Below are 72089 nucleotides of genomic sequence, written 5' to 3'. Positions count from 1 at the left end.
CACAGGCTGGAAATGATAAAGCCTGACTACAAAGGGGTTGTCGCCATCTAGTGGAGGCTTTGTCTCAACGTCAATGAAGAAACCAACAATCTTTCCTAGCCCTTAGGGGTGAGAGAGAGACTGACAGGTAAATCTAAAGGAAGGATGAAACATTCAATTCAGTTTATATAGCACCAATTCACAACACATGTCGTCTCAAGGCACTTCACAAAAGTCAGGTACATACATTCCAATTAATCTTAATCATTGAACAGTGCAGTCAGATTCAGTTATTTATTCAAATTAAATAAAAAGTTTTTCTATCTAAGGAAACCCAGCAGATTGCATCGAGTCAGAGATTTGTAGCATTCCCTCCTCCTGGATGAGTATGTAGAGACAGTGGACAGTGACTGGCGTTGACTTTGCAGCAATCCCTCATACTGAGCATGCATGTAGCGACAGTGGAGAGGAAAACTCCCTTTTAAAAGGAAAGCAGAACCAGGCTCAGTGTGAGCGGCCATCTGCCATGACCACAGGTAGACACAGAGTCAGGCCAGGTGTAGCTTCTAGGAAGAGAAAAGAGGGAGAACATAAAGTTAAAAACTGAAATAACAGCAAAATGCAGAATTAGAGAGTAGTGTGAGAATGTAGCGAAGAGGGTGAAAGTGGTCATTTTGTGTGGTCATTTTGTCCTCCAGCAGCCTAAGCCTATAGCAGCATAACTACAGAGATAGCTCAGGATAACCTAACTATAAGCTTTATCAAAAAGGAAAGTTTTAAGCCTAGCCTTAAAAGTAGACAGTTTGTCCATCTAGAGCCCACTGATGGCCATTGTTATACTAAAAACCACAAGGAACGGGATACCTCTCTCTGTCAGGCTAATTATAACCATTGGAAAAGAGAAGGGGTCATACAGGTAGCTGAAATGGAGGGTGTGTTTGCACCTCAACCATAACTGAGCCGGTTTAGGCTAAACCTGACTCCCCCTTACTCCATCCAACAGGGAGGCGACGAAGATAGATAAATAAGGAAGATAGCTCAGGATAATCTAAGCCACTCTAACTATAAGCTTTATCAAAAAGGAAAGTTTTAAGCCTAGCCTTAAAAGTAGACAGGGTGTCTGCCTCACGGACTAAAACTGGGAGCTGGTTCCACAGGAGAGGAGCCTGATAACTAAAAGATCTGCCTCCCATTCTACTTCTAGACACTCTAGGAACCACCAGTAAACCTGCAGTCTGAGAACGAGGTGCTCTGTTAGGAACGTATGGAACAATCAGATCTCTGATGGAGCTAAATCATTAAGGGCTTTATATGAGAGGAGGAGAATTTTAAATTATATTCTTAACGGAGCCAATGAAGGGAAGCTAAAGTAGGGGAAATATGATATCTCTTTTTAATTTTAATCAGAACTCTTGCTGCAGCCTTTTGAATCAGCTGAAGGCTTTTAACTGCATTTTGTGGACATCCTGATAGTAACGAATTACAATAGTCCAGCCTTGAAGTAACAAATGCATGGACTAGTTTTTCAGCGTCACTCCTGGATAGGATATTTCTAATTTTGGCAATGTTCCAGAGATGAAAGAAGGAAATCCTAGAAACCTGTTTAATATGAGATTTAAATGACATGTCCTGGTCAAAAGTAACAACAAGGTTTTTTACTTTATTACCGGAGGTCAATTTAATGCCATCCAGGTTAAGTGATTGACTAAGCAGTTTCTTTTTTAAAGACTCCGGTCCAAAGATGACAACTTCTGTCTTGTCAGAAAATTTAAAGTCATCCTAGTTTTTATGTCTTCAAGACATGCTTCTAGTTTGTCTAACTGGTTGGGCTCATCAGGATTCATGGATAAGTAAAGCTGAGTATAATCAGCGTAACAGTGAAAATGTATTCTATGCTGCCTGATAATTTTACTTATTGGAAGCATATATATAGTAAAGAGAATTGGCCCAAGTACTGAACCCTGTGGTACTCCACAATTAACCCTGGAGTTTAAAGATGATTTATAATTTACATGAACAAACTGGAATCTGTCAGACAAATAAGATTTAAACCAGCCTAATGCTGTTCCCCTGATTCCTACAGCATATTCCAGCCTTTCTAAGAGAATATTGTGATCGACTGTATCAAATGCAGCACTGAGATCTAACAGAACCAGAACAGACACAAGTTCATTATCTAAGGCCATAAGAATATCATTAGTGACTTTCAGCAGAGCTGTTTCAGTGCTATGATGAGCTCTGAAGCCTGACTGAAACTCTTCAAACAGGTCATTGCTGTGTAAATGCTCACACATTTGATTAGCAACTATTTTCTCAAGAATTTTAGATAAGAATGGAAGATTGGATATAGGTCTGTAATATTTCAAGTAATCTTGATCAAGCGAAGGTTTCTTAAGTAAAGGTTTAATTACAGCTACCTTAAAAGCCTGTGGTACATATCCATTTACTAAAGATAGGTTAATCATACTTAAAATGGGGCTGGTAATCAGAGGGAACACTTCCTTAAATAATTTGGTTGGGATTGGGTCTAACATACAAGTTGAAGGTTTAGATGAAGCTAATATTTCTGATAACTCAGGAAGCTGCATAGGATCAAAGCAGTCCAAACACAGATCAAGTTCTACAGTTACTTCCAATATTGTCTCACTTGCTGAGGATGAAGTAATCATCTTTGGGAGTATGTCAAAGATTTTCTTTTTAATAGAATAAATTTTATTTTGGAAGAATCCCATAAAGTCATGACTGCTGAGAGCTAAGGGAATTGATGGCTCAACAGAGCTATGACTGTGTGAATTTAGTAACTGTACTAAAGAGAAACCTAGGATTATTCTTGTTCTCTTCTATTAATGATGAGAAATAAGCTGTTCTAGCTTGGTGAAGTGTCGTTTTATACAACGGTAAGCTATTTTTCCAGATTAAGTGGGAATCCTGTAGCTGTGTAGAGCGCCATTTTCTCTCCAATTTTCTAACATTGTGCTTTAAAGTATGCAGCTCTGAATTAAACCAAGGAGCCTGCCTCCTATGAATAATTACCTTCTTTTTCAAGGGGGCTGCATTGTCTAATGCACCACGCAATGATGAAGAAACAATATGAACAAGAGAATCAATTTGTGATGGGGAAGAAACAAAATTATTGCCCTCCATTGTGCTTTTCTGTGATAATGAGGAAATCAAAAGTGGAACAGATTCTTTAAAGGTTGTTACAGCATTGTCTGATATTGATCTACTATAAAGACATTTTCTTTCAGGTGTGGAGTACTCGGTTAAATTAAACTCAAAGGTTATTAAAAAATGGTCACACAGGACAGGGTTATGAGAAAATATTGTTATGTCTTTACACTCAATGCCATATGTCAGCACAAGGTCCAGAGAATGAAGACAAAGGTGGATAGGTTTGTTAATGTTTTGAGCAAACCCAATTGAGTCTAAGATAGTATTAAAGGTTGTATTTAAGCTATTACTTTCAGTGTCAACATGAATGTTAAAATCCTCCACTATTTCTAGAATTGCGCCGCTCAAGGTGGCAGCAGGTTGGAGTATCTCTGTTACTTTCAATTCTGATTTATTATTTTTTTGGGAACTGTTCCTCTTGTGGTGGATACAGTTGATTTTTTTTTGGATGACTGTCCACTCCGGTGTCGGATGCTGTGCAGCTTGGATAATTTTTCTTAATACTTTCTATTTTTGGACATTTGTTATGATGCATTGCCATGGCAACGGGGTTGTTTCTTACAACCGGGAGCAGCTGAATAATATCTCAAAAGCTCAAATAATGCTCAAATAATACTTCAACTACAACCCCAAATCCCTGATGAGTTAAAAAGGAGATGCCATGGATGCAGAGCAGGAGCTAAGAGAAGAGAGAGAAGGAGGAAGTTCAAACCATCTCTTCCGTCGATTATGATGGGCAATGTGAGATCGTTGGGAAACAAGTTGGATGAACTCCAAGCCCTACAAAGGACCCTGCCAGAGTACTGGGCATGCAGTATTATGTGTTTTACTGAGACATGGCTGCAGGATCATATCCCCGACTCCAGCGTCTCTCTGCCGGGCTTTTTAACCAGACGAGCAGACAGAGATTTAAAGAGGAGCGGCAAATGTAAAGGAGGTGGACTGGCAGTAATCCAGGACATGTAACTGTGAAGTGTCATCTCTGCAGTCCAGATATTGAACTGTTGGCAGTAAGTTTTCGTCCATATTATTTACCCAGAGAGTTCACCAGTTTTATTTTGGCAATAGTTTACGTTCCACCTTCCGCTGTTGCTGACACTGCATGTGATGCCATCAGCTCAGTTGTTGCTAAGCTACAGACACAAAAAGAAGTGGAGGTGGTGGAGGAGTATAAATACCTCGGTGTTCACCTGGACAACAGACTAGAGTGGAGATGCAACTGTGAAGCCATCTACAAGAAGGGACAGAGCAGACTGTACTTCTTGAGGAAGCTTAGGTCCTTTGGTGTTTGCAGCAAGATGCTGCATATCTTCTATAAGTCTGTTGTGGAAAGTGTGATCTCTTCTGCCATCATCTGCTGGGGAAGCAGCATCAGAGCCAGGGACTTAAAAAAGCTCAACAAGCTAATAAAAAAGGCTGGCTCTGTTCTGGGGATTCTTCTGGAACCTCTGGAGATCATTGTGGAAAGACAGATTCTTCATAAAATTATGGAGAACCCTGAGCATCCTCTTCATGAGACTGTCCTACAACAACGGAGTGTCTTCAGTCAGAGGCTTCTTCAGATCTGCTGTAAGACGGAGCGCTACAGGAGATCCTTCCTGCCCACAGCCATCAGCATCTACAACGGCTCTTTGAAGAAACCTTCATAATGAGCTACAACAACATTTAATTTCCCTTTGGGATTAATAAAGTATTTTTGAATTGAATTGAATAATAACCTTATCTGTATTTAACACTAAATCAGATAAAAGGTCTGAAAATTGATCTAAAAATTGAGAGTAAGGACCAACAAACAGAAGTGGTTTTAGCGCTTTGCAATTTGGATGAGGAAAACTAAGGATTAAATATTCAAAAGAGTTGTAGCTATTGATTGGTCTGGGACTAGTCAATAAATCGGACTGAAAAGTGGTTGCTACTCCTCCTCCTCGTCCAGTATTTCGAGGAATGTGAAAATTTGAATAATTAGTAGGAGTTGACTCATTTATAGTGACATAATCCTCTTAATGCAGCCAGGTTTCTGTGAGGCAAAATAAATCAGTCTGATTGTCACAAATCAGGTCACTAACTAGCAAAGTCTTTGAAGAGAGAGACCTTATGTTCAGTAGGCAACATTTAATTGTTTTATTTTTCTTTTTTGTCTGAGTTGCGTTTATTTTTATTAGATTTTCCCGATTTCCTCGTTTTAGATTATTTTTTAATCTATTTGTTTTTGGCCGTGGGCGAGACACTGTCTTAATAGGGTAATGGGTGGGTAGCAGTACAGAAGTTGCAGAGAGGAGTGTTAAACTACGACCCTGCTTCCTGGTCTGAACCCTGGGTTGTTAGAGGGTTCATTTAGTTTTGTTTATCATGTGTGTCCTGATTGTGTTAATAATATGCCAGAAACTTCCACAATCTCATTATCTCCAGAAATTAAAGAGGTGGATACATAAAGATTTCCATGGAACGTTTATACAAGATATAAATTACTTGTTTGAGACTAACAGCTGGTACCAGTATGCAAAAATTGTAACTCAGTCCAGGAACATTTCTGGTTGTTATGTATGTACTAAAATTCCTATCTCTTCCAACCAGCCCAGGTTGACAGCTAGACCAGTACTAGCGCCAAGAGATGAGTGTTCTGGTGTCAGTACCAGTTTCCGCATAGTAATGGGTAATGCAACATTTTACAACTGTGATGTTACAGAGTTTAAACAGTTTAGTGTTAAAACTATGGGGTAAGAACGCTGTCAAAAACAACGTGTATGTAAAGACGGAAATGTGTGCATATCAGTCAATAGTTGTGCATAAGTAAAATCCAAAAGAGGTATTGTATATTTTCTCTGTAAGAATACAAAATAAAATGTTACAGCTTTAAGAAATTACAAACACAAAGTTCAAGTTTACAGTTGTGGTTTATTCTTTATGAATACAATATGCTATAACAGTTTGTGAATATGATTTATTTTCTATGAGAATAAGAATTTACATCAGCGACTTGGTGTCACGTGATCTCAGGCTCAGAATATAGTGGGTGGAGTTATACAATGATGTACAGTAGGTGGCAGTATGCACCTCTGAATTTGTTGCGAACCGCCAGCAGAAGAAGAGAAGAAGCAGCACTGACGGACCAAGAAACTACAGTACAAAGACAGGTAATGTTAAAAAGTTTATATATGTCTTAATGTCGTTAATATATGCTCTTGGTCCGTTCTTTTGGCGCTAGTGCTGCTGTTTCTTCTTCTTCTTCTCTTCTTCTGCTGGCGGTTCGCAACAAATTCAGAGGTGCATACTGCCACCTACTGTACATCATTGTATAACTCCACCCACTATTTTCTGAGCCTGAGATCACGTGACGCCAAATCGCTGATGTAAATTCTTATTCTCATAGAAAATAAATCATATTCACAAACTGTTATAGCATATTTTATTCATAAAAAATAAACCACAACTGCAAACTTGAACTTTGTGTTTGTAATTTCTTGAAGCTGTAACATTTATTTTGTATTCTTACAGAGAAAATATACAATACCTCTTTTGGATTTTACTTATGCACAACTATTGACTAATATGCACACATTTCCGGATGGTGTTGGACCTGCTGACGGCTTCGGTTGGGGGAGTTTGTGCTCTCCTGAGCGAGACCTGCTGCACCTACATCCCTGATGAGACCAACGGCGAAGATGGACACAAAGTGAGCGATGCTATACGCCAATTACATTAAATTAAAAGAGGTATGCAGCAGGATGTCCATCCTGGCCGAGGAAGTTTTTTTTCATGACTTACTTCAGGACCGTGGTGGCAACTGCTTTTGAAAATCATGGCCTCTGTCATCGCTGTGTTATTGTTGTTCTGCCTTTTTACTCCGTGTGTTATTCCCTGTATCAGAGCAATGAAATTAAGGATGGTTGGAGGAATTTTTGATACAATGTTGTCCCAGGATTACCAACTTCTGGATGAGGACCAGATCTATGATGACACTATGGAGGAGAAGTCACTAAACTTAACAATAGTTTAATGTTTAATATTTAATGAGGTGTATGCATAAAGCTTTTTGGAAGTGTACACATGGATGTGATATTAAACTAATCAATAATAAACAGGAGGGAATTGTTGGGAAGATGTATATAAGTTATCATTGCTTAGTTTAAACCATGTTTATGTCTGGAGTGGATCAATCCCTGGACATGACAAGCTTATACCATATATGGGAATGACCACTCTTCTAAGTTGAAATGTCTGTAAGAATTGGTTGAACCAATTCCCGCTTTTTGCTTGTTGGAATGTGAGTTGTAAATAAAAGGCTGGTGCAAGGATTTTCTCTTTATTTGAAGGAAGTCACTGTTTAGCAGAGGACTGTCTCTCCCTTGCAAGTCAAACTTACTTGTTTCCCTTGTGTCTTATTTTTACACTTGTCTGTAATTATCAGCTTTCTAACTCTGACACTTTACAAATTAGGTGACTTCTGAAGGCGATGGGTTGCACTTGATTTTCAATCCAGTCCAAATTTATTTGTATAATAATTTAAAAGAACACAGTTGACCAAAGTGCTGTACACAAATATAAACCAAGAAAAAAGTAAGACATAAAATTATAGAAATAGAGTGCTAAAATCAAACAATAAAAGTCATAATAAAGGTCAACACCTCAAACTGAATTAAAACCAAGGAAAAAATATTTGATTTAAGAGATGGGCTTTAGGGACAACCAACAGTTGCTCATCTGCTGACCTGCGAGAACATGAAGGAGCATAGGGCTGAAGCAGACTAGACAAATGTTGTGGGGCAAGGCCATGAAGACATTTGAAACAAATAAAAAGAAATAATTTTAAAATCCACTCTGAAACAAACTGGAAGCCAGTGAAGTGATGACAAAACTTGGGTAATGTGATGTTTATTCAGGGGTTTCAGAATTAAAATGCATGCCACACATTTAGAGTTTAATTTGTTGAGAATTAAAATACCTGACATCATATTCCCTCTTTTATACAAAAATAAAATAAAATACATTGAAGTTTGTAGTTTGTTCAAAACATTAAAAACATTCAAGGGGTTCAAATGCTTTTGCATTGTAAACAAACCTATTATGAATTTATTTGTAACTTAAGGACTTGGTTATAAAATCTAAAACATGTAGTGTTTTTCAGTCACAGTTAAAACTAACAATCCTCCGCCTAAAAAACACATACAGAAGGACTGTCATCAACTTGTAAACTATAGATACCAGTTCTTCGTGACAGCCTAACTCTTTCACAGCATGACAATAGCTATCTGCTCTGCATCACTGTGTGTCTGATCTGAGAGGACAACATTATTTCCAGTCTATCCCGAACATGGCAAGCTCTCATCTATCCTCCTAGACACATTTGCTCAGTCTGACAATGATTTCAGAATGGCCCAATGTGGGTGGAGAAGCCATCCTTCAAAATCCACCGATCATCCGAACATCAATTACCCAGGAGGGAAGCTTGCTCACTTCCGGGAGGCTCTCCATTTTTTTTTTTATTATTCTTTTTGCCTGTCCAGCTACCGGAATAACTGACAACATCAAGGGGATTTAGTGCAGTGTCTGTGGGGCGGGTTGGCACATTCTCGGTAGATGGGAAACAGTAATTACAGCTGAGGGGGGAGGCTGCCAGGGAGTCTGGAGCCTTGCAGAGATTCAGTGTCATAAGGCCAATAGATTCCCGTGTGCCTGTAACAAATGGTTGCCTCACTTGTCAGAGCAGAAAAATGCTACAGAACCAGTCAGATTTGACTTAGAGGAGGCAATTTATTAGTTTAACTGTCTGCTTAGTGACATATCTCTTAAGACTAAATTCACATTCTGACCTTTATAAATACATACTGAGCTATTCAAGATGAAATCCCATTTAATCTTGTCTGACAATGAGAAAAACGTCTGGGGCTTAGACTGTTACATCACTTTATAAATATTTAGAAAACTGCAATGATGTTTATAATCTGATGTTGGGCTCATTACAGTAAAGTGAAGTTTATATACCGTCGACTGCATAACAAGGACAGATTTTTTTAATGTTCAAACATATATAACACACCCTAAAAGTAAAAGTCACAATAGCTGCTGGATAAATTAGATTTAGCAGAAATAAATGTGTGAACTTGTCAACAGAAACACAGAAAAATTAAAATATAGTCCATAAAGCCTCCAGTCGAACAGTATCTGCAACACCGCCACCATCACTGCTTTCTTGCACTCTCCCCTGCATCTGAACATGTTCTAAAAGCTATGAGTGCCGCAGCTAAAGGAACCAACAAACTAGCATACAAAACATGTTTCCCATTTCAACAATACTGCTGTGTCACCCAGGAACATAGCTACAAGAATGTAACAGTGGGTGGTATTGTATAGCACTGTGCTAGATTGATTCAGATCTTATTTACCAGAACAGAACTTCTTTATCTCACAAGGCAGATATAAATTTGAGTGAACAAAGGTTGCATATGGGATTTCTCAAGGTTTCGTTCTCGTGCCACTTTTGTTTATTATCGACAGGTGAAACCTAATATTTTTAAACAATGTTTAAAAGAATACAAAACCTTTTTTCCATCTCTGTCTGAAAATAAATCAGATTAAACTTTTCTTGTTTTAGGTCATTTAAGATTAACAAAAATAATTTGCCTTCAAAACGTTTAGGAAAGCACAGGTTATGAAGTCATTGCTTTTTAAACGTCTGATAGGTAAATTCACAACATTTGAGTGAAATGGAGATACACCTGTGGATGTACAGTATTTTAAGGGAATAACTCTAACATATTGCTTCCATGTGTGACATTATTGGAAAATCAAAAGAAGTTGAAAAAATATATATTGTTATGTGGAAAGATTGAAGAAACATCTCAAGCCATCAGTCAGGAAGTTAAAGTTTGAACACAAATCGGACAATGACACAATATGCACTATCCAATTTGTTACAAAGTGGCTTAAGGACAACAGAATCAATGGTTGGAAGTGGCTATCACTATGTGTTGTGATAGCCACAAAGCTGAACAAAGCTGAAAAGAAATGCATGAGCTAGGCAGTCTAAAAACTTGACTCAGGTACACCAGTTCTGTCAGGAGGAATGGGCCAAAATTACAGCGAGCTAGACTCTTTTTATTGGTCTTTCCTGAGATTCACCTGTATGTAAGGTTTTTCCGTATAGAAGTCACACATGAAAGTACAATTTAAATCTGAGATAGAACAGTAGCAACCAACTCAGTATTCCACTTTATGTTTCTCTCACTTTATGCTATCTATTTAGATATTAAAATGAGGTCAGCTGGGCCTGACGAAGAAATTATATGATTTAATGGCACCCCAGGGGAAGTTTAAATATAGCTCAGCAACACGACTTGCTTTCATGGCATGGCAGGATTTCATCCATTCACAACTGCCCACATCTTGGATGTGACCTGCAGTTTAAATGCGGTAAAAACTGGCCATTCTCCAAATATAAACATGCAATATGCTCTTTTGTTATATTTAATTAGTAGTAGAGCTGGTGTGTGTCTTTGAAGAGTTGAGGAGACTGTGTGTGTCTGATTTTGACATCTCTGCACTGCCACAAGATGGCAGGACAACCTCCTGTCTGTCAGAAGCAATTTATCAAGTGGGTGAAGCATTCAGTTGTCTGCAAAGAATGCAAATTTTTTCTATGCAAACAGAGAGATTACATTTATAAATAATAAGCAACACTGCAGCATGGGGATTTTGGATCTATTAAAACATTCAAGGGCGTCAAATATGGATTATTTATTGTTTTACATGATACGAGAGAGCTGGAAACTCCACATTGGAATTGTCTGGCCCTTTTATTCCTTACCACTTCTGTAACTGAGGTTTATTTATTAAGATAGATTATCACACTTTAAACGTTATATAATAATCTTAAATTTAGAGACAAGAAAATGGAAGAGATGCAAGGCTTATGTCAATAAATTGTAACATTGATCAATATTAAACAAAACACTGCAAGTTGCAAGCAAACAGATTTCAACCTGTTTAATGTGCATTTCCTCTTTACAGAGGAAATCAAGTGTAACTGTAATTTAAACTTAAGTGTCAGTCATGCAATATTCAGGTTGTAAGTTAAAGTTACTTCTGTTGTTTTAAATGAACCAAAGAATTAAAGAAAAACATCCATAATGAAGAGTGCTGTCCAGATTGATGCAGATAATGAAGGCTGACAGATGTAGGCTACATCTGGTCCCATGGGAGGGAAGCAATTGTGTAACGAAGGAAAGCCAGAACCAGCTGCTGCTGCTGCTGCTGTGGGCTCTGCCCAAGACTACAAGCTAAGCTAACAGTGGCTAAAGGTTGCAAATATGACTAATGTTCTAATAATGCTGTTTGCTGTTAGAATCCAGACCAAATCCAGACCAAATGATCTGTTATCTGTGATGTCTACTTTACGGTATGCCTCAGTCAAGTTGCACTACACAACATTTATTTGTTAGCTTTACTACTTTTTGGAAAATTAAAAGCCAAAACTAATTCCACAAATTCCTCCTGATGGCAAAGCTGTCGTCTTAGATAAGATCTTAGATAAGTTCAACCATCATAAAGTAAAGCCACGACAGCAGAAGTAGAATGCTTTGCAAAAGTATTTCTACTTGTTTTAGATTTTGTAACCTTTTAGGATTTTATGTAATGTTCCAACACAAGGTAAATGCACAAATAAATGTGTATTTCTTTTACAAATATAAATACCCAAATATACAGCATACAAAAGTATTCAGTCCCCATCAGTCAAAGTTTTATAAAGCCATTTTTCACCACAACACAAGAATTTTGAGGTATTTCTTTACCAACATTGCAAATCCAAAGGCTAAACTTTAGCTACTTTTTTCTTTGCAGATTGGATAGATAAGATCTGCCATCAATGTTCAACTCTTGTCACAGATTCTCGATTGCATTTAGCTCTGGACTAAAACAGCTATTTCTAAGACCTAAATAGTCTTTAATATAAACTGTTTCATGGCAGCTCCGGCCGTATGTTTATTAATGATAATCTTTTTTTAAATCATTGCATTTGTAGATTCCAATGAAATTTGTTTTCTGCATTTAATCCATCCCACAGGGAGCAGTGGGCAGTTGTGCAACACCCAGGGAGCATTTCAGGGCATAGAGCGCAGTTTGCGGGATTTGAACTGGATACCTGCAGCCTGGTTCGAACACAAGCATAGACCACCACTCCCCCACAGACTGTTTAGGGTTGTTTTCTGCTGAAAGATGAACCTCTAGCTCATTTTTAAATCTCTTCTAGGATTGTCCTGTATATAGCTCCATCCATCTCTTCAACTCTGACATCCTTTCCTTTTCATGCTAAAGAAAAGCATCCCCACAGCATGATGCTGCCCTCACCATGTCTACTGTGGGAATGGTCCGTTCAGGGTTATGTGTTTTCCTTTACACATAGGGTTTTGAATGTAGGCCACGGTTCAATTGTAGTCTCGTATGACCAGAGCACCTTCTTCCACATGTTTGCTGTGTCTTTAGAGCTTGTGGCAATCTTGAACAGGGATTTCTTAAGGCTTTCATTCAACAATAACTTTCTTCTTGCCACTTTTTCATAAAGTATACACTATACACAAAGATTCTCAGAGCCCTCTCAAAGAGCTCTAAACTTAGCCCAAAAATTCCTGCCAAGGAGTCTCAGCTTAAGAGTGATTCAGTGTGGTTGGCCCCGTTGCTAAGTGTGACGCTGTCTTCAAAGAGCTGTGATTGGTTGTTACAAAAGACAAATAAATAAAACAAATGCGCTCCTAGTAGACAGAAATTAACCAATCATTTAATTTAAACTGGATTAAGAAATGTGTAAATCATGATGATAAAACTTAGCAAAATTAAAGTAATTGTCACACAACATCAAAATATTTGAATGTAGCTTATTAACATGCTCATCATTATTTTGATTTGTTTATTATTAAGTTTACTCGCCATGCTGGCCATTTTCCTACTTCATCTGTTTGATATTAATGTAGACACTCACCTTTCAGCATTTTACTGTGATTACCTTCTTGTATGAAGAGCTTTGATTTGGTAAAACGACCGGGAACAAACGGAAAATAAAAGCTGGAGAAAACCAAACTGAACAGAGAAGCAGAACATTCTGTTGGCACAAGTGGTGGAGAGGAATTGAGGAGTGTTGAAAGCTAAATTTGTGTGAGCAAAGAGGCAGACTTGGGCGCGCATTGCAGAGCAATCAATGCATTGTTCCCTCTGTTTTACACAGAAACGCTGGTTCCTGCTGGTACCCCTCTCTAGTTTCTGACACAAGCCATCTTCTTCACAGACAAGTGGGTGTTGATGACTATTTAGGCAATGGCTACTGACATCTTGTACAACACAGCAAATACTTATTCACCTTAATTAACATCTTCCTTCTTCATATATAGTGCTTAGATCTGTGTACCTCATCTTGTCTAGAGTGTATATATATATTTTAAACTTTTTTCAATTTTTTCCAAATGTTTATTTTTGAAAGCTCTTTACAGTCTGTAAATAATATTTAAATTAATCTGTACTATGTTTTTTCACTCTTTATTCAGGGTTATTCATTATTGTTTCTAATTTTTTTTTTCCTCCCTAACATTACCTTACTAGAAGTGGACATTTAACCTGTCCTGCTGCTGAAACTATTAGGGGGATGATAAAGTTAATCTTACCTCTATATTAATAATTTTATGATTGTTACAGAGGTTTAGGAGCTTATTTACTTGATTATTTAGTGGGTGGTTCCCTGCACAATTGAGTTGGTAACGTTTTATTAATTCGCTGTTGTTCATTGAACAGAGAATATTTCTCCTTTCTATCGGTCTTTCCACCATCTTCCCTGCTCACTTCTTAGGCTCACTAAAAGTCATCCTCACTACTCTTAACATTTGTTCACTTTAGGGGCTCTCTTTAGGCCTAAAGTGCTTTGTTAATAACTTTTCTCCTACCGAGGTTCTAAGATTTTTATTAAAATGACTTCACTAGGAGCTACTTTTAGTGTTAGGATTCTTTGTTAATACAGGCCCAGATTTCTGAAATGCATTACTAATAAATGTTGTACCAACAGAGTCTGCCTCCTGAGCAGAAGATGTTTGCAGTGCCGCCAGAGTTACCATGGGCCTCTTGGCTGCTTTCGTGAATAATGCTCTCCTTATCCGGCCTGTCAGTTCGGGTGGACAGGTGTAGGGGACACAGCAAACATGTAGTTCTCAGGAGGACACCCATATCTTGATAGATTTTGCACAATCTATCCATTTGCAGATGATGGATTGAATAGTGCTAGGTGATATGCTCAAAACTTGCGACATTGTGAAACCCAACCCTGCTTTAAACATCTCCACATTTTTATACTTAACCTGGTCTGCAAGATGTTTGTTCATGGATGTTCTCTAACAAACCTCAGAGCCAGCTGTATTGTGTGTCATTTAATTGACATTAAATGACACACAGGTGGACTCTATTTACTTGACCTCTGAAGCGTGCATTTTATTTGGGGGGGTTTAAAAGTAAAAGGGTTTAAATACAAATGCATGCCACACTTGTAAGATTTTTATTTGCAAAAAGATAATGTATGCTTTTTCAACAAAATTTACTCTTACAAGCCAATGTGTATAATTCCCTAAGGCTCAAATGTTTTTAATCAGAACAAAAAACCAGTGGATTCAAATCATATTCTGATTCTAACAACTTTGCAATTTATATTGGACAATGAAAGATGGTTGGGACAGCCCAGGTGGGTGAGGTAATAAAGAAGGAAATTGTGTTTATCAATAAGTAAATAGCTGTAAATGAAGGAGCATTCTACCTACAGTGATAAGCGATTTGCGCTAAAATTACATGGAGATGAAAGATATCCGACAGAGACCCAAAGAGTGGCCCACAAAAAAGCTTGCAGAGCGTGTGTGGCGGATACTGCCTTTAAAACATTCCTAATCACGCAGCATGATGTTCAGACATGCAGTTGCATTCCTAAGTTCCTCTGAATCCTATCTTTGCAGCTGTCTGTTTCTGCGAATCTGACAGCTGAAAGGCCCTACAGAAAAATGCAACAGCATAATTTTCATCACACTAGCCTGTTTAGTCCTGCACGTTTCAGTTTACTTCAGAAACCCACAAGGTATTAACAATGATCCTCTTTCCCTTTACACAAAAAGGATAAATATTCAAGTCCAGGTGGACTATCACCTAGCAAACAGAAGGCACTTTAGAAAGGCTATTGTGTGATTACTTTATAACAGCAAACAGAAGGTTTGATTTATGACACATAAGTAGCCTCCCTGCAGGGACAACCATTATGCTAAGCTGGACTTTGACACATCAACAGTTGGTGTTCGGAGGGCTGTTTACCACAGTACAGGTAACTACCAGCCCCATAGAAGCATTTGCCCTCTAAGATCCATGTGTGAACGCCCCATTAAATAATGACTACATAATTGTGTTGGTTTATATCAGAGTGCATGTTGACTGCCTGGTATGTTTCGTCTGTAGTGTCAACATGAATCATTGCTTTGTTAACACGTGATAATGTGGTCGTTATACTTACTACAATGCATGCAGGTCACAGAGTCTTTTAAAGGGCTTAAACAGAACTTGGTCTGGGCCCCCTCTTCCTGTTAAGAACATCATAACCACTAACAGCGTTTCAATGCCGGTTTGATCGAACCTGGGAGAGGCGGCCAAGTTTAATTGGCTAGGCAATAAAAGAAATTACAGATATATTGGTTATTATTTGCTTAGATGCTTAGATTCATGAACAAACTAAGCTTAAAGATAAAGAAAGGATTAAACTTGTAGCATCAGACTGTAAGGTTGTTAACACAACAATCAAACAATGAAGATTATTCTATTAAACAATTTAAAATCTTTCAATTTATCTAAGCTGAAAATTGCATCTAATTTTCTTTCTCATTCTCATTAAACAAAGATAAAAATGTTAGCTCTATTGTCTGTGTTAAAACTGAAGCATTTATGGGAGGCTCTTTTCATTTAGTTGTCTTTTACAACAGCAACAACAAAATGTTATGTGTAAAATACTATTTTACAAATAAAGCTACTCATTTAAAGGACTGTTCAAGAGAAAATATAACAAGCTACATTTTTAGCAGCAAAGTCAGTTCCAACTACGAATAGACCCTCAAGGCATCTTTCTGCTTCACATTCCTGAGCACTGACAGATTCATTCATATATGGATCGAAGAACATTTTACAATTTTGAGTTTTGTGCCTTAAAAACAATGTTTTTCATAACAGATACAGTAAAAGCAAAAGTATTCACATCTCTTTAAGTTGTCAAGTTACAATCACAAACCGGAGCCTTATGGGATAGATCAACACAAACTAGCATATATATGTGAAGAGGAAGAAAAGGATTATTAAATAAACGTTTTAAATGCGTGTGGTGCTTTCACCTAACCAAAATCCAGTGCAACCTGTTGCCTTCAAACGTCAATTTAATCTCAGTATAGATGCAGCTGTTCTGTGCAGTCCTTGGAGGTTTGTTGGAGGACATTAGAGAGCAAACATGAAGACCAAGGAGCACAGCAGACAGATCAAGGACAAAGTTATGAAAAGGTAATGCAACTTCTGGCAGAAAATTTAAAGTGCACGTAACCCTGAACACACCATCCCCTCCATAACACATGTTGGTGGAACCATCATGCTCTGGGGTTTACCAGGGCAGGGAAGCTGGTTGAAAAACATGAATAGAAAACGTGCAAGAGGATCCAAAAGACTTGAGATGGTGATGGAGCTTCACCTTCCAGCAGGATAATGCTACCAAACACACTGTTTGTGGTACAATAGAATGGATCTCTTTAGTTGTGAAAAGCTGGTTCTACAAAGCACTGACTTGTGGGGGGCTAAATACAAATGCATGGCACAATTTTCAGATTTATATTTGTGAGAAGTTATAAAAATCATGCATATTGTTCCCTTCGGCTTTATAATTATTCATCACTTTTTGTTTTTGGTCTATCACACAATAACTATACAATAAAGTCACAAAGGTCTGCGGCAGTACCGCACAAAATGTGAAAAAGTTGAAGGGGTATGAATACTTTTGCAATGGAATGTACATAAAAAGAACAAGTAACTGCAAGTTTATTAATACACATTAATACAATTAATACAATAAAATAGTTTTGCTATTGTGTACATAAAAAAACAGGATTCCATTATTTAAAAAATTAATGTGATATATGCCGTGTCAGCTCGATTTAGTGTGGATTAACCTGAAGTTCCGTTTTCGCTGTATCGAAAGAGAAAACCCTGAGGAACGCCAAGAGTGACATATTTGCAACAGCCTTTAGACAACAAACATTTGTAGAAAGAAAAAAAAAAAAAAAAAAGAGGCTGAACCGAAACACAAGAAGGAGGAAGTCACCTTTGGCAGTTTAGTAACCAGCACGCTGGTTTCTCGTTCAACTGAGCACACAGAGTCCACTTCTTTTACAGCAACATGGCAAGAACTTCTGACGCAGACCTCAAACCTCCGTTCAGCCAGAACGGACTGAAATATGACGATCTGAGGAAAAACGGCTGTCACAACGGGAGGGAGGTATGTGTTTACGCTTCGCGGATTAAAGTTTGTTATGATAGGTAACTTGTTCTCTGCCTTGCGAGTCCGGTGCTTCTAGGTGCGGCACGGTGTTCATAGCACCTGATGGTGTGTGTGTGTGTGTGTGTGTGTGTGTGTGTGTGTGTGTGTGTTAGCTATCTGCAGTTTTCACTGGGCTTCTGACCTTAGATGAACCTTGTGACGTATGTACACTATAACGTGTTTATATAACCCCTCCTAATATATAAGTGCAAATTTTATTTTATATTAATAACAACTTATAATTAATTTATGATATATTGTCCGGATTCTATTCCACATATAGCCTAGATGTTTAAGAGCTAAAATATGCTACATATTCTAATATAGCCTATTCGCCTGTCTGTTGCATAGAAATCCAAGCTATTTATAGGTGATTTATGCTACATATTTTGGATATTAACTATGGCATTTATAGCTACATCTTCAAATCTGTTATAGTCTAGCTAGTTATGGCTAATATGGCTACATATTTGTGCTATAGCGTTGCTATAGCAATGCGTCAAATCAGTTTCTTTAAAATGTACAAAAACTGTAAAAACGAAAGGCTGCACCTTGAAATGGTTTCTCTTCTCCTGAACATTTTCTTTGCCTTCCATCAGTTTTTACAGAGGTTACAGTTATTCTGCGTCCACAAAAAGTGTACACAATGCCATTATCCATTTATTGCTTCATTTCAATTTACTTTAAGTTTATGTTACTGTATGTTATGTAATGTTCATATTCAGACTCTAGAGACACGTTGGACTAAAACATTTTATGGGGATAATGAAATATCTACAGCAAGTGAGCGTATAACTTGTACAACATGATGAAGGAAAGACAGACAGCTTTAATTATTTTGAAGTGTTGTATCTCAAAACAAACAAAGATCATGTACAACTTTGTTCAAAACAACAGCAGTTTACCATTTCTTAGCTGATCAATCACTGATATTTAATAGAAATTTTAATTTAGTTTTCATTTTTTTCAGTGTATTTGTAAAAAAAAAAAAAAAGATTTATACAACAGCTTGAATAAAAGCACTGTTGTGGAGACTTGGTAACACCAAGTCCCTTTGATGGAGTTCCTTTGGGGAGTTTTCCACAAAACTTGTTCACCAGGTCTTTGCTTTTCCGCTACAATAAGAACTGAACCTGAAGCCAAAAAAAGAGTTTCTGTTTCTAGACCTACTCATAGCTGGGCCAGTGGAATGATCTGCCTTCATCAGGAGTTTGAATCAAAATGTTGCAACCATGTCAAAAAATTCTTGAGTTTTTTTTTTTTTTCTGCTTTTAACCTGCTTAATTTAAGACAAAAGCAATGAAACAGACGTCAGCACAAATACGAGTTGAGATTAGTATGAGCTTACTATCTCTCTCATTGTTTAGTTTGAGATGAACTGTGAAGTAGATCAATGCACCACATAGACCTGCGTTCACAGCCACCGAAGGTCTTTTATATCAGATACTGTTAATAAATCCTGCTTAAAAAAGCTCTGCTTAAAAAGAGCTGGCTGCAGATGCCGATCAGATATTAATTCTGATTCACTTTTGATTAGTTGGTCTGGATTTTGAAGCATTCACACACACCTCATACTGTTTATAACAGTGTTTGATAAATGTTGATATGGTGGTATAAAGAAGCCTAAATGAAAGTCCCTCAGTGTTTGAAAACAGCATGATTACCCACCAGCACTTGTTCCTGGGTTACTACAGACCATTATGTTACATCACAGGTAATATATTCCTATTTACCTAGCAAAAAAGTGCTAAACTTTCTACCACTAACACCCTTGTATGAAATAATTTTTTTTGTCCCTCATTGCACAAACAAATCTGAAATCTGATAAACAGAGGTCATGGTGCTGTCAGACCAAGAAAATGAGTGAACACATTTTCAATTAAACCAGTTTGAGATAAAATTAACATTAACAATTGTTTAAAGTTAGCGCTGTCAGGATTGCCAAAACTCCAAGTTTCTGTTTTGTTATTATAAGAAGTGTCAGAAAGATATGGGGCTTAGAGCAGCAGCACTTATCTTGCACTTAAAAATGCTTTAATTTCCTCACTTCTGTGATCTTAAAGCCCACAAATCTTTATTATATATAATCACCAATAGTTTTGATTTGCATGTTTTAATTTTACTTACCTAATGTCAGCACTGGGCTAATTTAATTTGGGCTTGAACCGTATGACCAGCTTGGGTAAAAATACTACGTTTTCATAGGTGCCAAGATTATTAAAATGTATAACATGATCTAATTGCTCTTAGGTTCTCAACTGAGGTTTTGAGACACAGTTACCCTAAAATGACTGATGGGTTGCCCTCCTTCAGTTTCCACATTATGATGGTTCATATTCTGCATGTCTGGAAATATTTCCAAGGAGCTGATTTTGTATTTTGTAAACATGGGAAGAGTGTAGCAGCCTTTCTTCAGCCAGTTAATTGGCAGTGCACAACAACGGGTGGGGGAGGGGCAGTGCTCTGTCACTCTGAACACCACAAAACTGAAGAAAACTTGTGTGACAGAAAATGTTGGCTGTTTTGAAAACCTTTTGAAACCTTAGTATACGATGGTACCTGTAACCGGCCAACACTTCGATTCAAGTCTACAACCTGATTAAACCATCTGGTTAATTTTTGAAGAAACCTTTACTTAAGAATGATTGTTAAAGCTAAGGCAAGAGACTGCAAAGTGGCCCAATGAGACGGGCACAAGAACAACCTGAGGCTGTGTAAATTATATTATCCAGCCTTCATGTCTCTGAGTGAGGCCTTCTGCCTTGCATCGGCATTCCTTCAGATGGACAAGGTGTGTGTCGTCCACTGTCGTAAAAATAATCTGATTGTAGTTTGATGAGTAGATAATAAAGGTTAGTCATGGGAAAAGTTTCTGTGAACATTAGCCTTCAAGGTTTATAGCCTTTGTCAGCAATTTCAGGTCTTTCCTGAAATGTTATTACTTTCTCAGGCCCTGTGCAAATGTTTTGTGGCGTTTCTGCTGTTCATGTACACCACAAAGGTGTGCGTTTTTTGTTTTGTTTTTTTTGAAAATGGCACGATTTGAAAACAGGTTCGAGAGTTTTGAAAATGTCCTGGTCTCAGTTTTCGCATAAACAGGAAAAACGGCACTGGCACATTCACAATATTACTGCAATCAGTAGAAATGAATGTGCACGTGCACAGCATAACGGATGCTGACCAGTTTCAAACCTACAGAAGAAATGCATCAACAATAACGATGGCAGACTGCAGAATTCTGTGTTTGGTGCTGACTCTTTTGAATATAATGACGGTTCTCCAACAAAGTGCTCACTTTCTATCAGGTTTTTAAGCAGAGTGTCATTGTATGCATGTATGTATCACCTACTAGTGGTGTGGCAGAGAAATTACAGTTTTTAATGTTTTTGCTAGTGTGGTGTGCATGGAGATCGCAATTAAAATGCAGTCATGTAGATGTATTAATAGAAACCAAAATTGTTTTGTCGTTAGAGCCTAAAATGACTCATGTTCAAATGAACTAAATGATTCCCTGAGCTTTCTTTCACAAGAAATGCTAGGAGACATTCCTAACCTTTGGCACACAGAGATCCCTAATGCTGCCTCTTGCAAAATTAGTGTGATACTTATAGGTCTTAGTGTCTATTTCATCCAGGTAAATTTAAATGTTAACCGCAATTGTTTTTATATCAAACTGAACCACAGTTGTTTAAATGTTATTACATTCTGTTGTGTTCACATCTGCAATGTATGAGCTCTAATATAGGTCTCTCATTAAACAGAAAAATGGACCACAGACTGGCGTCGGTTCTAGGCAGCACAGCCATGACACATTTGAACAGCCGCCTATGTATGTGGCGGTCATGACGTACCTGGGTTTTGGGATTGTGACCCTGTTTGGTTACCTCAGAGACTTTCTCAGAGCGGTGGGCCTGGAGAAGTGCCATGTTGCACAGGAAAGAGAAGAACAGAAGGTAGGTACAACATAAAAAAAGCATGCAGTCAGCACACTCCAGGTTATTTTGTAGGATTACACACATACTACACACCCAAGCGTTCAGACAGCATCAATACATTTTGTTTCCCCCAATTATTTTCATTTTTCCTTAAGCAGTGCCTTTTCTGTCTTCCCTTGTGTTTCTCTGCACTTCTGTATGACGTTGCCATGGGTGAAATGGAACACCAAAGAGAATGTGTTGAAGATCTAATTAAATCTCAGAGGATTCAAGCTCTTTGTTACTTTGCTTCAGATTTGATAATATGTCTCTTCAGTGAATGTTAAACTAGAAAATATTTTGTCTTCACCATGTTTTTATTTTTTGGGTAGGCAGACACAATAAATATGCTCTTGATAGAGTAGTGAGCCATTTTTTTCAATGGGCTCAGGAAAAGCTTGTGATAACATAAAAGCAATGCATATTGTCAAATAATCTTGATAAAAAAGCTTAGCTTTGTCAGTGGATTAATAACAGAAAATAAAAAGGTTCCCAATATCTTACAGCTTAATATTACAGCTTCAAATTTGCTTTGATAAAAACTAGGTTCTCACCTATTGTGAAATTATGAAGGACATATTTTTTTTTTCATTGCCAGGATTTCACTCCCCTTTACCAAGATTTTGAAAATTTTTACACTCGAAACCTGTACATGCGAGTACGGGACAACTGGAACCGTCCCATATGCAGTCTCCCAGGACCCGTCTTTGACTTGATGGAAAGGGTGTCTGATGACTACAACTGGACATTCAGGTACTTTAACCCAACCATCTCTATGTCCCCCCTCACACCACACTAAGCCTGCACCAAGCCATTAAAGATCAGCCGGAACATGGATGGTCTCTTCTGGGCCTTGGAAACAATTTCAAGGCCTAACAAAATATTTTTCTCCAGTATATCTTTAGGTTAACACTGATGTTACTGGACTGATTCAATGTTTCCTAAAGGAAAGAAGGGCTTAGTTTTAGGAAAGAGAAAATTTGCGAGAGACACAAATTCAGTTCAAAAGTAAATCCCAGTTTGCATATAAAATGCTGATTAAGTATGAGACAATCTCTGCAGAGACATACACACCAAAGCCGGATCTCTTAGGCAATAGGTGAACAATATGTTCCTGTATACAACGTTCTTTAAACGGGTTTGGTTTGTTTACGGATTTGATGTTATTCATGGCCGGATTACTTCAGAGCGTGGGAGTATCTCAAAACCAGCAAGACTTGCTGGGGCGGGGGTCTACCATTCATCTGCTAGACCTAACCTAAAGGATATACTTATTTTCTGCTACCAGCTGTATGGGGTAAGAACGCTGTCAAAAACAATGTGTATGTAAAGACGGAAATGTGTGCATATTAGTCAATAGTTGTGCATAAGTAAAATCCAAAAGAGGTATATTTTCTCTATAAGAATACAAAATAAAATGTTACAGCTTCAAGAAATTACAAACACAAAGTTCAAGTTTACAGTTGTGGTTTATTCTTTATGAATACAAAATGCTATAAAAGTTTGTGAATACAATTTCTTTTCTTTGAGAATACGAATTTACATCAGCGGCTTGGCATCACGTGATCTCAGGCTGGTTAGTGGAGCACAGAGTTAGTCGATTCGCGTTGCGCATGCGCTGTCACACTCCTCATCGCCAGTAAGAGTAAGAGTATTATAAATAAAGCATTGTTCTTATTTTCATGAAATACAAAACTAAAATCTTGACACTAGTGCTGCTTCTTCTGCTGGCAGTATGCCACAAATTCAGAGGTCCATACTGCCACCTACTATACATCATTGTATAACTATACCCACTATGTTCTATGTTTTAGTTTTGTATTTCATAAAAATAAAAAAAATGCTTTATTTATAATACTCTTGATTTCCCCCCTATCTCCTCTCTGTTCCTAATATTCCTTTTAGACTGAATTATCTCCCATTGCCTTTTTCCGTCATCCAATCCCAGCACTACGTTTATTGGCGATGAGGAGTGTGACAGCACATGCGCAACACAAATCGACTAACTCTGTGCTCCACTAATCAGCCTGAGATCACGTGACACCAAGTCGCTGATGTAAATTCGTATTCTCATAGAAAATAAATCGTATTCACAAACTGTTATAGCATATTGTATTCATAAAGAATAAACCACAACTGTAAACTTGAACTTTGTGTTTGTAATTTCTTGAAGCTGTAACATTTTATTTTGTATTCTTATAGAGAAAATATACCTCTTTTGTATTTTACTTATGCACAACTATTGACTAATATGCACACATTTCTATCTTTACATACACATTGTTTTGACAGCGTTCTTACCCCATACAGCTGTCACAAAGTACATTTAGAAGGCTTGCACAACTTGTGTTTTATATATTTTTGGTTACACATAGCCGACATCATGTCGGGTGTAATCCCCAAGCTTGTCAGTGTATAGACCTCAGGTTAAGTATGCACAAATGTCTCTACAGCTTACATCAAACCAGTATGTTTCTGAACTATTATTTACCTCCTAAAGTGCCTTATATGTATAATCTTTTTGGCATGCTCTAAATACTCCAGCAAATATACCATATGCAGGTAGGTTTTTGAGTTTCTGGACCTTAATTGATATTCCTCTGCACTTCGCAGCAGGGTCAGGGAAGATATTGCAAAAAAGAAAATGAGCAAAGCCACAGGGAAGGAAAGTGATATTATGAATCTGTGAAGAGGTAAGCATGGATTACATGTTTAAAGAGGTTTAATGTGACTGTAAGAAGCAGATATGGGGAACCCTGCTCGACTTTGTGGAGAATTGTGGTAAATTGGTAAAATAGCATGCAGCTGAGTGGAAAAAGTAGGTCGGCTGATAAACTGCATCGGTGCTTTGAAAGAAGAACTTCAACTGCTTTTTAAAGATATTTTTCCGGCACTAGTGGCCTTTATTTTTGACCGTAGGTAGACAGGAAAGGGGGTAGAGAGAGGGGGAGACATTCGGTAAATGTTACCGGGTCCGGGACTTGAACCCGGGACAGCTGCTTCGAGGACTGTAGCCTCTGTACATGGTTGCGTGCTTAACCCCTACACCGTCAGCGCCGCACCCACGTTAACTGCTTTTTAACTGGACAGGTAAACTTGGGTCAGGTTTATTTCTGCTCGCATTATTGAAGGAAATTTTACATTCAGATGTTTTTATTTTTAATTTTATTCACTGTAATCACATGCATAAGAGATCAGATCTTATCTATGTCTTTGTTCTGCTAAATATATACATAATAACATAGGAATAAGTACGTTTGCTGCCGTTTAGTTTAATCTAGCATTGTTTGGATTTCTTACTAGTGATTAACAAATGTTTGATTATTGTATATTTTATAAGGAAGTTAATTTTCTGTGTGTCTGTGTGTGTGTGCTGGATGAACAATGACACAATAGCTGAGTCCAACATAAATCTTCACAGGTTTACAGGGACGGCAATACATAATGTCATCAACATGGGCTCATACAACTACCTCGGTTTCGCAGAGAACAACGCAGATTTCCTGAAAACTGTGGCAGATAAGGTGCAACGGTACGGAGCTGGGGTTTGCAGCACAAGGCAGGAAATTGGTAAGTTTGCGGTCAGCGTTTAACAGGTCAAAGAAAATGTTTGTCACTTATCGCTTTGAGTTCAGTTTAACAAAGCTGTTTATTTGAATTGAAGCAATGTCCACTGTATAAATCATGGCAGGAAAGGTGTTTGTTATTGTATGATGGCAGAAATTTCTTTTGTGTGTTTTCTGTTATTTGTTTTATGTTTATCTGAAACAGCAAAGAATTATTAATACAGAAATTGTAAAATGTGAACACCCCATTCTAGAGACAATGCCAGAAGTTTTTCACCTGGGTGAAGAAGGACCTGACTGTTGCTCAGGGGTCTTTTATTAAGTCTCAAGTCAGTACAGCTGTTTGCCAGGAGATTTTTAGAGCACTTCATGCTGCTGCTCAGTCCCTTTTTCAGATGAAAGTAAATTTTTCAATTCATTTGGGACTCAAGGCCCCAGTCTTGAGGAAGAGTAGAAAGGCAAAGAATCCAAGTTGCTCAGGTACTTGATCTTCAGTAGAGCTGCACAACATATTGAATCACAACTGCACTGTAATGTCCATGTATGCAATATTTCAGTCTCAAAGGGCTGCTTGGATGCTTTGGTAGGACAATATATATTCAAGTGACATGCATGGAAATCCTACATGTTAATAATACATTTAGCTTGTTCGATACACTTTCACTGTCCTCACTGGCCAACACTAGATGTATATTTTTAGTGGCTGAGATGCTAAACCTAACAAAGAGTGGTGGGGACATTGTGATAAAGGCAAAGAAAGAAAGGTTCAAATAAAATGGGGGTTATTCATAATCAATATTACTATTCCTAAATTCAGTATCCAAAATAGTATCGCGGAACCTGTTTTCCTGACATCGTGCAGCTCTAAGGTCCGGTCAATGAGGTGTTCTAGGAAAAAGACAACAGGAGTAAAAGCAGCTGTCTTACATGACAGGTCCGGCAGGACACAACTGATCTATCAGAGGCCACCGGGTGCAGGTACGGCCCCACATAGCTAGGTGGGAACCACGGAGTCTGCCAAAAAGGACGAGCATAGACCAATAACAGCACTACTACCCAGGATCTGTAACAATGCTTGGCTTAACAACCATAGTATGACATGTGCTTGATTGGATAGCAAACTTTCCTTACCTAAGGCAAGAAGATTTTGACACACCAGATCCAACCATGCAGACAGTAAGAACGCTGGTAAAGCCACCTGGGCTCATCAGAACCACAGGCTAATCACTTCCATGTCAAGCTGCATTGATGCAGTAATTCATGCAAAAGGAGGCCCAACCAAGTATAGAGGGACATACGGTACAGTAAATAGAGATACTTTGGAGTAGGATGATATTTCTGTATTGAAATTCAATGATTCTAGGAAATTAACTTTTTGATGATATTCTAGCCTCTCGCCTGTAGACTGCCTGCGATAGGCACCAATTCCCCGTAACCCACTATGAAATAAGCAGTATAGCAGATGAATGAATGAATGAGTGAATGAATGAATGAATGAATGAATGATATTCTGATTTACTGAGAAACACCTGTATATTCCCCCTAAATTATACCATCAGTATGTTTATCTGTCAGAAACTGTAATGAATTATTCAGCTTTTCTTCAATTATGTGCAGCGATAATCAGCAGAGATACATTTTGGTCCACAGAGCACAGGAAGTCATGTTATTGTGGATGAGCTGTCATAATTAAAAACCTCCAGGATTTTTAACAGGATGCAAGTGGAATATATATGGATGTTTTATAATAATAAGGATCAGAAAGTGGGATCTAATGAATTTTGAATGGTTTCTTATCTTTTGATCTTGGGCCCATCTTCTGATCAGATGCAAGTGGCAGCAAGAAGCTCATTTCAGGCATAGCAATCTTGCAGATTGGAACTCTAATGACTAGCAATCAGCTGTGTGTTTCTGTCAAAACATTTGATGGTTGAACATCATGGAGCTCATAGGTGAATTTTCTTCAGAAAAGCACCTTTTCCTCTCTCGTTATTGATGTTTTTGGAGTATGAAACCCCTGCTGCCAGTTCGTTGTGTATCTACTGAGAGGGGGCTTACAAAGGGAGTGGGCATAACCACTGGGAGTAAGAGTCTGTGCATGTGGGAGTGTGTGCTGTGATATCAGCAGTTTGACACAAAAAAAAAACAAGGAAGGTTTGTCAGTGTACCACTCCCTTACCCCCCACCCCCAAACCATCCATTATTCATTTCTTTGATTTATTTATATGTTTATTTCGCTTTCCAAATTGGACTGTTTTAGTCAGGGTTTCTAATGTGCATTTCAGCTGTCTTGGTGAGTGGGTTATGGAAAAACAAGCATTTTTCTCATGAGACCATATACAAAATAAATATTTAAAGACCCTGGCGTCCATTTAGGAGCTGTCATGTTGCCATCACAGGCAGAGCAATTAGTAATGGAAAGAAAATCCTAGATCTCTGAGAAGTTAGTTGCACACAATTTATTTAAAAAACAAACTTAAAAAAAATACAGCTTTTAAAAATCCAATTTCCATTTAATATTTAGGTCCAACATGTTTTTTTTAAATTATTATCTCCTGTCTTGCTGCACTTCAGCTTAACATCTTGGTCAACCCTTAATTATCGGAACAAAATGTGATTATGAGTCAAGTGAACTTTAATTAAACACAATTGTTGTCCCCAGCTGCCGAAACTTATACATAGACAAATTGGAAAAGTGTGCATAAGGAGTGAACATGGAGTATCTCTGAAGTGTAAAGTTAAGCACAAAGTGCAATAAAAGCATGCTCTTTAAACAAAGGCAAACCAAACATTCATGGACTGACATTATTGGGTTGGTCCTTCTTTTTCTGCAATCATTAGCGTACTGCTTGTCAAATAATCTCAAGCATTTAAATTAATCACTTACTACCGATTAGTGAGATATAAGGTTATAAGCACAGACATGTTGGGACCACTGGTAAAGATGTGAAGAAAGCCTTAAAATAAATAAATATTTTAGTAAAGTAGCATAATCTCAGTGTAAAATTTGAAAGATTCAGCTTTCATTTTTAGGCACATTTACAGTTTCACATTTGAATCAAATCATATGGTAATATCAATGTGTAGAGTATCACAATTGCAAAGGGCTGCATGCTAATAATATATTTGGCCTGTTTGATAGACTTGCGCCAGATTCCTTAATTTGATGTATCTTTTTAGAGGCTGAGATGCTAAAGTGTACAGAGTGCTGGGGACACAGTGAAGAAGGAACAGACAGGAATCAGAAAAATATTCATTCATCTTAATCCATATTGCAATATTCAGCAATAGCACCGCTATAAATGTTTTTCTAAAATCATGCGGCCTTGGATACATTTATTCAACACATAAAAAAACCCGTCTTAAGAAAAAGTTGTTTTTAACTAAATGCTGGCAGCACACCTATCAGTATGCATTTAAATATACATTCAACTTAAGCATTTTTCTTTTATCCTTTTTTAAGTTGAAACATTCCAAAATAAATTAGATTTGAAAAAGCACCTCATGCCCACTGTTAAGTACGGTAAAGGATCTATGATGCTGTGGGCCAGTTTTTCTTGCAGAAGCCATGGGAACCCTGGTAGAATGCATAGAATCATGAGATCTTTGAAAAAGCAGAACATTTTCAATAATAATCAGATGACTTCTGATAGAAAAATGAAAATAGGTCATCTTTGTACCCTTCACCAGTAACATGATCCAGAACATTTGACCAAAACAATCAATCTTGGTGAGTAATGTATTAAGAGCAGGGCCACCAGTTATTTCTTTAGGATTGTTTCCCCATCGAATACATTTAGTCAATTGGTAAAGATTGTTTTTTTTTTTGTTTGAAGTTATATTACTGCAATTAAAGATGCATTTCTTTTCTGTTCTTCTTTACAATGGGTGCTAACAAATATGTCCAGCACTGTATTTGTGAAATGTTTGAAAAGTATAGCAATGTAACTGAGCAGTATTATGTTGGTCTGTTCAAGGTTAAATATGGAAATGATTAGTCATTTTTATGCCATCAAATTCTTTAGAAAAAGCTTGAGTCCCATGTTATCAATAAACACAGGAACTATTTCCGTCTTTAGCTTCATTTGTTTTAATGTTTTCAATAAATATGATGATGACCTTGGTGTCTCAAGCAGAAACTTGAAGAAAGTGAAGTTGTTATCTAATTTCATCTTACCAAACTGAGCAGGGTGAGCTAAATCTATCACTCTCCTTTACCTGAAGAGTATCTAGTATCTGAAGGATTCTGAAGGTTAAAATATCAATAAGAAGGCAGGGCACACATATAGAGCTACTGCCAAGGGAAATGTTCTTTAAAGAAAGCCAATGCTAGTGCAGTCTGATTAAAAAAGCTGTATGTGCCAGCAGGGCCTGTGTGCTTGAGTGATCGAGGAAATGTAAGAATTGATCTACCTTGGCGCGTGACCTGATGGAAAGCACCGAATGAGAATCGCCATAAAGGCAGAGCTGGTTCACTTCATTACAATTTTATGCCCATCACTCAGATTTCCATTTTCCTGGCCTGCCTGAAACATTTGTCTGCTTGAGCATTTAATACCTGCCCTGTGTGGTAATGACTGGTATTGACTTTGGCCATAATGATTAGCATGCAATGTATATGTAATGAAGGCACTGTACTTATATGGAAGTTCATGTCAGGAAATTCACGTTATTACTATTAATTAGCTTCTTAAGTCCCTCTTCAGAAAGTCAGCTGTGTTACTACTGTCATTTTCAACACAGTTCTGACCCACATACAGAAAACACTCAGAAGTTTTAACGTGTTTTTATTGTCAGCAAAGTAATCAGGGACGAGAACTGGAAACACCAACTGTACGGGAAGAAAGGAGAAGGGACTGGCGAATAAACGGACAATATATAGCAATTGATTAAAGAGATCTGAGAAATGCCTTACTAAATTGCTGTTGCTTGAGCCACCAGGGGTAGAGAGATTCAGAGTCTTAGCTTGCGAAGTGAGGTTGCTCAGTTGTCTTCTCAGCTGCTGGTTTGGTGCAAACCAGATGAAGCACAGGTGTCGATGCTTGCGATGGAGGGTGGAACAGGGTACGCTTATGCCTTGGTCCAGGAGTTGAAGGAAGCGGGAAGTTGCCAGGTTGGTCCGTGTCCAAAAAGTACAAATGGTTGGGAGAGAAATCCACAAGAAGGTAGATCCAATACTCAGTAGATGATTATCCAGATTGCTAGGAGAACCTCTGGAACGAAGTTGGGTCTCAGCAAGGTAAACAAAGCCTCAGGTAAAAACCTGCAAGGGAGCAAATACAAAAGTTACTAGAAGCACATGAACAAAGCAAAAACCAGTAGAGGCTGAGCTTGTTACCACTAAGGCAAACACTCTGGCGTCGAAGTGCTGGCAGCCTCCCGCTTAAGTACTCCTCCACTGCAATCAGCAGATAGGTGGCACCTGTCATCCAACGCACCTGAGAACCTCCAGCACCAACTGAGAAACACTGAAGCCATGAATACAAGTACACCATATATACACACACCAGCACATACACACAGACACCGACTCTGACAACTACTTGTTATTGCAGATTTAACAACACATGCTGAGTGTATTAGAATGGATTTTATACTTAGCAAATACCGTATATATCATACATGCAAAACATACAGTGCTTTGCAAAATTATTCATACTCCTTGGACTTATTCATGTTTTGCCATATTACAACTACAATTTTCAATGTATTTTACTGGGATTTTATACAACACAAAGGCATTCATTATTGTGAAGTGGCAAGAAAAGGATACAGCTCTTCTGTTTTTTTTTAGACTTGTTCTGGTGGAAAGTGAACCTCTACCACAGTTTCAGGTCTTCTGCCACCTCTAGCAGACTCTCTTCCAGGATTGCCCTGTATTTTAGCTCCATCCATCTTCCTATCGAGTTTTTTACTACACATAGCATGTTGCATGTAGGCCGAAGGTCCAATTCTGGTCTCATCTGGCCAGAGATTCTTCTTCCACATGTTTACTGTTATGTCTACATGGCTTGGGGCAAACTGCAGATGGGACATCTTCTAACTTTCTTTGAAGAATTACTTTCTTTTTTCCGGTCTTTCATAAGATCAGATTTATGGCGTCCACAACTAACAGTTGTCTTGTCAACAGATTTTCCCAACTGAGCTGAGAACCTCTGCAGCTCCTTCAGAGTTACCATAGGCATCTTGGCTGCTTCTCTTGTCAGTGTAGATGGCTGGCCATGTATGGTAGCTTTGCAGGTGTATCATACTTATGCCATTGTCTATTTAAAAGTTCTTTAAAGCTGGGGATATAGTTTTGCAACTGAGATTAAATTATACACAGATGCACTCTATTTACTGTCTAGATAACCGGTGGAGGCAGTTAGTTGCACTGGATTTTAATTATGGGTATCAGAGTAAAGGGGACTGAATACATGTGCAACCCATAATTTTCAGATTTTTATTTTACACACCTAAAACAAAACATAATTTTCCTTCTACTGCACAGTTATGCACTACTTTGTGTTGGTCTGTCACATGAAGTCCAATTAAAATACGTTAAGGTTTGTGTTTCTAATTTGACAATATATGCAAGGGGTGGGAATACTTTTGCAAGACACTGTTGCATAATAAATTTCTACTTTATAAAAACCTTTTAGCCCTTTATGTCAACACTGTGAATATAATTGTCCTACTTAGCAGATGGCCACACTGGCAGATACCTAAAAATGTCTTCTTTGTGCTTTGTGCAAAATGAAAGAAACACCATGTCCGATGGCACTGGTCCCCACTTGCCATATTGGTTTATCAACTGTTTCAGCCTCATATTGTCCAACAGAATCATTTTGGACCTTGTGGACCGACTGATATTACCTTGGATGAAAAAATCAGGGGAACTAAATTTCAAGTTTGTCACATCATGAATCTATAGGAATTGGATTGAATCTCAAGAGAGTGAGAGCTGATCCAAAGGTTTGTATTCGGGTCTTTTGCTATTTATGAGACATTATTGTTAATCAAAATGTTATATTGGAGGACTAGACAAAGATCATCAAGAACCTCAAGGAATGAAACACTCTCTGATAATACCAACATGCACAGAGAGGGCTGAACAAATGAACTGCAGAAATATTTTCTGAGATGCAGCCTTTATGCACAGTGAAAGGCTGAAGGTTTTTGTGATTTCCACCTCGCAGGTAACCTGAACATGCACCAGGAGCTGGAACAACTAGTGGCCCATTTCCTTGGAGTTGAGTCCTCCATGATATTTGGGATGGGTTTTGCAACCAACTCAATGAACATCCCAGCACTTGTAGGGAAGGTATGTGATTCTGCACTTTTCCAATCAGCGAATGAATGAAATCCTGTTGCATAAGGGTGAAAATTTCAAAGCACATTAGATATTAATCTAATTAGCCAAGCTTTTGTTCCTTTCTTGCATATGCTCTTAATTAATACAAAATAAATCAGCCAAAAAATATTCTTGACCACCTCAGTTAATTAAAATTAGAATTCAACCTAACATTAGCCAGAATAAGAAGGTTCTGGACATACAGGTCCTTCTCAAAATATTAGCATATTGTGATAAAGTTCATTATTTTCCATAATGTAATGATGAAAATTTAACATTCATATATTTTAGATTCATTGCACAATAACTGAAATATTTCAGGTCTTTTATTGTCTTAATACGGATGATTTTGGCATACAGCTCATGAAAACCCAAAATTCCTATCTCACAAAATTAGCATATCATTAAAAGGGTCTCTAAACGAGCTATGAACCTAATCATCTGAATCAACGAGTTAACTCTAAACACCTGCAAAAGATTCCTGAGGCCTTTAAAACTCCCAGCCTGGTTCATCACTCAAAACCCCAATCATGGGTAAGACTGCCGACCTAACTGCTGTCCAGAAGGCCACTATTGACACCCTCAAGCAAGAGGGTAAGACACAGAAAGAAATTTCTGAACGAATAGGCTGTTCCCAGAGTGCTGTATCAAGGCACCTCAGTGGGAAGTCTGTGGGAAGGAAAAAGTGTGGCAGAAAACGCTGCACAACGAGAAGAGGTGACCGGACCCTGAGGAAGATTGTGGAGAAGGGCCGATTCCAGACCTTGGGGGACCTGCGGAAGCAGTGGACTCAGTCTGAAGTAGAAACATCCATGGAAGCAGTCATTTCTGCAAAAGGATTCCCGACCAAGTATTGAGTGCATAACTGTACATGATTATTTGAAGGTTGACGTTTTTTGTATTAAAAACACTTTTCTTTTATTGGTCGGATGAAATATGCTAATTTTGTGAGATAGGAATTTTGGGTTTTCATGAGCTGTATGCCAAAATCATCCGTATTAAGACAATAAAAGACCTGAAATATTTCAGTTAGTGTGCAATGAATCTAAAATATATGAATGTTAAATTTTCATCATGACATTATGGAAAATAATGAACTTTATCACAATATGCTAATATTTTGAGAAGGACCTGTATATGTCTGCTTTCAAGTACTTAAGCAAGGACAGGTTTTGTTATGAGAACTACTTAAGGGTCTTACTACCCATAATCTGGCCTCTTGGCACACCCGCCTCCTTCAAGTAGAGCTGGCAGAAACTAGCGGCAACATGAAGTAAGACTATCTGCAATTTGACTGGACAGGAGGAAAAGGAGGGTTGACGGTTTAAGTGATGAGAGCAAGCTCATTTTATGCAGCTCAAGAGGTGCAGCAGCCCCTTTAGGCTGCAACTCTGACACTAACCCTGTGATGTCTGAGGGTCAACCCTCACTGCCAGCTCAGTCCTACAGGGACAGGGTGAGCCCAGACAGGCCTCTCTGTTCAGACAGGGTAACATTAGAATGTGAGATGTTGGTGGACCAGCTTGACCCCGGGCCATACTGAGCGTATCCGTCACTGAGTCGGTGTCAACACAAACCCCCCTTACAAGATTATTCAGATTAATGCAGTCAAATCCTCAGAGCTTCAGTGTTATATATGCAAATGCCCTTGAGAGAAATTCATTGAATAACTGAATTAATTTGCAAGCTGATTTTTACAGAATATGAAGCATCATACCGTCTATGTAGAAATTATAACAGATCAGTTGGTAAAAAATTTATTAGACTTCAATAAAGGTGGGGGGCATGTGTAGACGATTTCTATCCATTCTGTGCAGGGGGAACCTGGAAATAAAAGATTGTGATTTAGACATAAATGGGGAAAGGAGATGAGGAATGAGTTGACGAGTAATTAGCCATGTGAATCGTTTTTGCATAACAGGATTGCTTTTTATGTTACACACATAAAAACCAAGAACTCTCTTAAAGAGCAGATGCATTAGGTCGTTGACATGGTTGAAGTTTTCACCCTTAAATATTCGGTGTTTAACTGTTAGCGATCCAGTTGATTTATCTGCTGAAAACAAATGAACAACTCTTCATATGCTGATGCAAAAGTTTTCTTTCTTGTCGATGATCAACAATTAGAATCCGGTTCACCCTGCAACCTTGTTAGAAACTTGATTCCAAGCTCCACATTGTAAAAATTTAACCGCAACTGAAAAGTCTTTTAAGTTTTAGCTTTTTGCTGATTTCCAGGGTTGTTTGATAGTAAGCGATGAGCTCAATCACACATCTCTAATCTTGGGGGCCAGACTGTCAGGAGCTACTATTCGGGTGTTCAAACACAACAGTAAGTTTATCTACAGTCTCTTTTCACATATTGCACAATTCATTACAGGTGAGATCCCAACTGCAATTTCCGACTCATTCCTTGTGTGTTTATCAGTGAGAGCAACTTACTTTGACTTTAACCGTGTTCATGTTGTCAGAGTAAAGCTTGAGCTTCAGCTTGCAGCCGCTACTAGCTGCACCTATCTTAGTTATTTTCTGCTTTCCTCTATATATTTGCAGATTTGCAGATTTAGAGAATGATATTGTATTTTCACTGTACAGAAGTATGTTTGGAGTTATAAACAGATTTTAACAACCAGCAGCAAAAAGGATCCCAAAAAAAACACTAGTTGTATAAAGTGAGCTCCAAAAGTGTTAATACCCCTTGAACCTTTCCATCAAGAGAGAAGTTAAAACCACAAACGGTACTATATATTATTGATTTTATTGTTAATATGTGATATATCAACACAAAATAGTGCATTTTTGTGAAAAGGAATCAAAAGAGATACATGGGTTTCATACTTTTAACGACTAAAAATCTAAAAAGTTTGATGTAAACTCGTATTCAGCCCCTGCTGAGTTGCAGAACCCCAGTTTGGCTTCAATTACACCTGTGTGGTATGTCTTTACCAGCTTTGCACATCTAGAAACTGAGATTTATGCCCCTTCTTTCTCAAAATGTAGCTCAAGCTCAGCTAATGTGGGCAGAGAGCGTCTGTGAACATCACTTTTTCAGGACTGGCCACAAGTCTGTACTTTGACTGGGCCATTCTAATACATGAATATGGTTTGTTTTAAAACTGTATGGTTATGGACGTTTTTGTGCTATAAGGTGAAACATCTCTATCTCTGCTAAATTAAAGCATCCCCACAGCATGATGCTGCCATCTATCTGTTTCACAGTAGGGACGATATTTTTTAAGGTAATTTGCAGAATTAGTTCTCTGCAGGACCTAGTGTTTTGCATGGCCTGGACAGCCTGCAGTTTGCCCACAGGAAGAATCGCTGCACAGAGGATGCTGTCCCGTTAGCACTTCACCAGGCCCTGACTCATCTGCAGCGCCCTAACACCCATGTTAGGATGCTATTTTTGGACTTCAGCTCAGCCTTCAACACCGTCCTTCCCGACATGCTGGCCATGAAGCTCCACAACCTTGGTTTATCTGCACCACTTTGCTCCTGGATCACCGACTTCCTCACCAACAAGCCCCAGGTGGTGAGGATAGGGAAACTCACATCTGCCCCACTGATCCTCGACACCAGCACGTTGCAGGATTGCATTTTCAGCCCTGCCCTTTTCACCCTATTCACACATGACTGCTCTGCTATTCACAAAACAAAAATGGTTGGGAAGTTTGAGGACGACACCACTGTGGTGGGTCTCATATCTAACAATGATGAGACCCACTACAGACAGGAGGTCCACAATCTGACTCAGTGGTGCTCCAGGAACAACCTCGTCCTGAACATCAGCAAGACCAAGGAAGTGATAGTGGATTACAGAAAGTCCAGGAAGACTGAACACAATCCTCTTTGCATTCAGGGGGAGGTGGTGGAGCGTGTGGACAGCATAGAGTTCCTGGGCATTCACTTTTCCTCTGTCCTTTCCTGTATTGAGAACACCTACCACCTGGTAAAGAAGGCCCAATGATGGCTCTTCTTTCTCAGAAAGCTGAAACGTACTGGACTTTCTACTCAGCTGCTCACAAACGTTTGCAGGGCCACAATTGAAAGCATCCTGTGCTTCAGTGTCACGGTGTGGCATGGGAGCTGCACAGCACAGGAGAGAAATTAATTAGCACAAGTCAGCACAGGGGATTGTGGGATGTCATCTGCCAGATCTGGACTCGATTTATGCCACACGAGTCCAGAAAAGGGCCGGACACATTGCTACAGACCACACCCAAATGGGCAATGCACTGTTTGTCCCACTTCCATCAGAAAAACAATTTAGGAAAATCACATCAAAAACAAATAGACCCAGAAAGCAGTAAAGGCAATTGTCCCCCTGCAAGCAGACACTAAACATTGTTGCTTCTTGAAATCATGCTCTCCTTTCCTGGCCTGTCAGTTGAGGTGCATAGCCATGTCTTGGTAGGTTTGCAGTTGTGCCATACTATTTCCTTTTTCAGAATATAAATTTAACAATGTTCCATGATATGTCCAAAATTTAGGATATTAAATTTCTCCCCAACTTTATCCCTGAGCAGCCTGTTGTGTCATGATGCTGTTTGTCACTAATGTTCTCTAACAAACCTCTGAGGCCTTCACAGAACAGCTGGATTCATACTGAGATTAAACTATACATGGGTGGACTCTGTTTACTAATTGGGTGACTTCTGAGGCCAAGCTGGTTAAGAATAAAATGTGCTTAATACAAAATGCTCATCACACATTTTAACTTGTAAAAAAAATTTTAAAACCATACATAATTTTCCCTTCTCTTAGCACTGATGTACCACTTTGTGTTTGTCAGATAAAATAAATTGAACTTTACGGTTAAACAAAACAAAATATATAAAGGTTCAAGGGGTTTGAATCTTTTTGAAAGACACTGTATATATTTAGTTACGTGGTTTTGCGAAATAGGTTTGCATCGAAATAAACCTTCTATCTCAAAACCACCACATTCACAACACCACAAATGGGCTAGACCTTTAGCAGCAAACTCATCCTGACAGGTGAAAGCTCAGACAGTTCCACCAATCAGACCCCTGAGGGCTGTCTAAAGGCAAAGAAGCCTCGGGCACCTGAGCAGCAGACCACTCCTTGGCATAAATCCTTCAACAGCTGACACTCAAGCATTCATTTATGAGAATTAGTTGTATAAAAATATTGACATGGTTTAACTATTTTAGTTAGTGTTGGAAGTGCTGCCATTGTGCAATTGTTCACAGCAGCTGAAATGTTTACGATTTGCATGTTTGACAGAACTGGATTTCCTTACAACAAACAGGATAAACTGGTACAGTCCAGCAACGTTGTAAAATATTTTCTTTTTTCCTTTTTGTTTTAAATCAGTTTGATATTTTTATGTATTTAATGCTTTTTGAAAGCATCACCATTAATTCAGCTAGGAAGGAAAGCAAAGATAATACAGTAGCAATTTATAGATATTCGCTGCTGTGTGCACATGTCCAATGAAGAGGAAGATTAGCATCTAGTCACACAGAGTCTCATGTTAGATCAGAGCTTATCTTAAATCAGACTGATGCTGTAAAATAATCTCTTGTCTGGTCTCCTTCACATAGATTTTAGTAGCTCCGGATGCATTCTGTTCTGTTGAGCTTCAGGAGGGGATATTAGCAGCAGCAGAGCATCTGCTGTCTCCTAAATGAACCTGTGTCTGCGTGGAGGCAGTGATATCAATCATCTAGACAGACTGTTGGCTGTGGCAGGTTTTTTTTCTGCTGCTCATGGCTAGTTTTTTTTATTTTGAATATAATAAATTTTAGAGAATTACAGCTGGTCAATGCTGCCATCTGGTGGATTGTAGCAAAAGTGTGTGAAAGGGTTCCTGTATTTTAAAAATGGGAAATTACTTTGGAAGAGCTACTTTTTCAGTCATGGTTTTTAAACATATTAACTTAAAATGTGTTTCTCTAAATAAACATGTAGCTCTTTGTGTAATTCTGAGTGCAAAGGTTTCTCCTGTTATTAGCTTTATTAGTTTACTTAAGGAACATTTTGGGGTTTGTCCTGCCTCTTACCTAATGACTGCTGGAGATACAAGAACCCCACCCGTCCACCCCATCCAGATTCACACACAGATTCTTTCAAGACTATTATTACCCCTTGAATCTTTCTACAATTTACAACCACAAGCATAATTTTTATTTTTTTTTTTAAGATTTTGTGTGATAGACCAAGACAAAATGTTGTATAAATCTGACCTGGAAGGAGAATCATACATAGTTTTATTTAATTTTTTTTTTTTTTACAAATAAAAATCTGAAAAGGGCAGCATGTATTTGTATTCAGGGTCGTCTGAGTCAATTCTTTGAATAACCACCTTTCACCACAATAACATCCACAAATATTTCTGAGATGTCTCTATCAGCTTTGGACATCTAGAGATTGAATTTTCTTCTAAAATAATGATTTGTTCTGTACTTTGACTAGGTCGTTCTAACAAATGCATAACATTTGTAGCTTTGACTGCAATGTTTACTGTAGTTAGTTCTGTTGGAAGGTGAACCTCTGCCGTGGTTAATCAGTTAATCTATCAATGTGTGTTAAAAGTGCTTCTCTCAAATAAAGAAAATAGGCCAAAATCTTCAAAACTAAAAGTAAATAGCATAATAACATTTGGACAACTAGAATAAAATGTCCTAAAATGTATAACTCACAAAATGCAATTGGAAATGAAAAAACTTTAGAAACAGATCTAAAAAATGTTAGGATGGTAAAAATTCTGGAAATTTAAAACACTTAAGTAAATAAAAAAAATAAATGTAGGAATTATTTATTTTTTATGATGAAAACTAAAATAATGTTGACAACAAGGTAAAAGGGATATGATAAAGACATTGAAATCTAATTAAAATATATTGGAACACAACAAAGATAGACTAGCTTAAAATTTGAAAAAAGTAAAGTAAAACAAGGTGAAATAAAATATTGGTAAAGTCTCAAAGTGTTTTGCAGCTTCTAACAGGTTTAACCCTTATTCTTCCTGCTGAAGAAATCCCCGCAGCATCATGCTGCCGCCACCAGGTTTCACAGTGGAAGTGGTGCGTACAGGGGGGACGCAGTGTATGTTTCTGTCACAATTCTTGTTTTGCATGTAGACTAAAAAGTTTAAATTTGATCTCATGGTGTACAATACTTTTGCTTTGAACTGTATGAACTGTTTAGGTCTTTGAGATTAGTTTGTACCGCCCTAACACTGAATACTTTTGTGCACAGATTTGGAAATATTATTACACTGCTGAATACATCTGTTTTTTTTACTCACCTTGTCTTTTACTGTCCCGTGTGCGTGTGTGTGTGTGTGTGTGTGTGTGTGTGTGTGTGTGTGTGTGTGTGTGTTTGCTTTTAGACATGCATAGTCTGGAGAAGCTGCTAAGAGAGGCTGTTTGCTCAGGGCAGCCTCGGACCCACAGACCCTGGAAAAAGATCCTCATTATGGTGGAGGGCATCTACAGGTCAGCTCTTACTAAACAGTCTTTAGGTTATTTCATAGACTATTGTTGCAATGTATTATTTTGTTATGGCTAAAAGAAATTGATCCTTCTTCTGCTCACATCAATCTTTTTAAGCAAGAGTCTCTAGCAGAGTTTGGTCTCCCAGGATTTCGTAAAACTCCTTATTTGTAACCTGAGGTGAGCCTGTGCTCAGATGCCCCTGTAATACTCTTTCTCAGTTGCCTGCCTTCCTACTGTTGGAATAATTGATCGTATGTGTGCTGGCAGGTGTATCTGTGTGTGGCCGGGAAAAAGGGAAAGGTATTGTGTGTCTCTCCTGGCAGTGAGGTATCCCGAGTCTTAGGGACCCGCTCCATCTGCTCATTAGTTCCAATTCAAGGCCAAATGGAGCCACTGAGATTGACTTGGCTGAACCCCCAGCTGCAGCTGTTTATATTACTGACATAGTATTTTCTCATTTGTTTGCCTCATTTTGCCCTTAACTGTCAATACACTACAAACAAGGGAACAAACTCAAACACTGGAGTAACCCAACCCCCCAAAAAGCTACAGTTATTTTACTTCATTATGCTGCCTTGATCAATGTATACAGTGCGAATCACTGCAGCAAAATGCTGTCCTTTGTCCAGCTCTGAAAGAATGAGTGCTCCATCTTTCACCTCCCTGGAACATCAAAAGGCACGGATAAGGAGACTTTAGCTATATCCCTGTCTCTTCTTTGATGTCCACAATGCTCCTGGTTCAGCTCTGTCTTCTATCATTTGGGCTTTAGGCTCAAGCCAAAGAAAGTATAGCTAGTCAAGTATTTTTACAGTTCTCCGGCTATATGATTAGTTATTCCGTCTATTTGTAGCCTTAAAAGGTTTCAATCTGAGGGAAGGAAGAAGTAGGAGAAATATGATAGGAAAGAGTAAAAATGCCAGCAGAAACATTCTTGAAAAATTGTAGCAGGTCTAGCTATATTCAGTTCTGGTAAAAAGTTTCCATCTACTTCTCCTGGACATGAATGCCATATTAATTGTGGTCTTTTAAGGACTTTTAAGGATTTTAACCATTCTTTTTCCCAGGTGGCATTATTATACAGTTTACAGCATTTTGTGTCATCCACACGTGGTCAGATCAAATTAGCAATCTCACCCCAAAGAAATATTTGGATAAATCTACGATTACTGACACAGAGAGTGGTCAAATATCCACCCCAAAACATACCAGAAGCTTGTTGATGGGATAGTTCGCCAAATATTTTTGTGGGTTTACGTATATGTTTGAGACAACATTAATAATTTGTGTCGATTACAGAAAACCCACAATGCAACTAGGTTCTTGTTTTTGAAATTCCTTTAAAGTATTTGATAACTTCACACAGAAAATGCTTACAGACCCCAAAATAGTATTACATTCATAAGTGTATGAAACTCCAATATAAGACTTCAGAGTCAAGTTATTTGGTTTCTAATGCTTACATCTGCTTGAATTCATGTTTTTCTTTCTGTGGACCTCTGTTCTTAGCATGGAGGGCTCAGTGGTTCGACTGCCTGAAATCATTGCCCTGAAGAAGAAGTATAAAGCCTATCTTTACCTGGATGAAGCCCACAGTATCGGCGCAGTGGGGCCTTCGGGGAGGGGAGTCACCGAGCTGTTTAATGTGAGGCCAGCTGATGTGGACGTGATGATGGGGACTTTCACAAAGAGCTTTGGGGCAGCTGGAGGCTACATCGCAGGGAAAAAGGTTTCTGTGGAGCTCTGTTCCACCTTCTTCTGCTCATTTAATCCGTCCTCACTATTTCAGCTGTTTATGGCCCACCTATGAAGGAGAGAGTTTGGAAACACTGCAGTAAACATGCTATTATTCACTCAAGCAGAAATTAGTCCGGTTGCTAATCCATTTGGACCCAAATAGGGTCAGGATAGATTTTACGATGTAGGGGAAATTAATCACACTGAAACAATCCCAATAGCCTTTGGTTCTCATTACAGCGAATCAGATAGCCAAGCTGACACTGTCTTGAACTTGTTTAGCACCACTAACCTGTTTTTAAAGCCAGATAAAATGAGTCATGTAAATTATTTCTCTATAAACTGTTTACAATGCAAGAATTATTTGCAGCAGGTATTCAAAACAGATGGGAATGAATAATACATACTCCATAACAGTCCCTATTTTGTTGGCCTCATGTGTTCAACAAATGTTCAATAAGCTGCAACTCAGGGTCCTTTTAATTCTTTTTACTCTATTAAATAGTACACTTTAGTACATAACCACATTGTTTTCAAGGCTGTTGATTAGAAAGCAAGGAAACAGGCTTGATGTTAGAATTAGGCTCTTAAAAACGGACCCTTCCTTTCCCTGCCTTATGTTAGCTCAGTCCTGCCCTGCCTTAATAAGAAGGTAACGCTGGCAGAGGGCCAGCCCCTTCTTGTGGCGCGCATCGGAACTGTGCTCCAGATTTAACGGGATGATTTTTAACAAGCGTGATGATGTTTGAAGTATCAACGTGCTTCCTGGTTTGACAGCTGGCTGTTGTAAACTCTTAAAAGGAAAAGGCAGGAAAAGAGAGAGAAAGCATATTTGTTGTTGCGGTGAAGTGCCCCAAATCCTGCGTTAAGTGGATACGGGTTGACCAAGAAACGGTTCTGCACATGTGTTCTGGAAAACAGTCATCTTTTAGCTGTTTTATGAGAAAAGCAAAAATAAATACACCTCGAGCTCCTTATTATTCAACTGTGTGGATACAAAGCATTATTCAGTTACCCTTTAGGTTAAACCTCATCTTTACTCAGAAAGGATAAGTAACTGCATATACATTGCTGAGAAGTATTTGCCCCCCTACAGATTTTTGCTTGTCACACTCGAAACCCTTATTTGGTAAATACGGTGGGGCTTAGAAATAGTATTATTTGTCATTTATTTACTGCAGTTTACTGTAGTTCCTTTGCTGTTGTTAAATAGCGAGTTGACATTAACTCTTACCAGACATAATTTTCTTCTATAACTTTTACTAAATTGTGCTGCTAAACAACTGCACAATTAATTTTTCTTCCAATAACCATAAATATTTAAATAAACCTACTCTTTTTTGTGTAAAGTGCAGTTTAAGGTGTAATTTCTTCTTCAGAATAAATGTACTTTACTACTAGTTGATGAATTAAATTTGGTTTTGATAACCAGTGAGACTTGTTAAAGGTTTGGACATTAGAGTAACTTAAAGTGGCTGAAAAGTCTGTGGCTTTGAATAAGTATGCCACACCATTGCTGTGACCACTGTGTGGCTTCAGAAACACCTTGAGTTGTCAGTGTGCGCCCCCAGGCATGAGATGGATTTCAAACATGTCCTCCTCACTGGCTTATCTTGGTGGCGCTGAAATCCTGTGGGACCACAAAGCTGTGAAAATCTCCTGCCTTAAACAAAAACAGATGTCAAGTTGTTCCAGAGTTCTTATCCTTCATTTGAATTTTCCTCTAAAATCCCCTTCCCTCCATGTGTGTGAGGAAACTTCAGCCCGCCGCCGCCCAGTGGGGACAGATGGTGGTGAGTGGAAATGGTGGCCAGACATCATCTCCGGCTGTGTGTCATCACCCCACAGCCACTCGCCACCGCTGAAAAGAGGCCCGTCACGGCTCACTCCTGGAGCCTCGACCGAGTCAGTTCCCTGAAATTCTGCTTCTCTCCCTGTCAGCCACTGGCAGAATTAATCTCCTGCTGACATTTCAGAATAATGAGCCTGACAATCCTCATTCAGTTTAAGGAGGAGGAGAGGGGGAAAGGTTCCAGAGCTGTATTACACTCAGTGCCAAGTTCCTCCTAGTGACAGAAAAAGGATTTGAGGTGTTTTAATTACTTTTCAGGTGTTTGGTGTACATGAGCTCCCTCTAGTGGTGATAATGTAGAACTACAAGTAATCTGTTACACATATTGAAGGATTATGTATATTTGGGATTACCAATGCACTGTTTACCTAATAATAAGATGTGTATGTATTTCTCCTCATTGCTTGTGTCCTGGTACAGGATCTGGTGGACTACCTGCGCAGTCATTCTCACAGTGCAGTATACGCCTCAGCCATGTCCCCTGCCATAACAGAGCAGGTCACCCGTGCCATGAAGTGCATCATGGGACAAGACGGGTCAATGGAGGGTAAGAATTTGAGAATATTAGGACTTTCTTTTACAGAGAAATATATCCAGACACCAAGGAAGATACTGTGCCTCATAGAAGCATTCATATTTCTTAAACCTTTTAATTTTGTTATGTTAAAACCATAGACCTTGAAGTATTTTACTGGGACTTTGTGTCCAAGATCAATAGAATGTAGCACATAATTGTAAAGTGGAAGAAAAACGTTACATGGTATTAAAATTGTAGGAAGAGTGGCGGGAATTTTCATTCAGGGTTTATACCTAACTATATATTTACTCAATCTTCCTTTCAAAATAGCTAAAGCTCAGACAGTGTGGACGGAGAGTATCAGTGAACCTCAATTTTAAGTCTTCCTTTCAACTCTGACCAGCTCATATGTCCCTACTGAAAAACAGTATCCACACTGAATGATGCTGCCACTACCATGTTTTACCATAGGAGTGGTTCCTGTTTCGGGTCATGTGCTGATAGTTTTCTACAACGCATAATATTTTGAACGAGGGCCAAAAAGCCCATTGTTGGTCTCATCTTAGCAGAGCTCTCTCTTCCAAATGTTTGCTGTATCCCACGGTTTGTGGGAAACTGCAACGCTCCTATGACTTTTTTTCAAGTATGACTTTGTTCTTGTCACACTGCCATAAAGGACAAAATTGTGGAGTTCACAATTAATAGCTGTTCTGTCTACAGATTTTCCCACCTGAGCTGTGGATCTCTGCAGCTCCTCACAGGTTACGTTGGACCTCTTGATTGTTCTATGGATAGCCAAATGTTTCCAAGGTTTCAGTTGTGCTATACTGGAAATTTTAAATAACGCACTTTTCAGGTTTTTGTTCATAAACGCATTTGAAAGCCATGTATTATTTCCCTTCCATTTTTCAAATCTGCCTTACTTTGTGTTGGTCTATTGCAGAAAATCCCAATAAAATGTATAGTAGATTTTGGCTGTAACACAGAAATGTGTAAACGTTCCAAGGATACAAATATGTTTTCAAGGTACTATAAACGTAAACCTTGCCTGGCTGTTTGTGCACAGCACACTATCAGTGTTAGCATTAAGAATTGGACCTGAAGGAAAATACTAACAGCTGCTTAGTCAGAAAATGTGCAAGCAATTACATGGGTCTGCAATGGCAGGGAAATGGAAATCATGCAGTCCATGAGCATTTTCATTTAAGTGTTGTGATGAATTCTGAAAAGTTTCTGCTTTAATTGAAATAGACCCAAGAACAGGGAAAAGGTTGTACTAGACCAGTCAAAGTAAGTACCTTCTGGGTAGATGTTGTTCTGGTGAAGTATTTAAAGGAATGGTATGAATGACATTTAAAGGATCTAAAGCATGTGTCCTGTAGAGAAAACAGGCAGTCATGGCGTAAGCTTTTTGGGACATAAGAATGAAGAAGATAGAGTCCTGTAATGGGTTAATCGCTGCAGGAACAAAGGCCTAGTGAGCTGTGGTTGAGGTATACTGTGGGTTCATGCAAAGCTAAGCAACTTTTATCTGGCTCTGAATCAGACATGCCTTGCATCTGACGTAGCTCAGTGAAATAGTTTTTGCAGAGAAATCAGTCTTGACCTGTCTTATTGAAGGGAGGGAACACAGAGAGTGCGGCGGCTCCAGTGTCCAACAAAACAATAAAACACCTCGGATAGGTCTTTCTATTTTCTTCTGACAGATTCTGTCTGTCTTCTTCATCTTTCCATTTCCTGATAGGTTTTGCTTTAGTCTGACAGCCTGCTTCAGTCACACGTTTTCAGACGATTTCTGCGTCTTGTGGCAGGCTTTTGACCTCCATGGCCTCTATTTTAGCAGGGAGGAGCAATTTACAAAATAGGACCTGTGCTTTTTGGCAGATGTCCGAATGTTATGTTTTCTCTCTCTCCCCTCCACCCCTCTCTCTTTCTCTCTTGTTTTGCTGAGATAAGGGGATTTAAAGTGCTCTCTTACATCTCTTTGAAACAACTGCCAATCTGTTCCCAGGTAATCGGAGGGAAACAGAGCTGGGTTCCAAGGCCGGCTCATGCCAAACTCTGCTGCAGCCACCGAGTAGCAGGCTCCCCAGCGATTCACGTTGTTCAGGAACACTGGGGGGTCAGCGGAGCAGACCGCCTCTGCTTCCTTTGATGTGACTTCTAATATAGTCATCTGAAATCCAGTGCATGTGATACTTACGCATTGTTTATATTCAGTCTCAGTCATGGCTAAGCTTCACTGGCAGTCAATAATTTTGTGCAAAATCCATCATAACTAATTTGTGAGCCCTCATTCTGGCAACAAGCTAGTGTGTATACCCCGCTGTCAGGCAGACAAAACCGAACCATCTGCTGCTGCTGCTGCAGCCCAGTTCTGATCAGGAACAAATTTATGGGGGCTGGTACAGGGTTCATACACAGCCTGGAAAAGTCTGGGAAAGTATGGAACCCAATTCCAGTATTTTCCAGGTCTGGATAAACATGGAAAAAGAAATAAAAGTGCTGAAAAATATTTATATTTTCCGACTTTATTCCCAGTCCTGTTATTTAAATTTTGTGTCTTTTCTTACATCCTTCCTTTGTTATGTCCTTCCTTTCTCCCTTTTTTCAGATGATTCCTTGTGTCTTCCATTCCTCCGTTGTGTCAGTCTTTTCATTTTTTCTGGTGCCTCTTTCTTTCTTTCCTTGTGTAATTCCTTTATGTCTTTCCCTCTTTATGTCCTAAATTTTTGTCCTTCTTTCATGCCCTTCCTTGCTTTCCTTCGTTGTGTGCTTCTTCCTTTCGCCCCTTATGTCCTCCCTTCCTTTACATTGAGGCCTGTTTTTCCTCCCTTGTTTTCTTCCTTCCTTATGTCCTACCTCTCTTTCTTGTGTCCTTCATTCTTTCTGTAGTTGGGTTGTCATCCTTTCTTTCTTTCTTTCTTTCTTTCTTTTTCTTTCATTCTTTCAAAGCCTGCCAACAATAGAAGAAGAATCAGAGTCAGTCTTTACTGACCAGGCTTTTCTGCACAGAGAAGGAATTTGACTTCGGTTTCATACACAAATAAATATCTGCATTAATTGATAGTGATCTTTGAAGCTTTTTAAGTAAACATAAAAGGGATGAGATCTCACATGAAAATGTGGAGAAACCCTGAGGTTGGATTGGCCTAGATGGTGCAGAACTTAGGAGAAGATGCCACTGCAAGAAACTAAAAGACACATTTAATGTTGTTCCCCACAGGGGAAATTGGAATGAGTTGTTGCATTACTCATGTACATCTGGTGATGTCCTTGTTTTAATTGGAGGCATTAGACGGATCCGCCAGTTGGCAGAAAACACCAGATACTTCAGGGCCAAGCTGAAGGATATGGGCTTCATCATCTATGGTGATGATGACTCTCCTGTGGTTCCAGTGCTGCTCTACATGCCAGGCAAAGTGGTGTAAGTACACCTAAACTCACACCTACACACGTAACACAATCTGGTTGTTCACAGAGTTTAAATTTCAATCTCAGGCAAAGGTCCACTCATCTTGTATCATATTTGGGTAGGTTGGATTGTGGACCTTTTTATTTTTTCCAATGTTTTCTAAGAATCAGTAGCTAAAAACAATGTAGTCTGTAAGCATTAGAGGACACATAAGGTATTGATTAAATATAATGGCTTTTTTTGTTGTTGGTTACATTTAAATTTCTTTTCAGTCCCAGTCCTAAAACATTGCTTTGCAGAAGTATTCATACCTCTTAAACCTATTCACAGTTTGTCCAGTCCTACAAATTTCCATGTCTTTTTGTAGGGCTTTGTGTGCTACACCCTGAACACATCGACCATGAAACACAGTGGTGGTGGCATCATGCCTTAGCAATGTCACCAAATAGTGTCACCAAATGTATTACTGGCATAGAGAGTCTGAATGCCTGGTATTTAAATAATTACTTAATGCTTATTGTCCAGGCAGTTATTTGTGGTGTTCATATTAGGTACAGTGAGACTGGAATAACAATAAATTTGCGATTCATTGTGTGGCTCTAGTATGCAGTGGTAATGTGTTTCTGCTTTGGGTTTTCTACATGTGAAACACATTATTTCTATTCTAACAACGCAGTTTTATTGCAAAACGCACATCTGGCCACAGCCGTTGAACAACCATTCTTTGCTGCATTGATACTACACACACTGGTATTGCAATAACAAAAGGTTTTGGCTCTATCATGCAGCTATATTTACTATTATGATGTATGTATTATCAAACTGATATTACTGGTAATAATATCTAAATGGATTTTACCTTTGTGTTGCTAACTAGAGCGTTTGCTCGAGAAATGCTGGAGAGAAGAATAGGTGTCGTAGTGGTTGGCTTTCCTGCCACACCAATCACAGAGGCCCGAGCTCGATTTTGTTTGTCTGCGTCACACACCAGGGAGATACTGGACCAGGTACACGCACAGAGAAATTCACCAACATTGAATGTTTTATTTTAAATCTCTGAATCAAGGTTTAGTAAATGTTTTGGGACTTTGTTTTCTTCAGGTGCTGCACCACATGAATGAAGTAGGAGACCTCCTCTGTCTGAAGTTTTCACGGAGGAAACGTTCCTCTTGGCCTGACCCCTGCAAGGGGACAAACTCTGAGGTGGACAGCTGATGTGGCCCATCGCACCTCTAATTCACAGTGTCGAAACGAAGTGTCCCTCCCACTGCAGACTCATTAACACATATTATAGGGTGACACCTATGAGCTTTGCACAGAAGAGAGGACAAATGTTTGGCAGCTGCTTTTTTATATGTTATTGTAACACACTGATTCAGAAGAAGAGCTGTTTTTGCTCATTTCAATTAAATATATTTCTTAACATAATTGTTTTTGAAGACTTACAGTTAATTGCTGCAAAAGCATGGCAGGGACCAGTAATGTGAAAAATATTTTGCGTCACTTAGCGTTTGCCCACATAACAAGGTCTTACATCATAGATCCTTCATAACTCATAAATTATTACCAGTTTTAGAACTGTTGTCGCTAATAATTATTTAAGAATAAACTATTTTACAGGATGTAATTCACTGTGTATTATGTTAAGCAAGATAATTCTGTTTTAAAAGGCATATTTACAAATTGTTTGGACTTTTTCTTTTAAATCTGCTTAGGTTTGAAGTTGAGGCTAGTATATTCATTTCTATGTCTTCAACTGAGAAATGTCTAAAAAGTGTGAAATGGAAAAAAGGAAAAAGGTATCGCATAACACAATAGCTAACCAAGAAGAAAGTAGTAACAGCAATTTGTCCAACTTGATTTTGAGTTCATAAGACAAAAGATTTATACTGATTTGTCCAGTGAGAAAGAGGAAATCAGTAGAAATGTCTGAGAGTTAGTAGTTTGGAGACCTAACAAATGGGGACCCAACCAAGGGATTTAAAAGTACCTTGTGCCAAACATTATAGCACTATTCAGGCAGATGTCATTTCTCCACCAGTTCTGACCACTATTGTTTCTCCGATGTACACTCCCTCCAAACAACTGTCACCAGAATACTTTGTACAAATGAGCCGTGCAACGACTGTGTATAACGTAGTAGTAGTGAATAGAAGCAGCTGAAAGTCTCACTTTTCTACAGATCAGTCTAAGTTTTATTCATACGTTTTTTACTGTACTACAGAATTGTAGCTGTCAAAACTTTATTTCAAGGACACTGTCTCACACCATTTAAAGTCTGTCTACAGTTAGTTTTCTCCCTGCTACGTGTAATCTGGACTTGGAGTGTAACTTCAGACTAATGCTATACATGTAGAGGATGGAGGAGTTACAGTTAAAACACTGTAAGACAATCAGACCGCAGCCGCACTTTAATGTTTCATCATTTATTTGTCTCATTAGCCGCAGAAACTGAGATAAAACATGTTGCTGCTGTTGCTAATTATTGTGGATAAACTTGAAAACGGAACATTTAAAGAGAGTGGCTATTATTTAATTAATGTTGTAGTCCTTGGATATAAACAAACAATTTAAAAGGGATGAGAAAACCACAAAAATTCTGAAAAATTACACATTTTTTTGCTAATATATTTGGGGTTGGTCAAATTAAGACAAGGAAAAATCCTTCTTGCTCACCTACTCAATTTCATGAAGCTCACCCACACTTTTCCTGTATTGCTGGATCTATGCGGAAAGTAAAAGTGCTCACTCCATCTTTATTCGGTGTTCCCAATATGCAGCTAAACATCCACAAGTCATATTACTATTAGTAAGGGGCTTTTGTTGAAAAAACAACAGTGCATGTTCAACATAAAACAATGTTCTTTTTTGTCAGAATCCAGTGGTTACTGTAATTTATTTATGTTCTATACTTTCAAGGTTTGTAGTCTTTCTGGCTCTACATTCGAATATTTGGCCTTATACTGTTACTGTTTGGCTGCTAAACTATTTTACTTGTTTAGAAAAAAAATTGTCACTTAACTTGAAAAAGTTGATAAATTATCTACCTGACGTGTCTAAAAGCCCTGAGCCTCTGTGCAGTAGCTTTTAAAACCTCCTAATCCATGATTATTTTCATTACTCACAACCATACTGAAATGTTGTTTTAAAAAATCTCAACATGACACAACTTTCATCTCGGCTATAAATGATAGTGCTCCTGTAAATAATATATCAAGGTGCAATTGCATCTTTGACATGAAGTAAAATCTCAACCAATAACAAAGGTGTTGCGGCATGTTTTGTGGCGGGTCTGCGTATATTCACCAAATCCAAGCAGCTTAATTGTCTGTTTTTAAAGACCCGCCGTTCTCATGCACACACAGGCTGCTTAACAGTTGCGAAGGTAAGCATGCAGAGTATGCGGCACCTGAGCCAACAGAAACCTAACCTACCAATTAGTGCTGAACCCTGAATTCTCGTACCATGGGGTAATCATTTGATTAAGACAGGAAGGATTATAAAAGGATGATATATGTGTGTTTTCACAATGTGTCAGTCTGGGTCTAGTTGGCACTTGTTTTTCCTCAGGATATGATGGCATTTGTGCTTCAATCCCCATAAACAACATAGTGACAATGTTTTACAATTTGGTACAAAGATACAACATGGAGCTCTCAGGATAGCATGGTAGAAGTATAATAAACATGGCTAGAATAGAAAAAAGATAAATAGGGAGGAAAAAAACTCTTCTCTCCTGGTTCAGTCATTTTGTTCTGCAAGTCAGTATTTCACATTTGGCCCCTGCAGCCAGAAACAATACGAAGCAGCTTCTTTAATAATCAGATCTGTGACATCAGGGTCTGGAGGAGAAGCTTAAAGGTAGCCTGATACGAAACATTAGGACATACTAATGTCTACCGGATCTGTGCTACTAAGCTTCTCAGAGTTTCACATTTGAAGGTGAAATTTAAGCTCAAATGGAATATTCTATTTGTGGCTTGTTGTTTGAGCCATTTTTCTGACATAAACACATCCTAATAACAGCTTAAAATGTCTGGACATCACATATTTAACCCTGAACTTGAAAATAATAAGGATAGCTTTACATATTACAACCCATACTTTTCCTGAACTAAGAGTTATCTACTCCAGGAATGTATAGGTTACTTTCCAGAATTTTTAGGGAACCTATTTGATACTTTCCAAAGCTCACTGTATACTTTTGCATAAGTTTTCCCAGAACTTAACAGGTGCTTTATACCACAACTTGGAGGTTGCCTTTCAAAACATGAAACTTTCATAACATTTACTGGTTACCTTCCCAGGACTTACCAGATATTTTCTTAGAGCTCAGGGGGTACTTTCCAGAATTTGACTAATCCGTCAAAGTACACGGTAAGTTCCAAGAAAGCACCTGGTTGGCTCTAGGAGAGTAATCAGTACAATCCATGAAAGTACCCGATGAGCCCCTAAAAGGAACATCTCAGTTCTAGGAAAGTTCCAGAAAGAAAGCTTTTAGGTTTTAAGAAAGTACCTAGTAGGTTCCTGGAACATAACTAGTAATGTCCAATAAAACTTCCAGGACACTGCACTGTAAGTTTTGAAAAATAACCTCCAAGTTAAAGGAAAGTAACCCTTAAGTTCAGGAAAGTACAAGCTGTGATATGTAGTAACAGTATCAGCTGCTTATTAATCTTTAAAGAAATGTTTTTTTTTTCAAAACACATTTTACAGTACATCAGTGGTTATTATTTTTCTGATTTATATGTTCCATTTTACAGATTCTATTGAGGTCAACATTTATATTTCTTATAATAACATTGCTATTTAGCTGTGAAGAATAAGCTCCAAGCAGGCTACTGAGCCAAAGTGACAGATGGTACCAAGGCAGTCTCACAGTGTTGTAACCATTGGTCTTGCCTTCTAGTCCCTTGTAACAGACTTCAGCATGAGCAAAAAAGTGGCACATGGTTTGTCCTGGTACTCAAAACATCAGCACGGCCAGACTATGGGTGGCAAGATCTCAAGAGACCTGCCTGCCTGCACCAGCTCCTTTTGAACTTTGGATCCATATTCACTGCACTTATTGAAATGGCATGTAGCTGCTGTTCTGAAGGGGGATCCTCTGCTACGCCTTTGATGTTCACGACTGTGTCCAAAGCAGGCAAACCATTCCCGCTGCTCTGTTTTCCATTTAGGCTGACATTTTTCTTCTTTGGGAGAGGAGTTTTGAAGTGAAACAGACAAAATGACACGCTTGCATGGTTTGGACATCTGTTCTCTGCTTTATTTAAGACTGAAGGTTGGATCTAAACCTGGAATTACTGTATGGATTTAATAGATGCAATGATTAAACAGAAAAGTGATGTGATAGAGGGTTCATGCTTTTATTGTTTATTTTATTGATCTCATTGAAATCTAGAAGTTATTTCTGAATATTATTGTTTGTCGTTCTCATTCTTACCACTCACTTTAATTGCTGGCTCTTGTAAAGGTGCCACTTAGAACCTTTTTCATCTGGCATCACACAGGACAGTGACAGAAACAGAGCCTATACAGTTCAATACATTGAACAGATACTGTCACAATGTAATAGAGGGGAAATTATTTTCATCTTGAAAATTAATGTATATACATTTATCCATGTATATGTTTACACACACCACCATATATTTAGGGGTAGGGATGGGTAATATGGATTTCAACAACTATTGCAACAAGGATAAAAGTGATGGTAAATAAAACTATTTACAACATGTTTGCAGTCTTTTTAGGTAATTGTATGGCTGTGACTGGATGTTACAGCAATCATAGCCCCACAAACAGAAATAGGTTTCTTCAGGACACCAGTTACAGAAAGAAGTGTGATTCTCATCACTAAACTGCCCACAGTTACCACATTTAATCATGTTTTTGAATTAATTGATATTTATAGATACTGTCATGGAACCAAAGGTGGATAAAATAATAAAAAATAACAATTCTGACAATAGTCAGCTTTGGGGTTTTCAAACAATTATTGTTTTCACGATAAATCCAATTTCTTATTATGATAAGGATTTTTTTTATGAATGCCCATCCCTATTCAGGGGCCTAGTCGGGGCAGTTTTCTTGCAGGGACCGCCCCTGCATGTTTACTATCAAAAAGTATTGTTCCACCTCTCCCGTCTCATAGTGAAGCAGTTTAAAGTGTGTGTTCCTCTCCTTGCAAGATCAGTGGATTGTCCCCCACGCTGAGACAGCAGCATCCCTGCTAGGTGCATGCATTTTCACGGTGGGCTGTCCTTTGAAAGGGACAATAAAACGTCTCGCACGGCCTAAATCACATTACGCACCATTTGTCTTGCTTACTCGAAGTGTCACCGCCGTCTTCCGCTGCTCACACCGACGGTGCTCCTCTGCTACTGCCGCTGTACAAGGGCTAAGATGAGAGGCAGACCCCCTGGTGTTATCTTCTGAAATGTCCACCCAGTCCTCCCCCAGAGATCAGTAACGATCCTGTAAGTTGTCCTAGTAATTCTAATTGAATTGTATAGGGAATAGGATTTCACCATGACCATCTACAGAAACTGTCTGGCTTTTTTTTTTTTTTTTGGTCATTTTAATTCTAGGACTGAAAAGCATACGGAGTGGGCAAGCGCTCCTCTTGATCTTTCATCAGAATAAGTGGAAATTAAAGCCAGCTGCACCTCAGTTTGATGAGGATTGGGTTCAAAGGGATGAAAGAGTTAATCAGAGGGGAGGGCACATGGAGGGGAGCGGGGGGGTGTTTGGTATAAAACCAGCTCCACAACACACAACAACACCAGCGTGCGTCTGCCTTATTTCCCCCTGCAGGTCTCTTCATTCCCGTGGGCTCACAACTGTGTAAGCCCCATGCTGATCCTGACTTGGAAGATCTCCTTAATTTTTCTAAGGTTCTACCTGTGCTGTTAGTCTGAAGGTATTGTCGCTAGACTATGCAACGCACAATGCGGACAGCGCAGAAAGTTGCGCAAAGCGGATGAAGTGGAGAAGTAAAGAAAACCTGTGGCATGAGGTTGAAAATGCGGCGAGGCAACGCAGCAGCAAATCTTCTGAGCTTGGAGATCTGACAAGAGCGGAAAGTCTTAATGCTGGATCAGTCCTACAGGCTGGAGTTGGCTTTGAACTTTTTAAGGTGTTGACTCATGCAGTCTCAATCAAATTATATGATTAGAAAGCAGGACAATTAGTTTAGGTAAGAAACAAACTTGGATCCAAGTTCATCTTCAGTTCCTCGCATTCTCTGACTGCTTCTCCTCCTCTGCGATCCGTTTCCCCTCGTTTTTTTTTTTTTTTTTTTGCACCTCTGATTCCCGAAGTGGCTCCGAAGTGGTGTTGCGGCTCCTCGTCCCCGGCGGATCCGGAGATTGGAGTCTGTGCACCGGGAGGAAGCGGAGTCGGAGCTCCGGCCACACCGCGGGCTCCAAAGAGCGGCCGCGTCAAGAGCATGGTGCGGCTGGCAGCAGAGCTCCTGCTGCTCCTGGGACTTCTTCTCCTTACCTTACACATCACAGTACTGCGGAGCAACCCGCTGCCCCATGGAAATGCTACAGTGAGCCTGGATCAGGACACTACGCTTACAGAGGTGAGTTAGGAAATCTGCTGCCCTGAAGCAGGAAGTCCAGGTAACAGAGCCGGCCCAAGACTGCAGGGGGCAAAGGGCAGAATTTGATTTGGGGCCCCAGTGGCCTCATGCCAGCTACCGCAGCACCACTAGCAACTCGCATACTGCCCAAGCTTGATCGTTTGTTCCATAGGATCCCCATAAGGATTTCAATCGGGCACATGCCCGCTTACAGATTTTGTATGTTTCTGCATTTTTGTCACAAATAAAAGTCTTCGATTGTCAACTTTTAGTATCAGACAAAGGTTCAGTTTTCCAATGATAAGATAACTAGTTATACCACCCCTGGCCGCAACAACTGCCATAAAGTGTTGGTGACAACTGGCAGCCAGTTTAAGGTCATGCCACAGCCTCTAGATCAGATTTTAGTCCTGACTTTGACTAGGCCACTCCAACACCTGCTTCTTTTTTGAACTGCACTTGCTGGTGTGCTTTGAACTACTGCCCAGCTGCATAACCCACACGTGTTTAAGTTTTAGGTCATAAACTGAGGGTTAGACATTTTCCCTCAGCATTTCATGCTAGAGAGCAGAATTCATAGTTGCATTAATTACAAGTCATCCAGGTCCTGGATCTGCAAAGTAGACCCAGACCATCACACTTCTGCCACTGTTTTTCACTGTCAGCGTTATTGTTGATACATCTCTGGAGGGACTTTGGTAGGCCAGTTACTTCTGGGAAGGTTTACCAGAGTTCTATAATTTCTTTATGTGGGGATAATGGTCCCCCCTGTTGTGCGCTGGAATCCCAAAGCCTTCGTAATGCCTCTCCAGACTAAAAGATGTCAATAACTTTGTTTCTTACGTGTTTTTTTATTTATTTATTTTCTTTTAATCAGGATGTGACCTTCAGCTTTTTGACATTTTTTAGCCTACCACCTCTTGTCAGCCAGGCTCTATTTAGGGCATTTTTTTGATTCTGCAGGTTCAGCAGTAAAACTGCATGGGAGTGACTCGTGAAATTAAAATCAGCGTTCCAAAAAATATAGTTAATCACAAAATATATACATTATTTAAAGGGGGGGTAACACTTTTTTAAAATAGGGCCAAGTTGGTCTGGGTAGCTTTTTCCCTTAATTGATTAAATAATTATTCAAAAACGGCATTTTGTATTTACTCAGGAAATATTTTAAAAATAAAAAAACTATTATTTGAAGATGTTTTAGATCAGCAAACACATTTTCATTTCACAGTAAATTACAGTAGTCAGAGTAATTGGCGAAATAAAATTTTGACTATCAAACTTTAAAGACTTCTCTTAATATTTGTTTAAATTAAATAAAACATCAAAACAATTTGAAATATGTTTCTTTGCCACTCCAAAGCTGTCTAGGGCTATATAGTAATTGACTCATTAGTTATAAAGAAATCAGAAGTTTGCAGTTTTCTATTTTGTGTCAGAATTCAACTGCTCCTCTGGGCTCCCTTGTGCTTTAGGTGACTTTTACCAGCAGCTTAGTTTGCTTGTGCTTCTGGCTGGCTCTGTTGGGTTAATTAAAGCCTTCACTCCCTGAGGAAGACTCTTGAGAGTTGCTGGAGATTGATGCACACATGGATGCAGTCTTCTAAAAGGGTACCCTCAGGAATGATGGTGAGCCAGGAGAGGGGTAGAAGATGATCCAGGGTCAGAGATCATCAACTCCCCCCCACCCACACACACACACACACACACACACACACACACACACACACACACATCAGACTATTGTCAGGAGTTAAATGCTAGCTGCAGGCACCTCTCTGTCATCAAGGGCTCATCACTGTCATCCAAACCCTTACTTGATAAGGCAGGGGATCAGTCCTGAGCCCCTGATGGTGCCCCATTTCCTGTTAAGATTCCCTGATGTGTGTTTGGAGAGCACATTGACAAAAACCAAACTTCCACCCTGTTTGAATTTGAGGCAAGGAACATTTTTTTTTTTGTAGATGGCTATTTGTACAAAGGCTAATTAAGGTGCCTTACAGGAAAATGAAGGAATAACTGTAAGAATTAAGGAGGAAGAAACGGTGAAATTCAAAGAAAAAAATAAATACATAAATGGCCAAAACATGATATAAATGATAGTGCCTCCCTGATACGCACCTCTGAAATATATTTAGAATTTAAGATCATTCTGTGTTTCAAACAACATTTGGAAGAGCTGAAATGTCTCATTATTTTTCCCAAATTGCTGAAAATAAAAGCAGGAAAAAGATTTTCTGTGTACTGTTTTGACAGAAAAAACCTTTATTCTGGCAATGTTTATGAAATGGTAGTAGGATCATTTAGTAATAGTTTTTATGTGGATGTTAAGATTTTCCATGTTAAGTCTGTGAAAACAGCTAGGTTACTAGCAAACCCTGTTTTTTTCAGCCTCGCTAAGTATAGCTGAGCCCTGATCTGTCACATTTTTGGGATCAAAAACAGCGGCTTCTGTCTTTTCTGTATTAAGCTAGAGGAAATTCCGGCCCATTCACTTTTTGATGTTGTGCCACAGTTATATTGTGGCTATAACAGATAGTGTTCGTGTGGCGACAACATAATACAAATGATAGAAGGTGTTGCATTTCTACTTAATCTGAGCAAGGGGGACACTTGATATTGAATAAAAGTGGCCTGAGAATGAAGCCTTGAGGAACCCCATATGTGATCTGTGTTATTGTAGGTTTATTGTTGCCAAATTAAACAAAGTAATCCAGGTCTTTCCTGGTGTGCCAAGTAGGATTTGAACCAAACTAGCACAGTACAATGTAATTTATTTTCTTTGTCTATTAATCATTATTGTATGCTCAATAGTATTAAACACACCACTGAGATCCAGTATTACTGAGACAGAAATTCTAAGATTGATATAATTTTTTACAGTTTCCATGGTGCAGTGATCTGAAACCCTTAACTTAGATCTTTACACAATATGTTCCAAATAAATGAATCAGGTAAATTTTTGCTGGGTGTGATAACATCAGTTGTTATAACACATCTGATAAAGCTGATGTTTTTGACTCCCCTGTAATCCAGGTCAGAACATGCCATAACAAAAAGAAGGCATTTGTCAGCATGACACCACTTGAAACATGTTTAATGGCTTAACAGCCCATTTTAACATGAGCATCACGCAGACATACTTTAACAAAGCCATAAATCTTGACCGAAGACTTATGAGGGGTTTGGGATCAACAGGCTTTTTAAAGTGTTAAATGGATAGTTCAGGACTTTTGAAGTGAGGGTGTGTTAAAGGCCTAAAAGCAGTTCATATTTTACTTGTAATAGAAAATTATTTTTTGTCTTAATTTAGTACAAAAACATAGCTGATGTTAATTTAAACGGGAAAAAGACGTAAGAGGAGGTGTCCCAACAAAGAGCTTCCTGTGTCATGAAGTGAGAAGGAAAAATAAAAGCATTTATGCTTAGAGTAACTGTCTGATACAAAAAATGTTGTTATATTATCATATTATATAGTTTTAATAAATGCAATTTAAATTATTTTTATGCTGCGCGACTTTTCTAGTATGTAATTACCCTGACCTGATATGGTTTGCATGTTCTGTTCTCATTGTATGTTTTATACGGGAAGGTTTTTGGTGGAGCGCCATCTCCTATTTCCTATTCCCATTGGGTTCTGTGTAGATGCCAGCCCAATGGAAATGTGATGAACCTTTAAATGTTTATGAAACCGCGTTCCTTCAAAACCTTTGTGATCTTTTTGGAAATGGAATTCTTTTACAACGATAGACGTTAGCCCTGGTCTTGAAGTAAATTGGCACACACACATAGCCATGAGGAACCTCACATGTGATCTTCGGTAGATTTATATTGTCATCAGTTTTTATTATTATATGATCAACTGGGTCAGAGACTTGGGATTCAAAAATGCCAAGCCAGGGGTTTTCTTGGCATACATAAGATATGACGTCATTTAAAATGCTTACCAAAAACCTGGCTGAAAAGCCTTTAACTCTTACATTGTATATGCAGCATTATTGAAGTATGTTTTTAGTCTGATTACATCTGTTGTGGTCTAAAGTAAACAGATCTTTTCCAAAGGCTGTTTTTATGTATCCTTTGTGATGCAGGTAAGAGCGTGCCTCAACAGGATATCACTTGTATGACACTACATAAGACATGTTTAATGGCTTAAGTGCTAATTTTAATATGAGCATCAAGCAAACGTACTGTAAGAAAGCTAAAGTTATCGCGTGGCACAGTGGGGGCCCTTGTGCCTGAGCTATTTACTACACATCTTCCCCTTCCCTCTTTGACACTTTCCTAACTTTACTAAACTGTCAAGTAACGGCCACTAGTGCGACAAAAATACAAAGCAACATATCCAGACCGGAGCTCTGACAGGTCTATGATCAAATGCTTTTGTTTTAGTGTTAAGCATCATTAAACTGCATATAGTATTTGCCAAAGTAAAAGGTAAAAGGATATGCATCCTCCTTGGAATAGGTTCAGATTAAAGGAAAAAAAAAACATACAGGCTATTTTCTCAAATTCCATTTTCACTGCTATCACTGAATGCACATTTGCAAGCCTGTGTTTTCCTGGATGTTAGGCCACGCAAAGCTGAGGAGGTATTCCAGGAATCTATTGAATATTTGTCGTTCAGCCAAATGTTGAATTGGATGAGCAGGAAGAGGAGCAGCGGGGAGTTTCTGTTGAGTAATCAAAGGACGGATTCTGAACTCTCCATCCTAAGTTCAACATCCCCTCTTTCAGTTGTCCAACAGAAATTTATTTAGCAACGAAAAATGAAACAAACCTTGAATGTTCTTTTTTTTCACAAATGCAGATAAGGTGTAGATAAGCTTCATTGACCCCTGATAAAAAGTAGTAATGTCATTCTTCAGCCATGCTTTTCACAGCTCAGGGCATGCATTGTCATCCCTAGGTGTCACAATAACATAGATGCAGCTTTGTGCACCTTAGTGAAACAGGCTTTGGTTCACGACCACTTTATATCCGCTGGCCTAGAATGGCATGAGAATGCTTTAGCTTATTTATGTCATCTCTTTTCAAAGGTTCCTTTAAATTATGTATCTTCTTGGTTTCATTTGCTAAATAAATATTTGCGTCCACCTTTCAGATGTGTGAAAGGGAAAGGATTATTTTATTCTCTACAGCTTCTCCACCATTGCTAAAATGCATGTTGGTACCATGTAGAGTGCCTTCATTTCCTGCCAGCTTCCCTGGGGGGAAGAACTCCCGAGTGGCTCCCAAATGAAAATAGGGTTATGGCCCTTTAAGGAGCTCCTTACAATGTAAAAAGAAAAAAGGGAGGAAGCGGGAAAAGAAGAAGAAATACTGTGAGGGGAGAAAGGGGGTGGCATGTGTGTACAAGTGTTCATTCATGCCTTTTGGGAGTGGGGGGGTGACATCCTTGGAGGCCCCAGATGAGCTGGTTTGTCACTTTTGATCTCCAAATTAAAACATGTTCCCTAACAAATGAGAAATAAGAGCAGTAAAGCAGGCTGCCGTCAAAGCTGCTTGTTATTTAACATTTAAATGGCTTTCTCCTGTGCTCTAACAATTAAGGTTGTGTGAGAGCAAAAAGATGAAACAACTTGTTCTTTCATTGATTTGTGTACCAAATTCCTCCCACAGCATTTTTAGGAATTGGTGATATTTACACATCCAACAAGCAGCTACAATATCTTCCTGGGTTTAAATGTTCTGCTGCTATTGTCATTTAGACTAAAACACGATTTTGGAATAGGTCCTTTTGTTTCCTAAGGTTCAGTTACTTTATATACCACAAATTCACAACAAATGTCATCTCAAGGCACTTTATAAAACAAACCAGTCAAACTTATGTTTAGTTATACAAAATCAAATTCAGTTCAAATTACATTCAAATCAGTTTAGTTCAAGCCTATTCAATCCAGTCATTCATTCACCATATTCAGTTCTAATTATTATACAATACCATAAAATTTAGTAGATCATTCAATGCTTGTTGACATGGCTAAGGAAGCCCAACCAACTGAATCAAGTCTATGACTTTGCAGCAATGCCTAATCCTAAGCAAGTATGTGGCAACAGTGGAAAGGAACTACTCCCTTTTAACATGATGTAACTTCCTGCAGACCCAGGCTCGGTATAAGAGGCCATCTGCTGCATGTGGCTAGGTTTGGGGGATGGAAAGCAAAAAACTTGGGAAAACTGACACAAAGCAGCATCAGTTCAATGAATGGGTTTGTCGTGAAGAGACACACAGCTAAATAGAAAATTACTGAGCCAGGAGTATTTTTTATGGGAAAGAACAAAACCGAGAGAAAAAACAAACTTAAAGGCAACAATAGCTCTGCCAACTGCCACCTTGAGGAAATAAACAGCTAAACACAGAGTCAATGGGCAAGGAGTTCTTTCTATGAAGAGAAAAACAAAGACGGTACAAAGTTAATGGCAGCAATAGTTACATCAACGAGCCTGAAAAGAGATACACCTGAACACAGAAGCTCTGAGCCAAGAGTACTTTCCATATCAAGCAAAAACAGAGAGAACACAATGTTAATGGCAACAAGAGTGTCAATGGCCCCTTCCAGGAAGAGAAAAAGCCAAATACAGAATTACTGGGAAATGAATACTTTCTCCAGCAAAGTAAAACAAACAGTACAGATAGTTAATGTCCGCAATCACTCACCCTCAGCCAAATACAGAGGCGAGGAGTACCTTCTATGGAAAGACAAAAAACTAAAGTAATAAGCAGAAATATGACTCTCACTGGTGTTTACATAGCTCATATAAAATGAGTTTAAGGTGGTAATACAGGCTGTTCTAATCATTTTGCTGCAAAACTTATAGATAGGGTGTTTTAGACAGTCATCGTCAGTTCTCTCATACTGTAAATACTACTAACATGCCATTCTATTGCATATGTATAATATGTAATATAATTATTTATATATATTTGTTATCTACTACATGTTAGACCTTTATGTTCTCCTGTGGATTCGGCAAGCTAGGGTTAGGTTGGTTTTTTATATTGTAAAATGTGAATTTAAATAACCGAACAGGCCCTGATATTTGTTGTAGTATGAGATATTTATAATTATTTGTTGTGTTAAAATAAAACTTCATTCATTCTACTGTTAAATACTGTAAGTATTTAACTGGTGAAACGAACTACGTAGATTAGACACCTGCTTTTGTATTGAGCCTCTTTATGTTTACGTTGTGATTAAACCTGCGACTGCTATGTCTCGGTTGCTCCCTCAGCGGAGCTCAGTTACAGCCACCGAGTGAAATCTGAAGACTGGGAACATGAAAGGCAAGGTTATCACATGGACATCTCAAAGCCCAAGTACGTTTGGTAGACGCAGAGAAAACTCTGTAATGTTCACGTAAAGAGCAGCTAGCTGAACCATAAATCTTTTTACAGAACTCTTCGCCATAAGTGTTTGGTTTTGGAAACAACTCTACCAGGGTTTCAACTGGAATCAGCTTTTATGATTTCTTTTCCCACAAATATTATAATTCAGTACATAAATGCTCATAAACAACTCCTTCCCTTATCTAGATTAAAAGCTATATTCGTTAATTAGAGGTTACGGAAAAATGAATTTTTCTTTCTCCAACTTAATTATTTTAAGGACACACACCAGGAATTCTTTAACATCCACCACATTATCACATTAAGTCCATCTGAAAAAGTAATGCAGCTGCTTTTTCCCCAATAGAAGTTACATTTATAATCCCTGCTCCCTTGCTGTGCAGCTCCATTTACAGCGCCAGTTTTGCCCCAGAGTGCACCTTGGCTCCACACAAACAGCTCCAGTGGGGGCTTTTATGCCCACCACAATGTGGCCAGGCTGACACTTTGTCTGTGACAGGCCACCGCAACCGTGCAGCACAGCTTCCATATTCTCAGGCCTCAGTCTGGCCACAAAAACACTGGGAAGGGAGGAAAAAAAGAAAAACAAAAAACATGATTGATGCCTTGCTTTGATCTTATTTTCTGCCACCCCAGAATGGATGATTGCAGGCTACTTATGGCTGTCTGTTCAATTTAGGAATAATTGTTCCTTCTGTGCATACCTGATCGAGGACATATGCCTCAGCTGTCATTATGGGATGGATTTACAACACCCCTGTCAGAAGACCAAATGTTTTTCTGTCTTCAAGAAGGCAGATGTGATTATTTTGCAGTATTTTCTTAGGTTTCTCTGTTTAGCACAGTGCAGGAAAACCATCACTCTTACGTAGCTCTTTTTTTTAGCTGGCAATACAGTAGAACATGCTATATATGTACACAACATATTACTATGGTAAAGTCGCAGCATGCTTTGTCCGTTAAAAAAGGGAAAACTATATAGTATGGCTATATATAGGATCTAAATGCAGGCTCTGTACAAATTTTATTTTGATCGAAGGGTTTTTCTTTCTGGTCTCAAGAGTCGAACCCACAAACTTCTGTCAAAAATTAATGTAATGTTGCTATGTAAAAGAAAAATGTGGTAATCTTACATTCTCAAAAACAAGAATTAAATGTCTTCAATAGATATCCAAAGTACATGTTATACATGTTACTTATTTTTCTTTGTGTTTCTTTCTTCTCTTTAGCAAAACACCTTAAATGCAAGACGTAGCTCATCTGCACAGCTGGCTCTGGAAGACCGGAGGTCTGGTCTAGAGCACAGGACAGCCCATCAGCCAGCAACCCTGCCCTGGGTGCAAGGCAGCAACGTACATAAGGATGGCCCTGGAGCTTTCCTCCTGGATCTGCACAATTTTCCAGACCTCTCCAAAGCTGATATTAATGGACAGAACCCCAATATACAGGTGAACTTGTGTGTCTGTGCACCTGCTGTTTGATGCACTTTGATGCTTTTCTTTACTTCAAGACAGCTGAGACAGTTTAGGATTTTTGAAGTGAGGTTCTCTGACTGGTTTACAAGCAGTTAACATCCTACCTGCAGTAGGTAACTCTTGTGGAGTTGGTCCCAGAGGCTGAAATTAACAGCTAGTCTGAGAGGGACCAAGAAAAAAGTGAACTTCTATAACTCCAAACTCAAAAATGTCATTACCATTTTGTATGAACGCTGTTTAATAAATCCCATATTGGTCACTTCTTTACTTGGAAACTGATCATTATTTGCACAGGAAGCAGAGATAGAAATGATTTTCCAATATAAAACACGCACAAACAATCATGTAAACCTCCATTCAGAGAAGGTTTCAAACAAAAGGGGAACACAAATATTGTAGATTAAATGACTATTGATGGTGTACATTTCCTGTTAAGATTAACTCCTGTTATCTAAGTTTGAGAGTAGTTATTAACTTGTACGGTTGTATAACAGAGCTGGCTAAAAAAGACTGTACGTAGAAGCTGGCAGACAACACTCTGTTACAAAAGCATTGATGAACCCCCCACCACTTTTAAAACATTTATGTGGCAGCAGTTGGTTGAAGGAGGTGTGGACAGAGTGCCATATTAAAAAATCCTGGCCGGTAGTCACTAACAATCTTAAAGTTGTTGTCTGCTTTGGAGCTTCCAATCAAAGTTAAATGTCTATTTCACTGTTTTTACGTAATCTGGACTGCAGTTGTGCACAAAATCAGAAATATTTAGACTACTCAAATCTGATAATTCTACTCTGAGCAGAGACTCTTCAAAGAACAGTTATGAGACTTATGAAGGATTTATTCAATTGTGAAGAGACAAAAAGAGAGTATTTTCGATCCTTTTTTAACATTAAAAACACCTAAGAATTAGACAAACAAAAAAAAAAAAAAACAGGAATGGATAATTCTTCAGTGATTCTGGATTCTTTAAAACAATTTGTGACTTAAAAACTTCTATTTGTGAAAAACTAAAAAGTTATGATCTCTGTTCTCTTTAAACCAATATCGTGTATTGTCTCATCTCATAAGCTGGATGTTTTAATATAGTAGAAGTCCCTTTTGGTCCTAGCCTTTCTCAGTCTAGCCGTTAGGTTCAGCCACTGGGACCAGCTAATCTGGATTTATGATATAAATGAAGACAACAAGAAAATGACAGTTCTTTATAACCTTTTAATAAAAAAATATGGAGTGGCCTTTCAAGCTATCAAACATAGAAATAGAACAGCTAACGGGAAGGAGAACGGGGTGGTGCACATCATTATACCCTTTTTTGCCATCCTTCTTCTCTACCCTTGTCCCCTTTCACACTTGCCAGCTCCCAGGAAAGCGTAGGAGAGACTCCACGTCAATCATACTGACAGCTGAAAGGCAGAGACTAACCAACAGAGCTTCACTTCTACACTAACCCAGGAAGATGGACGGTAGTCTTATGTAAATGTGTGGCAGGCCCTTGGTCATAAATCCCTCAGTGAAGCAGATGGTTGAATAACGGCTGCCGTGTTTAAATCATTCTCACGTCTAATCCACCAAAGGAGGCTCTTTCCATTTCTGAGGGCATCTTTGCTAAATATGAGCTTGAACAAAGTGTATTAACATCTCAAGATATGGGAAGAGAGAAAGCGACCAATTGAGCAAGGGCGTTAGGCTGTGGGAGCAAGGCAGGAGGAGGAGAGGGTGTCTTTGATCCTGGGATTCATCTGGCTTTCATGGTCTGGAGGAGGCCGAGTAGCCCTTTGAACTCTGTGTTTAGGTGGAGAGTCAGAGAGGTGGGAGGGTGACTGTGGGGCAGGGGTGGTGTGTGCCACCCCCCCATATGGGAGGCACATGTGTTAGCACAGAAAGGGGGAGGGGGTGATGTGCGCTGGGGCAACAGAGAGGGCCACCTTATTGCTACAAGTGTTATCATTTATGTCTTTAAGTGGATATATATATATATAGTACTGTGCAAAAGTTTTAGGCAGCTGTGAAAAAATGCTGGAAACAAAGAATGCTTTCAAAAATGGTGTTAATCACTTTTTTTCATCAATCAACAAAATGTAGTGAATCAATCAATCAATATTTGGTGTGACCAACCTTTGTCTTCAAAACAGCATCTATTCTTCTAGGTACACTTGCACACAGTTTTTGAAGGAACTCAGCTGGTAGGTTGTTCCAAACATCTTGGAGGACTAACCACAGATCTTCTGTGGATGAAGGCTTTCTCACATCCTTCTGTCTCTTCATGTAATCCCAGACACACTCGATGATGTTGAGATTATGGGTGATTCCAGTAAATCTTCTTCTTCTTTACGCGGAAGATTATATTATAAAACTCACTTTATTGAAACCATGAAACCAAAAGAATGCCCACCACCCACTAAAACAGGAAACACCACCATTTATGGATGATGTCACTTTCATGAATTCTGTCACGCTCTATGGCTGAAGTCAGAATACACATTGTTTGTATGATAAAATCAACAGTTTTAACCGGAAAATGTCCAATTGATGTGCAGCCACTTATTGACGACATAAAAAGGTAAACACTGTAGCTACAAATATTACCAATGCAAGAAAAGGTAGCTGAACTCTCTAGAAGTAAACACAGGGAGGGATAACATGACTTCTCCTCTCCAATAACTTAGATTTAAGGGAGAGAACAGACCAAAGCTATGGGATAGGGACACAATCTTTCTCCTGCAAGATAATTAGCAGCACCTGTGTCTTGTTTTTCCTCACTGTCTGAGCCAAATGATGGAGAGAACATTTGACAGCAGCTGCCCTCTCAGTATTTTGACTCCCTTTCCAATCGCTTCAGGTGTAGCATTAACTTCGAGTCAGTTTTTAGCGACAAAAAAGACCTTATTTACTATAGTACTACAGTTAAACCCTCTTGAGTAAAACATGGATCGATGTTTGTGGAGAAAATCACTCCATGGATACATAACAAAGTATTCTGGTGACAGGTTTTTGGAGAAGACGAGTCTGGATGTTTGTGTTCATTGGAGTAACAATGCAGGTCAGAACAGGAGCAGAAATGTCAATGTCCATCCTAATTTCTGCCAAAATCTTAGTGTTTTAAATAATAGTTTTTGTCATTATTCTACACTGTTGGTTAATCACAAGCAGACTGAGCCTTTAAATCGCTCTTTAGGGTGCTGGTTTGTTTGGTCTCTGAGATCCTGTTCTCAGGTATCCTGATTTCCTCCTCTGAATTAGATAAATCACTATATAAATGTTCACTTCATGAACTCAAATTGGAGCTACAGACTTAGGTATCTATCATTTTGTGTTGGGTGGCCATTATGCTTTCCAGTGATGCGTTCGGCGTTCCAAACTTAACATCATCACTGTTTGTCAATTTTCCGCTGCCCTGTGCTGTTTTTTGTTTTTAGATAATTCTCAATTTTAGATATGGAAATATATATAACTATCATTAGATAAAAATTGATGAAATGTGCCCTTTAAAGAATAAGTAGTTTAGTTTGATTTCTCTCAACACAGGTGACCATTGAGGTGGTGGATGGACTAGAAAGCCATGAACCAGAGAAAGGTCTCCGCAAGGAGAGCAAGCCCAACTGGGCCTCCCCTAACTGGAGAAACTGGTGGCCTCACACATCATCTTCGTCCTCTCATCAAACGGAGGAGCATGATCGCTCCTATGGGAGAAAAACTGAGGACAGCAACTTTCTCAGGCCACCGTCAGACTGGGACAGGAGAGGAAGTAAAGCTCAAACTGAATACGGTGAGACTGACAGCAGGGTGTGTGAGTGTGTTTGCATGATATTTCACCAGCTCCACTGAGGCTTTTATTTGAGCACTGCTTCCCAGATGGCCACGGTCTGATGTGGAATCTGTAATTTGCAGATTTACTGATTTAAGCTGTCAGCATAATAAGTGCAGTCATCCTAGGCAAGCCCTGGAGAGCCCTTGATTAAAGCCCTTAACGTGTTTTTATGAGACAAGTTCCTCTGTGGTGCAGAGCTAGCTGCGTTGGTTCAGTAACAGTCGTGGAGCCGGAAGTGCTGTTGGGGCCTCCACAGGACTCAAACCACACCCTCCAAAAGCAAACCCCACAGATAAATCTGCCCTGAAAGAATTTATGCTCACTGTCATACATTGTGGCTCGTTTTGAAGCATGCCCAAACCAATGCATTCAAAGAGGAATTTTCTGTCATTTTGTTCACAGTGTTTAGGAGATAGATGTTAGATATTTAGTAAAACCATAACCCTTGTTAAGTGCCTCTGGCTTTTCGCTGCAGCTATCTCCATCATTCTTCCTGTATTTCACACCACAGTAGTGGACATGGAAATATTAAATCTGCATTACTGTCATAGTCTTAAACTTAATGATCCACCAATGGGACGATCATTCATCTTATCTTTGGTTTGAGCACATTCATTTTCTTCCTGAATTCGAAATTTTGTCTGAGCTGAGGGACTAATATGGCTTATATAATTCTAAAATGCACATAATGAAGGGCAGATGGTTTTGACATCAGCCAGAAATACTTGCATCCCAAAATGCCCACAATAATGCCTCTCAGTTATTGAATACATCTTTTAAAACGTGGATCCATGTGTGTGGCAGAGTGATGGTGATGTTGGGACAAGGTGAGCCTGCTTCTTTGTTGGCACGTTATAGACACTGCATTATATATCCTTAGGATGTTTTTTCTGCTGGAACGGTGAATCCTTCTCTTGATTTTAAGGCTCTGACAGGTTTTATTCCAGGAATGCTGTTTTTATCTCCTTTTAACTTCCCATCAACTCTGACCAGCCTTCCTGTCCTTGCTAAGAAAAGGCATCCCCACAGCATGATACTGTTACCACCATGTTTCACTATGGGTGATGGTATGCAGTGTTGGTTGTTCGCCACACAGCGTTTTGCACACAGACCAAAATGTTTACCTATGGTCTCATCTGCCAAGAGAACTTTCTTTTACATTTTTGCTGTGTCCCCTATGTGGGAAACTGTAAATGGGGCTTCTTCTGGCTTTCCTTCAACAATGGCAATCAACAATCTTCTTGCCACTCTTCTATAAAGGACTGGATTGTGGAGTACATGACTAATATTCAGATTCTCTCTGCAGAGTCTCCAAAGTTACCATTGGCCTCCTGGCTGCTTCTTTGATTAAAGTTCAGACAGACATGTCTTGATAGGTTTGCAGTTGTGCCACTTGAACAAAGTTCTGAGATGTGTAAAGCTTGGGATAATATTTTACGGCTTAATCCAGAGCAGTTGGACTTACACTGATATTAAATTACATAAGTGCGGACTCTGTTTACTAATTAGGTGAATTCTGAAGGCAATTATTTGCGATGAATTTTTCAAAAGGGTATCCAGATAAAGAAGGCATAAAAGAAGGCATAAAAATGTATGCCTCAATTTTCAGGTTATAGTGAAAGAAAAAACACAATGTAATGTTGTTCTTCTGGTACTTTGTGTAAAATACATTGAAGCATGTGGTTGTAGCATGATAAAATGTGGAAAATACAAATATGAACAATTCTGCAGGGCACTGTAACTCCAGCACATAGTCTGCATGTGAGCAAAGAATCTTACTTTCTATTTGTCTCTGATCCAAGACTACATGGATGGAGAAGGAGACTGGAGTAACTGGTCAGCATGCAGTGTCACTTGTGGAAATGGCAACCAAAAGAGAACCAGGTCCTGTGGTTATGCCTGTACAGCCACAGAGTCTAGAACATGTGACATGCCCAACTGCCCAGGTAATTTCTTGTTTTTCCATGCATAGGGCAAAACAATGCCCATATAATTAGTCTACTAGTCGTTCATCCTTTGTTCCGTCCAATGTCCCGTCCAATGTTCCCGAAGGTTTCGAAGATGCCTTCAAGACGGCAGCTACTGAAGTGAGCATGCTGGCTGGGAAAAATGAATTCAACGCCACAGAGCTTTTTGGTGTTGGTAAGATTTCGTCTGTTTGCTTTTTTTTCATCCCATCCTTCTTTTAGATGTGACTGCTTTATCACAGGGAGAGCTTTCCTGCACACACTTAGTATTCCTGATGCTTGCATTTAGCTCCATTACTGTGAAAGTGCTGCAGGGCATGAAGGTCACAGCTTTCATCTACCCACCCTCTATCTCAATGTTCCTAAAATCTTTAGTAAAACTACACACATTAATGAAAAATACTACTCCTACTCACACTTCTGGATTTAAACTTTAATGGCCACCAAATGTTATTTTTTCCAGACACAGACAGCTGTGAGCGATGGATGAACTGCAAGAGTGAGTTTTTAAAGAAGTACATGACCAAAGTGGCTAACGACCTTCCCAGCTGCCCCTGCTCTTACCCGACCGAGGTGGCGTACAGCACAGCAGACGTGCACGACACCCTTATGCGTCGAGATTTCCGCTGGAAAGACGCCAGTGGCCCTAAAGAGAAACTCGAGATCTACAAGCCCACAGCCCGATACTGCATCCGCTCCATGCTGACCCTGGAATCCACCACGCTGGCCGCACAGCACTGCTGCTATGACGACAGCATGAAGCTCGTTACTCGGGGCAAAGGTGCTGGCACGCCGAACCTCATCAGCACAGAGTTCTCCGCAGACCTGCACTACAAAGTGGACATCCTCCCCTGGATCATCTGCAAAGGAGACTGGAGCCGCTACAACCAGGCCAGGCCACCAAACAATGGGCAGAAGTGTCCAGAAAATCCTCAGGATGAGGATTATTACAAACAGTTTGAAGAAGCAAGGGAATTCTAGTCCACTGTGCAGTGAAAGGACTAAAATAATACACAGTTCAGATTAGACTCAGAGACCCATACATGCTCACACAAAGCACACTTGTCATAAACCTGTCATCAGTTTTTTTTGCTTTAGTGACAAGTTTTGTTTTTAGAAGATACGCCTTTATAATTTTGCTGCAATTTGTTTCTCAGAGTTGGTCACAAAAGGGAGAAATTTCTTCATACTTTTTAAAAGGGAAAGTTATTATTATAGAAATGTCAATGTAGATTGTGTCCAAGTTTGTCTCAGTAGATGTTGCAGTAATAGAATAATGAGTCTCCCCACAGGAGTGGGTAAGAAGGGGGCAAAGAACAGAGTGGCTTAAATGTCTGTGCAGGTTTTATCCATGTAACCTTGTGGGTATGAATATTTAGCATGCACATTTTTGTTTTGTTCATGTACCCCTGTAATATTCTGTCTGGGAGGCAGTTCTTCGGTGTAAAAAGCCTGCATTAGTTTTGTAAAGTATTTATTAAAGTGTAGCTGTGATTGTGGTGGGTGATGTGATTTTGGCTTCTCATTGACATACAGGTTTTATTTGTGCAAAAGTATTCACAACCTTTGAAGATTTTTATGCTTTTTTACTTTACAACCACAAACTTCAACGTATTTTACTGGAATTTTACATGAACTTCAGAATGGCTTCAGCTCAGTCAGATTGAATGTAGGGCATCTGCGAACAGCAATTTGCATATCTTGCCACAGATTTTCTGTTGGATTTAGATCTGGACTTTGACTGTGCTATTCCAGCAAATTATTATCCTTTGACCTGAACCATTCTATTGTGGCTCTGGCTGTATGTTTATGGTCATTTTCCCACTGGAAGATCAACCTCTGTCTACATCTTAGGTTTTTTTGCATCCGCTGACAGGTTTTCCTCCAGTACTGCATTGTTTTTAGCTCCATTCATCTTTCTATCAACTCTGAATTACTTCCCTTTCCCTGCTGAAGAAAAGCATCCCCACAGCATGATGCTGCCACCATTGTATTTCAGGATGATGTGCATTATTGTATTGAGAATGTAAAATTCAGTAGTTTTGTTTAAGCAGGATTAGAGTAAAGGCTATATACAGATCCATGTCACGCTATCTAGGTTTTAATTTGTATTGAAATGAAAGCCGTGGATTCTTTTCCTTACATTTCGCAGATATGCACTATTTCGTGTTGGTCTGTCACATAAGATCCTAATAAAACACACTGAGGTTTGTGGTTGCAACATGAAAACATGTGAAAAACATTTAAGTGGTATGAATATGTTCAGAAGACACTCTAAAGGATGTGAGGACTGTAAGGTCAACGTTCAGAAAAACAAG

General features: G+C 38.9%; 2 protein-coding genes across 3 annotated transcripts; both read left to right on the top strand.

Moving 5' to 3' along the window:
• The first annotated feature begins 17411 nt into the window (after positions 1–17411).
• sptlc3 (serine palmitoyltransferase, long chain base subunit 3) lies at positions 17412–49265 on the top strand. Of its 2 annotated transcripts, none has more exons than XM_047350640.1 (12): positions 17412–17683; positions 21487–21678; positions 22298–22452; positions 25121–25269; positions 32444–32568; positions 34837–34930; positions 39956–40061; positions 41571–41790; positions 44071–44197; positions 47459–47594; positions 48460–48589; positions 48684–49265. In XM_047350640.1, the coding sequence occupies exons 1-12, from the start codon at positions 17585–17587 to the stop codon at positions 48795–48797; spliced, it is 1647 nt and encodes a 548-aa protein (XP_047206596.1). In that variant the 5' UTR covers positions 17412–17584; the 3' UTR covers positions 48798–49265. The 2 variants fall into 2 exon arrangements, with proteins under 2 accessions (XP_047206596.1, XP_047206597.1); XM_047350641.1 differs by lacking the exon at positions 17412–17683 and adding an exon at positions 17770–17886.
• A 2972-nt stretch (positions 49266–52237) lies between these two features.
• Positions 52238–71270, top strand: ism1 (isthmin 1). Its single transcript, XM_047350642.1, has 6 exons — positions 52238–55173; positions 63754–63972; positions 67522–67762; positions 69607–69750; positions 69857–69946; positions 70235–71270. The coding sequence occupies exons 1-6, from the start codon at positions 55036–55038 to the stop codon at positions 70750–70752; spliced, it is 1350 nt and encodes a 449-aa protein (XP_047206598.1). The 5' UTR covers positions 52238–55035; the 3' UTR covers positions 70753–71270.
• Positions 71271–72089: the final 819 nt, after the last annotated feature.

This window comes from Girardinichthys multiradiatus, chromosome 22 (genome assembly GCF_021462225.1).
Source record: "Girardinichthys multiradiatus isolate DD_20200921_A chromosome 22, DD_fGirMul_XY1, whole genome shotgun sequence".
In the NCBI taxonomy this organism is placed as follows: Eukaryota; Metazoa; Chordata; class Actinopteri; order Cyprinodontiformes; family Goodeidae; genus Girardinichthys; species Girardinichthys multiradiatus.
The sequence above is the reverse complement of the archived record's forward strand: the minus strand, read 5'-3'. Positions and strand labels throughout refer to the sequence as shown.

What these genes read in the sequence shown, in the direction of transcription:
- sptlc3 (XM_047350640.1), top strand. Translation starts at nt 17,585, where the DNA reads ATGGCAAGAACTTCTGACGCAGACCTCAAACCTCCGTTCAGCCAGAAC. An exon ending in GCTGTCACAACGGGAGGGAG is followed by an intron (nt 17,684 to 21,486) that starts GTATGTGTTTAC and finishes CTCATTAAACAG; the next exon opens with AAAAATGGACCACAGACTGG. An exon ending in ATGGTGGAGGGCATCTACAG is followed by an intron (nt 40,062 to 41,570) that starts GTCAGCTCTTAC and finishes CTCTGTTCTTAG; the next exon opens with CATGGAGGGCTCAGTGGTTC.
- ism1 (XM_047350642.1), top strand. Translation starts at nt 55,036, where the DNA reads ATGGTGCGGCTGGCAGCAGAGCTCCTGCTGCTCCTGGGACTTCTTCTC. An exon ending in AGGACACTACGCTTACAGAG is followed by an intron (nt 55,174 to 63,753) that starts GTGAGTTAGGAA and finishes TCTTCTCTTTAG; the next exon opens with CAAAACACCTTAAATGCAAG. An exon ending in CACAGAGCTTTTTGGTGTTG is followed by an intron (nt 69,947 to 70,234) that starts GTAAGATTTCGT and finishes TATTTTTTCCAG; the next exon opens with ACACAGACAGCTGTGAGCGA.